Source organism: Halichoeres trimaculatus, unplaced genomic scaffold, assembly GCF_033239565.1.
Source record: "Halichoeres trimaculatus isolate MK-OKI-2021-1 unplaced genomic scaffold, fHalTri1.1 fHalTri1_scaffold_5, whole genome shotgun sequence".
In the NCBI taxonomy this organism is placed as follows: Eukaryota; Metazoa; Chordata; class Actinopteri; order Labriformes; family Labridae; genus Halichoeres; species Halichoeres trimaculatus.
Genome location: NW_027437183.1, coordinates 36,685,803 through 36,757,525, shown reverse-complemented (window position 1 = coordinate 36,757,525; position 71,723 = coordinate 36,685,803). Strand labels below are relative to the sequence as shown.

At 41.0% G+C, this 71,723-nt stretch overlaps 3 protein-coding genes and 1 long non-coding RNA gene across 4 annotated transcripts; 3 read left to right on the top strand and 1 right to left on the bottom strand.

Annotated features, from left to right (window-relative positions):
* Positions 1–8,606: 8,606 nt before the first annotated feature.
* Positions 8,607–10,764, top strand: LOC141790170 (uncharacterized). Its single transcript, XM_074669850.1, has 2 exons — positions 8,607–9,450; positions 9,821–10,764. Exons 1-2 carry the CDS (start codon positions 8,614–8,616, stop codon positions 10,145–10,147), a joined length of 1,164 nt encoding a protein of 387 aa, XP_074525951.1. The 5' UTR covers positions 8,607–8,613; the 3' UTR covers positions 10,148–10,764.
* A 16,425-nt stretch (positions 10,765–27,189) lies between these two features.
* LOC141790173 (uncharacterized) lies at positions 27,190–32,639 on the bottom strand. Its single transcript, XM_074669855.1, has 4 exons — positions 32,478–32,639; positions 28,760–28,815; positions 28,246–28,599; positions 27,190–28,009 (listed from the first exon to the last, which is right to left on the bottom strand). Exons 2-4 carry the CDS (start codon positions 28,806–28,808, stop codon positions 27,507–27,509), a joined length of 906 nt encoding a protein of 301 aa, XP_074525956.1. The 5' UTR covers positions 28,809–28,815; positions 32,478–32,639; the 3' UTR covers positions 27,190–27,506.
* A 7,155-nt stretch (positions 32,640–39,794) lies between these two features.
* LOC141790179 (uncharacterized) lies at positions 39,795–43,282 on the top strand. The gene is made up of 3 exons (XR_012598262.1): positions 39,795–39,884; positions 41,670–41,731; positions 43,206–43,282. It is a non-coding gene; the product is annotated as an uncharacterized LOC141790179 (long non-coding RNA).
* A 6,657-nt stretch (positions 43,283–49,939) lies between these two features.
* On the top strand, positions 49,940–53,263 carry LOC141790174 (uncharacterized). The gene is made up of 4 exons (XM_074669856.1): positions 49,940–50,668; positions 51,542–51,597; positions 51,758–52,111; positions 52,348–53,263. Exons 2-4 carry the CDS (start codon positions 51,549–51,551, stop codon positions 52,782–52,784), a joined length of 840 nt encoding a protein of 279 aa, XP_074525957.1. The 5' UTR covers positions 49,940–50,668; positions 51,542–51,548; the 3' UTR covers positions 52,785–53,263.
* The last annotated feature ends 18,460 nt before the right edge of the window (positions 53,264–71,723 follow it).

Genomic DNA, 71,723 nt, shown 5'->3' with positions numbered 1-71,723 from the left:
AGCTTCCTCTGGGTCTCAGGATTCCTACGGTGTGTTCATTTTTATTCTAGCCCTCACGGTTTTGGCAAGGTGACAGGAGATTCGGACTCTTGCTTTGCCACAAAATCTTCAGAAGATTACAGTAACAAGGGCAAAGTTGTGCACCTGCACCTGCTGCCTTTAACGAGCAGGGAGCAGGTCACCGTGGAAACCTTTGATCTCATGCAGCTGTTTATAGTAACTCATCAAAACATCCAGGAACAAAGACAAGCATGTGTCTGTTAATTTATCATTGATCACCAATATAAAATCTGGCTTCAGATAAGCCTCAGCAGACAGGTTGACATGATTGAACACACACACACACACACACACACACACACACACACACACACACACACACACACACACACACACACACACACACACACACACACAGGGCAGAAAGTATCACACTTTAACAGCATTTGACTTCCATTTCCCTGAGTCAGCTCCTTATTTTCCCTAATTTTTTTCTTTTAACTTAAATTCCTTCCTTTAATTTCTGAATTGATTCAGCCAGTCAAACTTTTAAATCCTATTTTAGATTACACTGATTCATGCTTCATCATCATTCTTTTTGTCAGAATTGCAAGCACCTTTACACCCTGATTTCAAAGGGAATGTGTTGGGAATCAACAGACTCCACCAGCTCTCTGATGGCAGTTGGTAAACAATGATCACCATGGCAACATCTGGCTTCAGATGGGCCTCAGCCTACAGGCTTACATGGTTAAAAAACTCACACACAGGACACACGGGATTACATTTTAACAGGGTTTAAGATAGCCGACTTACTTTTCCCCTCAGTCAGGTCATTATTTCCATCAATGTTCTTTAAAATTTGATACATTCCTTTAATTTTTGAATAGACGCAACAATTTCAACTTTAAATGCCTTCATCCATTCCATTTATTCGACCATTTATTTCCTTTCATCCAAGAGTTCATGGCAGGCTAATTCAGCATTCTGCATTAGCATTTCAGTGCAAGCTTTCCAGGAGTTCTTAAAACAATTTTCAGACATATCCTCATTCATTCATGTTCAGCATTCTGCATTAGCAGTTGAGCGCAAGCTTTTACAGGAGTTTTTAAAACAATTTTCAGACATATCCTCAGTCATTCATGATCAGCATTCTACATCAGCAGTTGAGCACAAGCTTTTCAAGACTTCATTCAACCATTTTAAGACAAATCTTCAGTCATTCATGTTCAGCGTTCTGCATTAGCATTTCAGCGCGAGTTATCTAAGACTTCATTCAGCCATTTTCAGACATATCTTCAGTCATTCATGTTCAGCATTCTGCATTAGCAGTTCAGCGCAAGCTGCTTCAGCATTCTGCATTCACAGCGCAATTTCTTCAAAAATTGCTTTTCTAGTTGTGATGGGCGGTCTCTCCTTCCACCTCCCTGAGGACGCCTCCAATCAGACTGTGACCCACCACCGTCCCTGAGCTCGACACCATCACTGCTGCCACTCGTGCTGCTGCCACCACAGCAACTGCTGAAGCTGTGGCCTCCGTATGTGGGACCGGCCCTTCCACTGGTGACACTGTGCCCCCCCCCTCTCTCCTCTCCTCTCCTCTCCTCTCCTCTCCTCTCCTCTCCTCTCCTCTCCTCTCCTCTCCCAAAGACAAGTGTGTTTTATGTTGGATATTATCATCCCATGTGTTGAATTTAGTGCACTAGTCAACCTTTTCTCTATTTCAAAGGAGAAGCACAGTAGATTCAAGATTCAAAACTTTTTATGTTCATTTTCAATATAAATGAGAACAAACAGAAAAATCAAAACACTGTTCCCCTCTTCCTACAGTATGAATAAAAAAATGTAAGAATTTAAATGTGAAAATGTGAGAAAATGATGTAGATTTTTTCCATCCATTGTGAGATGTGGAATATGTCAGATAATTAGGGAATTCCCTGCCCTCTGCATCTGCTGTTAATTCCTGTGTCATCTCTGAGAAAGGCGTTTCACACTTACACTTTATCAGTCACTTCTTTCACAGTTTTTCTCCATTGCTGAAACACATTTCACAAAATGTTCCTACATTTGACCAAAACTCTACACAGTAAACTTTTCACACACAAACACACACACACACACACACACACACACACACACACACACACACACACACACACACACACACAGGGCAGAAAGTATCACACTTTAACAGCATTTGTTTTCCATTTCCCTGAGTCAGCTCCTTATTTTCCTAGATTTTTTCCTTTAAATTTAAATTCCTTCCTTTAATTTCTGAATTGATTCAGCCATTCAAACTTTTAAATCCAATTTTAGATTACACTGATTCATGCTTCATGATCATTCTTTTTGTCAGAATTGCAAGCACCTTTTCACCCTGATTTCAAAGGGAATGTGTTGGGAATCAACAGACTCCACCAGCTCTCTGATGGCAGTTGGTAAACAATGATCACCATGGCAACATCTGGCTTCAGATGGGCCTCAGCCTTCAGGCTTCCATGGTTAAAAAACTAACACATAGGACACACAGGATTACATTTTAACAGGGTTTAAGATAGCAGACTTACATTTTCCCTCAGTCAGGTCATTATTTCTATAAATGTTCTTTAAAGTTTAATTCATTCCTTTAATTTTTGAATAGACACAACCATTTCAACTTTAAATTCCTTCATCCATTCCATTTATTTGTCCATTCATTTCCTTTCATCCAAGAGTTCATGGCAGGCTAATTCAGCATTCTGCATTAGCAGTTGAGCGCAAGCTTTTACAGGAGTTCTCTAAACAATTTTCAGACATATCCTCAGTCATTCATGATCAGCATTCTGCATCAGCAGTTGAGCACAAGCTTTTAAAGACTTCATTCAACCATTTTAAGACAAATCTTCAGTCATTCATGTTCAGCGTTCTGCATTAGCATTTCAGCGTGAGTTATTTAAGACTTCGTTCAGCCATTTTCAGACATATCTTCAGTCAATCATGTTCAGCATTCTGCATTAGCAGTTCAGCGCAAGCTGCTTCAGCATTCTGCATTCACAGCGCAATTTCTTCAGAAATTGCTTTTCTAGTTTGGTGAATGTAGTTCTCAAAAGCATACTGAAGATCCTTCTGTCTGCTTCTCTCTGATATCACTGTAGAATATGTCCAGAAATTTGCACATTTCTCCTAAAAATATCACTCAACAGTACCGCTAAAAACTCCACATTTCATGCTAGAAGAGTAAAGCTTGACAGGCTTAGCAACAGTAACCAAAGGGAGCAGGGCTAGGCCATAAGTCAATTATATTAAAGTGAGCTTGATAGTCAATGTAAGAGAGTTTGATAGTTTGATAGTCAATGTAAGAGAGGTTGATAGTTTGATAGTCAATGTAAGAGAGGTTGATAGTAAATGTGTAAGAGTTTGATAGTTTGATAGTCAATGTGTGAGAGTTTGATAGTTAATCTAAAAGAAAGTATGATTTATTTCTCAGGGGGCCTCCCATAATAATTTATTACAGTGAAATAGTACTATTCATGCAGATTTTATAGAATGTGTGAGATACAGAAAAAAGAAAAAGGAAAAAACCTGCTTGCTGCTGTACTTATACACTGCCCCCTGCCACTTGAAAGAATATATAGCCCATGTAGACATGTTTTTATTAACAGTACTATACAGATGTGCTTTTACTAACTTGGTTGTACACATGTGCTTATTGTTGTTGGTATTAATTGCAGGATACCTGAGGGGAGCTGGGGATTCCTGGGATTTTATGGAGCACCCAGAGTAGAGTGACCACAAGTGAAGTTAATGTTTATACCCAACAATAATAAGAAGTAACTGTGTAACACTAATAACGCAAGTCAGTAATTACTCTTTTAGAGTTGATGTGTTTCAGTCAAAGTGAGGAAGGTAAATAATTAAAGGAAGGCAGGAAGCAAGATTTGTGTTTCTAACAGATTCTCTACAGATAAGTGAAGGGGGGTTGATCACCCACTTGATGAATGCCAGTCACAGACAGAGCCAGAAGACGGCCAGCAGCCAATCAGAGGGGGACAACACCTGAAGAGCCAATAAGAAGACGACTCAACCTACATTCCTTAGAGAAACTCTGTTAGAGACTTTATATTGGTGCTGAGAGAGAGAGTCAGGGTCAGTCTCATGAACTGTCTCTGCAACATGTAGGGAACAGGGAAATGAGGCTGCACCAGAGATCTCTGTAAATGCAGATTCTTGTCTTATTGTTAAAAAAATTGTGTTCAACTGAGAACCAGGACGCCTCCTGATCCTTCCCCATCAACGAACTGCGCGGAAAGAGGTGAGAGGAGAATGGATTTAATTTAGAACTAAGACATCATTTTGAGTGACAACTATCTGTGAGGTACCCTGTCAGGATAGCAGTGTGGGAAACTGACTGAGTGCACAGTAAAAGGTACCCTGTAAGGCAGTGTGAAAATGTACCCTGTCAGGATAGCAGCGTGGGAAGATTACTGAGCACCCAGTTAGAGGTACCCTGCAAGGCAGTGTGGGAAAACAGTAGAAGTAACACTTAAATGTATGTCATACACCTCCCCTCTTTTCCAACAAGTGGTGACCCCGACGTTATGGGAATGGAACAGGAGGACGTAAGTAAAAATATATTCTGATATTTTGATATGAAAGTGAACATGATTTTCTTTTTCAGAAATTAGGTAACAGCTGATTCCAGGCTGCAAGAATTGACATCCTTTCCGTCAGTGACAACAACAAGCCGCCTCTTTTCCAGGAATAAGGTGAGCACAAACCTTTTTAATAGAATTGTACAAATTGGCTGATTTCTAAAAGACGTTGTCATGGAACAATCAGTTGTCATAGTTTAGGGAAAACAATATGTCAAGAAATTTATAAAGGCCTATTATTATAATCTTAGTATTAAAAGGGAAGGAAAAAAGGGGGTCGGGGACCCACCTTAATATCGGGGGTTAGAGTCCCACCAAAAAGGGATTTTGGTTGAAAGGTAAAAAGGAAATTTGGGTAATAAGGAAAATAAAGGAAATAAACCAGGAAAATAAGGGAAATAAAGGTAAAGGAAATAAACAAGGAACAAGTCCTCTAAAAAGGAAAATTAATCAAAAAACAAAACAAAAAAAAATAAATGAATAAAAGGTAAAAAAAAAAAAAAAGCCTTGGTTCTAGTCGGGGTAACCAGGCCTAGCAGGGGTTGAATGTGTGGGCTGGGTCTCTTCTCATTGCGTGATTAAAAGAATTGCATTCTGCTCTGAGAAGTGTGTGTGGGGAAACTGTGGGTGGTATGTGTTGTAATTTTGGTGACTCTGTCGAGGTTGTTCAAAAGACATGGTGGTTTCAGAGGAAGTGGTAGAGGGATGGTGATGGTCTTAAGACCCAAGGCTGCTTCAGATGCAGAGGCCTTCACTGCTGGTCCAGAGCTTGATGTGATGATCAACAGCGACCACAAACGCCATCACAACAGCTGCCGCCTCCAGCAGCTCATACACTGCAACCTGCGCCACCTCTTGCTGCAACACCTCTCAGCTCAGCGTGCTGCCCATTCACCCCCAAACAACAGAAGTGGGGACACAGACTGTGTCAAACAAGGGCTGAAGTCACCTGCCTCCCTGAATGAACCACAGTAAAATACCTGATGGACACTCTATGAGATGTGGCAAGTCTGCCCTATCTCTCAAAACCTCCTCCTACCTCAGCAGATGTTTTCTGAGGACTGTCAATGCCAAAGACTTTGATGAAAGAAAGCAGTCTTACTCTGTTCACTCAATGGTGTCCGTGGATTCTGTCCATCCAGCTGTTTGCCTCTCTTAAAGATCCACACCTCCACACCTCCCCTCTTTTCCAACATACTCACAGAGGCACAGTGCACAAGGTGTAAAGGTCACCTGCTAATTTAATTTCCCTGACATGTAATGTTCCTGTGTAGAATAGAAGCTGCAATTAGTGAATAATACAAAGTCTTATAAAAGTAATCTAAAGCAGGAGTAAGTGGAACCACTTAATGGTTTTAAAGTCATATCTGAAGAAGAGTGCTTTTGAATTTCTTATCACTAATTATACATTCAGGAACACCTAAAGTCTGAATAAGTGGATTGTACAGGCAGTTTATCTTTTTCAATGACTTTTTATCTTCTGCTTTTTTCTGTTCAGTTATTGATAGAGGAGCTGGTTTTGGCCATAATAACAATAAGCTGAGCCCTGATGTTAAGGTGTTGTTTTTCTTTTCAGATTAAATTAAATTGAAAACGGGATTAAAGACCTGGATTTGTAATAGAAAAAAAAAAAAACAGCCCAATATAATTGTTTTCTCTTTGATTTCTATTTGTTTTTGTTCATCAGTTTTGGCGTAAGTTTAATGTCTGTTTTCCTGTTTGCCTTAAGCCGTGTTTCCACCAAGCAGTTCGGTTCAGTCCAGTACGGTTTGGCATGGTTTGGTACCGTTAAACCTGATTCGTTTGCGTTACCACAGCAAACTGTGCCCTCCCGTGGTAGGTTGCATGTGAGCCAGATGCTGAACGCTGCATCTGTTGAATAATAGTGTGACGCCGTAGCAGTGCGAAGAGACACAGTGTGCCCTGCTAATAAATCCATAGAAGAAGAAAACCGCTACACAGTAAACAAAGAGCAACAATGGATATCATCCAGAAATTAATCTTGTTTGTGATTTCCATGTGTCTCTTTGTTACAAAGAACAATGAAGCTTTGTTTCAGAGAAGACTGTGTGCCACCAGGAGAAACGCAGCCGCTGTTGCACCATGAGTGACGATTTTGACCGATCAACGGTTTGCAGTGTTGTAGCTCCACCTTCCAAATTTGGATCATTTTAGTCTGGTGCCCACACAAAAGGGTACCAAAAAGTGGCTCGTCTTGGTTACTTGGGAATCTGTCCCGGGATCAGTCAGTGGAAACGCTGTAAAACGCGTGCTGTGCTGAGACGAACTGAACTGAACCACTTGGTGGAAACGGGGCCTTAGTTTCTTAAGAGTTGTGTGTTGTGTGTTTGGGTTCTTTATTTTCAGTTTACTATGGAGTCATTTGGTTCTTTTCTTCATGCTGTGCTGAAGTGTGATGTGTCACCTCATAGATCAAAAGGAGCAGAAAGAAAAAAGAAAGGTTTTTTGTTGGCACTCAGTTATGGCTCTTTGTATATTAAAGATGGGCGCAATGGGAAAATCTTAGTGTGAAGCAAAGTTTATATGAGGCAGGGTGTGACGTGGGGGAAGGGAAGAGTGAGTGACCAGGAGGAACAGGTGAGGTTGTCTAATGTTGTGATATCACCAAAAGATGACATGGGCAGTGTCCCTAAATGTGGCTGACAGATCAACATTTGAAAAAAATGAAGTGTCTTGGGTTTGAGAGGCAGAAATGTGCTGTCCACATACGTTGACGCTGGTTCCTCAGAGGTTCAGCACTAACTAGAAAATCACTCAGAGAGAGCGCAGACCTCAGCCAAGCATTTTGAGACCAGAGATTTCAGGGGATCGATCGGTTTACCTTTCAACTATGATTAGTAATATTATTATTATTTACATATCTCCCTGCTTCCTTGTGGATTAGGTCTACTGAATCCAAGGGCATAGGAGTGGGCTGGACATTGGGGGGGACACATATTAGACACCTGACAGATCTGTTAATAGTGTGAACGGGATTGTGTCATAAATAAACTTCACAACAAAACATTCACAAAATGAAATGTAATGCAGCACGAAGCAAAGTCAACTCACCCCAAGTAACTGACATCTATCCATGGTTGAGTAACCCCAACAAAGACAAACACATCATCAATAGCACGACAGGGTCATGACAATTTTTCACAGTTCTTAACACACGTTTCTCAAAACATGAACGGGTTCCTTCAAACTGTGTGACAGGGTCACCTTGCTGAAAAAAAAGAGTGGAAATGATAAAGGAATGATAAGGTAAGGTAAATGATAAATGATAAGGAAAAATTAAAGTGGTAAGTGGTGCTAAAGGGGAAAAAAACAGTAAATGAACAGTCACAAAAAGTCGTTGAAATTAATCCCGAAGAAAAGACGTTGTGCTGTGGTGATTACTGTGGAGGCTGTTTCCTCTCCTCTGACCTTTCCGTGGATGTACACGCGGGGGAGGGGACAAAGGAGCCGCATGGCTGTGGATATTCTTTCCCGGACCTGGGTGAGATCGATCGTTGTTTTTTTGTTTTTTTGTTTTTTTTTTGTTCCCACATAAAGTTTTTTCCTGGTATACCAGTGTTTAATTTTTATCGATCTTTTTTTGTGGACTACTTTTCCTTTATTTTGTGGATTTTTGAGAGCCCAAACCTTTGGGGTAGGTGAAGGAGGACTTCTTTTTGGTTAAAAATAAAAAGGACTCTTTAACTTGGACAGTTTTAGGGGAAATTTGTTTTTCGTTAGAGGGTTGTTTGGGGATAATTTCAGTTTCATGAAGTCTAAGAACGGTATTTTGAGTTTCTTTTTTTCATTTATTTTATTTTATTTTTGAGACGTTCGCTGTCACAGGCATTAAAGTACGGAACCCCTAAGGGGACATGGAGAAAAAATAAAAAAAAAGCGACTTTCTTTGCGAGATCTCGCAAACGCTTTCCAGATTGTGATTGGTCAGTTTATCTACTTCCGGGTCAACTCAAACACAACAATGGAGGGCGCGCACCGGTGGGGGAGATTCATTGACTTTTATTTCGAGATTGGCCTCAAATATAAAGACATCAAAACAATTCTTGAATCTAGGCACGGTTGTCAAATAAGCGAAAGACATTTGAAAAGAGTTCTTAAGGCAAGAGGATTATTCCGTCGCAGATATTATTCCGACCTGGCGGTTTTGGCAGAATTTATCAGCAGCCAGTTGCAGTATTCTGGGCAGCTCCACGGATACAGGTGGATGTATGTAAAATGCAGGCAACATGGACTACGAGTGAGGAAGGAAGATGTGCGCCTGGTGCTGAAGGAGCTGGATCCCAGTGGTGTGTCACTAAGGCAAGCAAGACGTCTTACACTGCGGAACTACTTCTCTAGAGGGCCGAACTTCATCTGGCACCTGGACTCGTACGATAAACTGAAGCCATACGGTGTTTGTATCAGTGGATGTATTGACGGCTTTTCGAGGAAAATTATCTGGCTTAACGCCTACACAACAAACAGTGACCCCAAGCTTATCGGGGGTTATTACATTGACACAGTGCAGCGCTTGAGAGGCTGTCCGAGAGTCATGGGAGGCGATCTCGGAACCGAAAATGGCCACGTTAGACGCTTTCAGTGCCTCCTCGTCCCTGCTGACCCAGGGAGCACCCTTGATAGCTACTTGGAGGGAGCAAGCACCGCTAATCAAAGGACTGAGTACTGGTGGGGTTTTCTTCGCAAACAGTGTGTTGAGTTTTGGCTTTCTTTCTTTGTGGACTTAAGAGACAATAGATTCTTTGATGGTGGCTTTGTGGACAAAAACCTCATTCAGTTTTGCTGCACCAGCCTCATCCAGGTGAGTTATTGAATTCTGTTGTTTTAAGAAGCGTCATTGCGTGTGACGGTGATGGGTAGGAGGGAGAGGTGAGGCATGAGAAGTAGAGAAGGTGGGGGAGGTAGGAGAGGGAGGAATACGGAGGAGGAAAGGAAAGAAGAGAGGGAGAAATAAGTAAGAGGGAAGGAAAGCAGAGATGGATAAATAAGGAGGGTGTGGGCAGGAGGGAATTTGTGAGAAAGAAAGAGAAAGCAGAGAAAGAAACAGGATAGAGGGATATAGAAAGACATGATGATAGGGTGAATGTAATTATCCAGCTGTGAATTTGAACTGATTGACTATGTACTAGAAATATACAGTTCTCCCCAATGTATTTCTACGTTTTTAACAGGACGAGTTGGATGACACCGCACAGGTGTGGAATGCACACATCATCAGGCCATCAAAAAACAGGAACGTCCCCAGTGGTCGGCCCAGCGTGATGTACACATTACCTGAACTTTACAGGACAAGAGACTTCCTTTCCCCTGTAAGGGATCAAGATGTTCAACTGTGCAAGAATGAATGTATCTTTCGCTTGACCATACCCCGCGATCCAGATGTCTACCAACTTTGCAGTCTGCTGATGACTGAGTCCCATTTAACTACATCAACAGATCCATATCAGGCTGTGAATTTGTATATGCACCTAAGAGAGGCCATTAGTGCATCTTTATAAAGACAGTATGCGGTGATGTCCTGAAAGGTTCAATAAATTGAGCTATTAAGGAGAGGGTGGCTGTTTCTATCTCAATCTTTTTTTATCTCATATCTTTAATGTAATTACACTGTTTGCATTTTAAATATGCTCTAAAGTAGAGGTTCAGTACTTTTTAAAGGGATAATTCAGGGTTTTTTTTTTGAAGTGGGATTGTATGATCTCTATATGACCACTGTGGATATTAGATACAGTACAAAGTTCTCTCCTCTCCCTCAGTTAGCCACAGACTGTAACTGCAGGTGACAAGGAAATAAGCGCTAAAAGGGAAGTGCCGTACCAAATCCAAAGGCTACTTTCTCCACCTACAAGAACTCAAATCAAAAAGTAATAGCATGGTTTAAAAGTATGCAACATCAAATGATTTCTAAGTGCAGTAAGTCTTTGGAAATATAAAAAAAATATCTGGACCTAACCAATTTTGGTCATGTATCACAGTAATGTATCCTACATGATTTGTTTGTCTTGAAGCTTGGCCATCATACCATATCCTTAGTTGATGCTGCTTTAAAGGTAGGGTTATACTGCTCCGGTCAGGAAAGCACAGGGAACATACTTAGCGTAAACAAACACCAAGGTTTGAGAGCTGTAAAAAAATAAATAAAAATACATGCTTGCTCTTGTAGACTGTTGAAATGTTTTTGTGTAAACAGCTTGGTTTGTTATGTACAAATGAAAACCTAAAATTCTTATTTCAGTAGGTTTATTGATATTTATACATACTGTAGATAGAACACATGCATAACTGTACTCTATTTCTGGAGGAAACAAAAAACATCTGCAACTTTTAGTACTTTTATGTGCAGTACTGAGAAAACAGTAAATAAAAGTAAAACATGGAAAACTTTACATTTTTGAGGGCCATTTGAGCATAATGGGACACAAAATATCAGCATATTTCAGAAACACCACACCAGCCCTTCAAACAGGGTCTGCAAAGGTATCTTCAACATTTCTTTTCAAACGTAACCAAATAAATCGAAAAGGTATGAGCACCCCAACACCGGCAATGAATGAACAGTGGTGCACATCTCAGTCTTATTAGCAACAAAATGTAATATCAAGATCAGCATTTAAGCTGGATCGGGATGAGATTAATGGAAAAGAAAGGTGCTGCAATTTTCAAAGAATATAAAATAATTTACCTTATTAACACAATTAGTGCACTATTGCACTTCCACAGATTATGGCTGCTTCCCACACAGTGAGTGCACTGGATCCTTAAATGAGAAATCAAAAACCATAAAAGCATTATAAGCATCACAGAAATGTTTATATTAAACAAAAGAAAGAATATTCAAAATGCTGTCACTTTTAGGCTTGGTCAGATCAGTGCTCTAAGTTGTAGTTCAAAGGATGTCCATTTCTAAGTAGTTGCTGGACAATATGTTGTCAAACTCAGTGCGAAATTCTGGGCAAGCACTGTAAGTACACGGTAGTTCAAGGGTAGCTCCACAAGTATGAGCAACGGGCCTTCTGTTGAGTCCAGTTTCACCATTAAAGGATACCATAATTTTTTCAACACAAATGACGGAAGAGCCAGTGCAGAAACGCAAGATCTTTTCAGCTTTGCTTTGGTCAGCATTTTTCGTGTAACGCTGGAGATGGTTAAAGGTTGTCTGTTCTCTTTGAGACAGCACCATGTTTGTTGTTTCAAACAACTGTGACACTCTCCTACCTGTGGCCTTCTTTGACTCATACAGAAGCATTACACTTTCCTTGTCTGGCAGTTGAAGCTTTACATGTTCCATAGGTGTTGAGAAGCAATCAACAATAAATTTTGGCTCTTAAAGAATGCACTTATGAGCCATTGTTTCGATGGCAGGCTCCATGTTGCTCTTTGATGGTAAGAAATGGGAGCCCATCCTGGTAAAAAGGTCGAGCAGGTCCTCCTCATCTCTTTCCTCCATTGTGCCCTGGAGAGCCTTCTCAACAGCTGATCTCTCAAGGAGGAAGATAGTTTTGAAACGATGTCATCAGGTCGTCAGCCTTAACAGAGTCAATTCCATGAATGCAAGCTAATATGAAAGCTCTTGAAAGCCTCACTGGTATGATACCATGATCTAGGAAACCTTTCACCCAGATCCGCCCAACTGCTTGCCATTCAGCTTCACTGAAATCTGGTCTCAGTCTAGGAACTCGCTCTGTTTCCCCTTCACAATGTTCAAGAAACTGTTCCCAGAATGCAGTGTAAACATCTCTTGACACACCAGCATCATCAATGGCTTTTTCATTTACAAAGTCCATCTTTAGGGTCACGTTTATGATGCTGCTGTCCATAAATACAGCCAAAAGATCTTCAACAACCTTCACCCTGCAAATCGATACACGTCTTGGATTTACTGGATAGTCAGCTGTGTTTAATGGAGAAGGCTGGCTGCTTGAATTTAATGGTGAATCTTGCAGCAAGAGTCTGCTGTTTTCCTATATAAACGGAGCACACAAAAAATTACAACTGATCAATGTCAATAATTAAAGCAGAGGCAAAAACATCTTGTCAAATAGTATTGAATTCCCATAGTGCTTATCAAAAACAACAACTATACACAGGCTTTTTATTCACATAAGTAGGCTTCTTGCCCTTTAGGTATGAATCACCCATGCAAGTGAGGGACGCTGTCTGTCTTAACTCTGCATTCATGGGCATACTGCTTCACCAATTTCCAATAATAGTTTTTTTTTAAATTGTGTTTTTATTTTACTAATTTTAATAAATATATTAGTATTTCTAAACCCTTACACAAAAAGGACCTCAACTTTTGAGAGTACCTGTATGCCATCCTCATTGTGTTTATTAAGTGTTATCACAACTGGGTAATCATGATCTGTTTCAGCAAAGTCATCTTCTGGATCCCATTCAACTGTATCTGCTTCATCTACTTCCAGAGCATCTTGGTCTACAGCTCCTGGACTGTTCAGAACAATGATTTCAAAGCTGGAATCAGGGACATCACTAGAAGGCTGGAGCCTATTCCAAACTCTTTCACTGTCATCATCATTGGTGTCTGACTCTGGGCCCAGGTCAATGTGGGTTTTCTTCGTGTTCATTGGAGTGGAATGACTGGGATGCAATTCTTGTTGGCCTTGTGCCATCACAGTCTCAGATCGTGCTCTCTGTCTTTTCGATACAGGCGATCTCTGGAAATGCTGACTCTGCCACACACAAACAAATGTTTTCAGATTACAAACATGTCATACATGTGCACTCTCTTTTCATAAAGTTACCAAACTCTCTGTCCCTATCATAGTGGCTTAATTTATTCAAAATACAATTCCTGCAACCACAAACCTGTTCACTTATATCACTGTCAGATGAACGTCCATGATCCTATAGAGCTGTGATTGAAACATCTGCATCACTGTAAGGTCCATGTTCAGTTATCTGTAAATCTCCTCCCTCATCGATGCTGACAAGTGACTCCTCAGACAGGGAGTCATCACTGTGGCCATCCACTTCAGATGAGGGCTGATCTGTTGAAGATGCTTCTTTTGTGCAAATATAAAATCTAAGCAGCTTCAATTTGTTTTTTTCATAAATGTCGCCAACTGTCTCATGAAAAAGAATCTGGTTTCTTTTAAAATCACAGACACTAAAGTTGAAGTCCTCCACTGGCCCTTTTGTTGAGTGTCCACCTTGGAAAAAGAGCTCTTTGCCGATCTCCAAAATCTGAGCAACAGTTGTTGTTTTCTCCACTGTTGCATGTCTTGTTCCGCCTCCATTTTTTGTCCTTACTTGATGATATTCATTACAGCTAAAGTGAAGCCACCCAATTTCGATTCTCCTGGAAGTCTTTACTCCTCCATGATTTCCGTATCTTGCATGAATTCATTTTCCTTATGACCGGATGGACCAGATGGACCACATGGTGCTCCTCTTGTCTTTGACTTCATTTTCCGTGCCCCTATTTTATCCCTTAAATTCTGTAGAAGAGTCTCTTTATCAGTGGTGGTTTTTGTTTGTTGACAGAAAAATGGAATGGCTACTTGATCACCATATGATGTGATATATTTTGCAATTTGTTCATCAGTCATTATGGATAGTACTGCCTTGTCAACCTGCGAACACAAACAAACATACAGACGCACAAATGAAAATACATTGGTCATATCTGGTCTTGACTTCTCGGGTGATGCTGTCATAAAAAATACAGCTGTTGCACTCAAAGAAGCAGAGTTGGAAAACAGGTTTAGTTTACACATGTTGCACACTTGGACATAATAAATGGTTTCCAGGCGTGCATGGGTGTTTAGAAAACTTAACCGCAGCTGTCTGCAAACACAGAAATACAAGCACAGAAGTTCAACAGGGCTGCACTTCATCCTGGTGTGATTGACTCGCGTGCACTTGTGTATCCTAAAGACCTAAATATGCAATACAAAATGACAAAACTTAACATGGCAGAGGGGGGTGTCTGTGTCCATATATGTGTTTCACATTATTATGGGTCCCACACCCATATCCAGATCTACTGTGCTAAAAGATGATTTGGTTAGTTACCCCGGTGAAGTTAGTTTTAGGTTGGATATTCGTTGGATATTCGACAAACATTCACTGCCGACCAAACTGTGCCTTCCCACTTTTTATATCCAGGAATAGCAGCAGAAATGCGGTTCAGTTTACTCAGCACCTCGCTGTTATCATCCGGCTTTGAAATTAAGGGGCCGTCAATAAATTACCAATTAGAATCCACAATAAGGCAGATTTGCTTCAATAGCTTCCATGTCAAGTGACATATTATCCTGAAATCAGTCTTGAAAAATTGGAGCAATGAGACACACCCCTTTTTATTTGTAATTGGTCCTGCAAAAATTTCTGTTGAATTTTTAGCAAAAATTGGATTCTTTTCTTCAATAGCTTCCATGTCAAGTGACAAATTATCCTGAAACCAATCTCGAAGAATTAAGATATATTGTAGCAACAAGACACACCCCTTTTCATTTATAATTTGGCCCTGTAAAAAATTTCTGTTGAATTTTTTTAGCTAAAATTGGACTCTTTTATTCATTTCCATGTCAAGTGACCAATTATCCTGAAATCAATCTTGAAAGATTGAGGTGTAATGCAGCAACAAGACACACCCCTTTTTATTTGTATTTTGGTTCTGCACAACATTTCTGGTGAATTTTTTAGCAAAAAAATGGACTCTTTTCTTTAAAAGCTTCCATGTCAAGTGACCAATTATCCTGAAATCAGTCTTGAAGAATTGAGGTGTATTAAAGCAACAAGACACATCCCTTTTAATTTCTAATTTGGTCCTGTAACAAAAATTCTGTTGAATTTTTTAGCTAAAATTGGACTCTTTTCTTCAAAAGCCTCCATGTCGAAGGGACCAATTATCCTGAAATCAGTCTTGAAAAATCAGAGGAATTGAAGCAACAAGCCACACCCCTTTTAATTTGTTATTGGTCCTGTAAAAAATTTCTGTAGAATTTTTAAGCCTTAATTGGACTCTTTTCTTCAAAAGCTTTTATGTCAAGTGACCAATTTTCCTAAAATCAGTCTTGAAATTTAGGTGTAATGAATTAACAAGGCACAGCCCTTTTTATTTGTATTTTGGTTCTGCACAACATTTCTTTTGAATTTTTTTAGCAAAAATTCGACTCTTTTCTTCAATAGCTTCCATGTCAAGTGACCAACTATCCTGAATCTCGAAAAATTGAGATGTATCAAAGCAACAAGACACACCCCTTTTTCTTTCTAATTATTCCTGTAAAAATTATCTGTTTGATTATTTTGCAGAAAATTGGACTCCTATCTTCAACAGCTTTCATGTCTAGTGACCAATTATCCATTAAACTAATCTAGAAAAATTAAAGGAAATTAAAGCAACAAGACACACCCCTTTTATGTATAATTTGGTCCTGTAAAAATATTATGTTGAATTTTTAGCAAAAATTGGACTCTTTTATTCAATAGCTTCAATGTCAAGTTCCCAATTATCCTGAAATCAGTCCTAAAAACTTGAGGTGTAATGAATTAACAAGACGCACCCCTTTATTTTGTATTTTGGTTCTTCCAAAATATTTCTGTTGAATTTTTGAGCAAAAATTGTACTCTTTTCTTCAATAGCTTCCATCTCAAGTGCCTAATTATCCTGAAACCAATCTTGAAAATTTACGGATATTAAAGCAACAGACACACCCATTTTTATTTATAGTTTGATCCTGTAAAAAAAATTTCTGTTGAATTTTTAAGCTAATATTGGACTCTTTTCTTCAATAGCTTCCATCTCAAGTGCCCAATTATCCTGGAACCAATCTTGAAAAATTAAAGGATATTAAAGCGTCAAGACAAACCCCTTTTTTATATCTAATAAGTCCTGTAAAATTTTTCTGTTGAATTGTTTTGCAAAAACTGGACTCTTTTCTTCAATAGCTTCCATGTCAAGTGCCCAATTTTCCTGAAATCAGTCTAAATAAATTGATGTGTAATGAAGCAACAAGACACACCCCTATTTGTCTGTGTTTTGGTCCTGCAAAACATTCTGTTGAATTTTTTTGCTAAAATTGGACTCTTTTCTTCAATAGCTTCCATGTCGAAGGGACCAATTATCCTGAAACCAATCTCGAAGATTGAGATGTATTGAAACAACAAGACACACCCGTTTTTATTTAACTTTATTTTTATTTTAATTTAAGGCCACAATTTGACTCTTTTCTTCAATAGCTTAGTTTGATAGTTGCTTTAATACATCTCATTTTTTCGAGATTGGTTTCAGGATAATTGGTCACTTCACATAAAAAGCTATTGTAAAAAAGTGTCCAATTTTAGCTAAAAAATTCAACAGAAAAATTTTACAGGACTAAATTATAAATAATTTTACAGGACCAAATTATAAATAAAAAAGGGTGTGTCTTGATGCTTTAATTCCCCTTAATATTTAAGGATTGGTTTCAGGATAATTGGTCACTCGACATGGAACCTATAGAAGATAAGAGTCCAATTTTTGCTAAAAAATTCACCAGAAATGTTGTGCAGAACCAAAATACAAATAAAAATGGGTTTGTCTTGTTGCTCCATTACACCTCAATTTTTAGAGACTGATTTCAGGATAATTGGTCACTTGACATGGAAGCTATTGAAGAAAAGAGTCCAATTTTTGCTAAAAAAGTCAACAGAATTTTTTCACAAGACCAAATTTTAAATAAAAAGGGGTGTGTCTTGATGCTGTTGTTCCCCTCAATATTTCAAGATTGGTTTCAAACAATTGGTCCCTTAACATGGAAGCTATTGAAGAAGAGAGGCCAATTTTTGCTTAAAAAATTCACCAGAAATGTTGTGCAGAACAAAAATACAAATAAAAAGGGGTTTGTCTTGTTGCTTCAATAAACCTCAATTTTTAGAGACTGATTTCAGGATAATTGGTCACTTGACATGGAAGCTATTTAAGAAAAAAGTCCAATTGTTGCATAATATTCAAAATTATTCATTATTTTATTATTGCAGGACCTATTACAAATAAAAAGGGATGTGTCTTGTTGCTTTAATACATCTCAATTTTTCGAGAAGCTTTCAGGATAATTGGTCCCTTCGACATGGAAGCTATTGAAGAAAAGAGTCCAATTTTTGCTAAAAAATTCAACAGAAATTTTTTGCAGGACCAATTACAAATAAAAATGGGTGTGTCTTGTTGCTGATATTTCCCTCAATATTTCAATATTGGCCTAGGATAATTGGTCCCTTGACATGGAAGCTATTGAAGATAAGAGTCTATTTTTTGCTAAAAAAAAAAAATTCAACAGAAATTTTTTGCAGGACCAAAATACAAAAAAATGGGGTGTGTCATGTTGCTGCATTACACCTCATTTTTTTGAAGACTGATTTCAGGAAAACTGGTCACTTGACATGGAAGCTAATGAAGAAAAGAGTCCAATTGTTGCAAAATAATTCAACAGAATTTTTTTCACAGGACCAAATTAGAAATAAAAAGGGATGTGTCTTGTTGCTTAAATACATCTCAATTTTTCGAGATTGGTTTCAGGATAATTGGTCACTTGACATGGAAGCTATTCAAGAAGAGAGTCCATTTTTGGCTTAAAATTCAACTTTTTTTTTTTTGCAGGAGCAATTTCAAATAACAAGAGGTGTGTCTTGTTGCTTCAATATATCTTAATTATTCATGATTGGTTTCAGGATAATTTGTCACTTGGCATGGAAGCTATTGAAGAAAAGAGTCCAATTAGCTTAAAAATTCAACAAAAATTTTACAGGACCAAATTACAAATAAAAAAGGATGTGTCTTGTTGCTTCAATACGCCTCAATTTTCAAGACTGATTTTAGGAAGATAAGTTACTTGACATGGAGGCTATTGAACAAAAGAGTCCAATTTTTGGTTTCAAATTTAACAGAAAATAATTTTACAGGAATTATTGGAAAGAAAAAGGGGTGTGTCTTGTTGCTTTGATTCATCTCAATTTTTCGAGATTCAGGATAGTTGGTCACTTGACATGGAAGCTATTGAAGAAAAGAGTCGAATTTTTGCTAAAAAAATTCAAAAGAAATGTTGTGCAGAACCAAAATACAAATAAAAAGGGCTGTGTCTTGTTAATTCATTACACCTAAATTTCAAGACTGATTTTAGAAAAATTGGTCACTTGACATTAAAGCTTTTGAAGAAAAGAGTCCAATTAAGGCTTAAAAATTCTACAGAATTTTTTTACAGGACCAATTACAAATTAAAAGGGGTGTGGCTTGTTGCTTCAATTCCTCTGATTTTTCAAGACTGATTTCAGGATAATTGGTCCCTTCGACATGGAGGCTTTTGAAGAAAAGAGTCCAATTTTAGCTAAAAAATTCAACAGAATTTTTTTTACAGGACCAAATTAGAAATTAAAAGGGATGTGTCTTGTTGCTTTAATACACCTCAATTCTTCAAGACTGATTTCAGGATAATTGGTCACTTGACATGGAGGCTTTTAAAGAAAAGAGTCCATTTTTTTGCTAAAAAATTCACCAGAAATGTTGTGCAGAACCAAAATACAAAAAAAAAGGGGTGTGTCTGGTTGCTCCAATTTTTCAAGACTGATTTTAGGATAATATGTCACTTGACATGGAAGCTATTGAAGCAAATCTGCCTTATTGTGGATTCTAATTGGTAATTTATTGACGGCCCCTTAATTTCAAAGCCGGATGATAACAGCGAGGTGCTGAGTAAACTGAACCGCATTTCTGCTGCTATTCCTGGATATAAAAAGTGGGAAGGCACAGTTTGATCAAAGTGAATGTTTGTCGAATATCCAATGAATATCCAACCTAAAACTAACTTCACCGCGGTACTGATTTCAGGATAATTGGTCACTTGACATGGAAGCTATTGAAGAAAAGAGTTGATTTTAGCTAAAAAATTAAACAGAATTTTTTTTACAGGACCAAATTTTAAATAAAAAGGGGTGTGTCTTGATGCTGTTGTTCCCCTCAATATTTCAAGATTGGTTTCAAGATAATTGGTCCCTTAACATGGAAGCTATTGAAGAAGAGAGGCCAATTTTTGCTTAAAAAATTCACCAGTAATGTTGTGCAGAACAAAAATACAAATAACAAGGGGTTTGTCTTGTTGCTTCAATACACCTCAATTTTTAGAGACTGATTTCAGGATAATTGGTCACTTGACATGGAAGCTATTTAAGAAAAAAGTCCAATTGTTGCATAATATTCAAAATTATTTATTATTTTATTTTTGCAGGACCTATTACAAATAAAAAGGTATGTGTCTTGTTGCTTTAATACATCTCAATTTTTCGAGAAGCTTTCAGGATAATTGGTCCCTTGACATGGAAGCTATTGAAGATACGAGTCAAATAGTGCTAAAAAAATTCACCAGAAATGTTGTGCAGAACCAAAATATAAATAAATAGGGATGTGTCTTGTTGCTGCATTACACCTCATTTTTTCAAGACTGATTTCAGGATAATTGGTCACTTGACATGGAAGCTAATGAAGAAAAATGTCCAATTTTTGCTAAAAAATTCCACAGAATTTTTTTCACAGGACCAAATTAGAAAAAAAAAGGGATGTGTCATGTTCCTGCAATACATCTCAATTATTCAAGACTGATATCAGGATAATTGGTCACTTGACATGGAAGCTATTGAAGAAAAGAGTCCAATTTAGGCTTAAAAATTCTACAGAACTTTTTTGCAGGACCAATTACAAATTAAAAGGGGTGTGTCTTGTTGCTTTATTTTTCTCAGATTGTTCAAGACTGATTTCAGGGAAATTGGTCCCATGACATGGAGGCTAATGAAGAAAAATGTCCAATTTTTGCTAAATAATTCAACATTTTTTTTTTCACAGGACCGAATTAGAAAAAAAAAGGGATGTGTCTTGTTGCTGCAATACAACTCAATTTTTCAAGACTGATTTCAGGATAATTGGTCCCTTGACATGGAAGCTATTGAAGAAAAGAGTCTATTTTTTGCTTAAAAAAAAATTCAACAGAATTTTTTTGCAGGACCAAAATTACAAATAAAAATGGGTGTGTCATGTTGCTGCATTACACCTCAATTTTTTGAAGACTGATTTCAGGAAAACTGGTCACTTGACATGGAAGCTAATGAAGAAAAGAGTCTATTTTTTGCTAAAAAAAAAAAAAATTCAACAGAAATTTTTTGCAGGACCAAAATACAAAAAAATGGGGTGTGTCATGTTGCTGCATTACACCTCATTTTTTTGAAGACTGATTTCAGGAAAACTGGTCACTTGACATGGAAGCTAATGAAGAAAAGAGTCCAATTGTTGCAAAATAATTCAACAGAATTTTTTTCACAGGACCAAATTAGAAATAAAAAGGGATGTGTCTTGTTGCTTAAATACATCTCAATTTTTCGAGATTGGTTTCAGGATAATTGGTCACTTGACATGGAAGCTATTCAAGAAGAGAGTCCATTTTTGGCTTAAAATGGCTTGGTTTTAGATTGAAGAAATCTAAAAAAATTCAAAAGAAATGTTGTGCAGAACCAAAATACAAATAAAAAGGGCTGTGTCTTGTTAATTCATTACACCTAAATTTCAAGACTGATTTTAGAAAAATTGGTCACTTGACATTAAAGCTTTTGAAGAAAAGAGTCCAATTAAGGCTTAAAAATTCTACAGAATTTTTTTACAGGACCAATTACAAATTAAAAGGGGTGTGGCTTGTTGCTTCAATTCCTCTGATTTTTCAAGACTGATTTCAGGATAATTGGTCCCTTCGACATGGAGGCTTTTGAAGAAAAGAGTCCAATTTTAGCTAAAAAATTCAACAGAATTTTTTTTACAGGACCAAATTAGAAATTAAAAGGGATGTGTCTTGTTGCTTTAATACACCTCAATTCTTCAAGACTGATTTCAGGATAATTGGTCACTTGACATGGAGGCTTTTAAAGAAAAGAGTCCATTTTTTTGCTAAAAAATTCACCAGAAATGTTGTGCAGAACCAAAATACAAAAAAAAAGGGGTGTGTCTGGTTGCTCCAATTTTTCAAGACTGATTTTAGGATAATATGTCACTTGACATGGAAGCTATTGAAGCAAATCTGCCTTATTGTGGATTCTAATTGGTAATTTATTGACGGCCCCTTAATTTCAAAGCCGGATGATAACAGCGAGGTGCTGAGTAAACTGAACCGCATTTCTGCTGCTATTCCTGGATATAAAAAGTGGGAAGGCACAGTTTGATCAAAGTGAATGTTTGTCGAATATCCAATGAATATCCAACCTAAAACTAACTTCACCGCGGTACTGAAGAAAAGAGTCCAATTGTTGCAAAATAATTCAACAGAATTTTTTTCACAGGACCAAATTAGAAATAAAAAGGGATGTGTCTTGTTGCTTAAATACATCTCAATTTTTCGAGGTTGGTTTCAGGATAATTGGTCACTTGACATGGAAGCTATTCAAGAAGAGAGTCCATTTTTTTTCAAAATAATCAAACCGAAATTTTTTACAGGACTTATTAGAAGTAAAAAGGGTGGTGTCCTGTTGCTTTAATACATCTCATTTTTTAGAGTTGCTCTCAGGACAATTGGTCACTTGACATGGAAGCTATTGAAAAAAAGAGTCCAATTTTGGCTTAAAATTCAACATTTTTTTTTTGCAGGAGCAATTTCAAATAACAAGGGGTGTGTCTTGTTTCTTCAATATATCTTAATTATTCAAGATTGGTTTCAGGATAATTTGTCACTTGACATGGAAGCTAATGAAGAAAAGAGTCCAATTTGTGCCAAAAATTTCAACAGAAAAATTTTACAGGACCAAATTACAAATAAAAAAGGATGTGTCTTGTTGCTTCAATACACCTCAATTTTCAAGACTGATTTTAGGAAGATAAGTTACTTGACATGGAGGCTATTGAACAAAAGAGTCCAATTTTTGGTTTCAAATTTAACAGAAAATTTTTGCAGGAATTATAAGAAAGAAAAAGGGGTTTGTCTTGTTTCTTTAATACATCTCAATTTTTTTGAGATTGGTATCAGGATAATTGGTCACTTGACATGGAAGCTATGGAAGAAAAGAGTCGAATTTTTGCTAAAAATCCAACAGAAAGTTTTTGCAGGACCAATTACAAATAAAAAGGGATGTGTCTTGTTGCTTCAATACACCTCAATTTTCAAGACTGATTTCAGGGAAATTGGTCACTTGACATGGAGGCTATTGAAGAAAATCTGCCTTATTGTGGATTTTAATTGGTAATTTATTGACGGCCCCTTAATTTCAAAGCCGGATGATAACAGCGAGGTGCTGAGTAAACTTAACCGCATTTCTGCTGCTATTCCTGGATATTAAGAGTAGGAAGGCACCCTTTGGTCGGCAGTGAATGTCTGTTGAATATCCAACCTAAAACTAACTTCACCGCGGTTGGTTAGTTTGAGTTGACTGGGTGTAATTTGTTCTGTTAATGTAAACAGCCCTGCTAATATTAACGCATTTAATACTTACTGGAGGATTGTGTTAACTTTAATGCAGAGTTCTTAGGTTCTGGTCCTGGAGAGCCACCTTCTTTAGGTGTTATTAGGCATCTTGTATTCCAACACCTGATTTGAGTGACCTGCTTGTTATAGACCTACTGTCGTGTCTCAGCTGATTGATAACGAGAACTGAAAACGGATATCATGTTTGAAATCCGCAGAGAGGCTTCTTCGGAACCGGAACTTTAGAAGCCCGTTTAATGTTTAAGCAAAATACATTATTTGTTGATGAGTCGAATTGCCTGCAAATTATTATTGTTCTCTTTATTATGTGCGGTATACCGCGTAACCACGGCAACCACTCCTGGCAGAGATAGAAGACACAAGGTTCGCCATAACATGCATAAAATTGACAGCAGCTAGATATTAGTTGATCAACATTCCAAACTCTGAGATGCCGAGTGAACGCAAAACATTTGAACTCATTTTCTGCTCACCTTGTCTCTTTCCATGCGCATGATGTCCTCGTTTGGGACGCCCCTCGATCGCAAATATTGCTTCAAATCCTCCTCCATGACTTTCTTTCAAAAAAAGTGCCTAAATGAACCACCCATTTCACTCCTGTTCCAGCTTAAGTGAATTGACCCGAAAGTAGATAAACTGACCAATCACAATTGAGATAGCGTTTGCGAGTTCTCGCAATTGCGGGATCTCGCAAAAGTATTGCGGAATCTCGAAAAGAAAGTCCCCCCCCCCTCCATGTCCCCTTAGGGGCTCCGTATTAAAGAACGCGTCCTGGCTAGACATATATATATATATATATATATATATATATATATATATATATATATATATATATATATATATATATATATATATATATATAATTATTTATGGTTGTGGTATTTAGTTATTTAAAAAACCGGGAGAGGTTTCACGGTTACTCTCAAAGTTTGACAAAACAAATCTGAGACTATATAAAAACCATCATGCCCCAATAACGAGTCCCCTTTTTTTGATGTAATGCGGTGGCCTGAGGCTGAGCGTTACAACTGTACACACAAACCTGAAAACCTCACACACAAAATGCTGAACCTGACACTCCCTTGTCAAGATGACTCTTTGCCAATGAAATCTCTTAACTGTTCACAAAATGGAACTCATGTTCTCATTTGGTACACACTGCCAAACCATGCCAAACCGTGCTGGACTGAACCGAAATGCTTGGTGGGAACACGGCTTAAGGCAAACAGGAAAACAGACATTAAAAATGTTACTTAAGCCAAAACTGATGAACATAAACAAATAGAAATCAATGAGAAGACAATCATATTGGGCTGTTTTTTGTTTTTGTTTTTATTACAAATCCAGGTCTTTAATCCCGTTTTCCATTTAATTTAATCTAAAAAAAAAAAAAAAAAAAAAAAAAAAAAACACCTTAACATCAGGGCTCAGCTTATTGTTATTGTGGCCAAAACCAGCTCCTCTATCAATAACTGAACAGAAAAAAGCAGGAGATAAAAAGTCATTGAAAAAGATGAAATGCCTGTACAACCCACTTATTCAGACTTTAGGTGTTCCTGAATGTATAACTAGTGATAAGAAATTCAAAGGCACACGTTTTTAGATATGACTTTAAAACCATCAAGTGGTTCCACTTACACCTGCTTTAGATTCCTTTTTTAAGACTTTATATTATTCACATATTGCAGCTTCTATTCTACACAGGAACATTACATGTCAGGGAAATTAAACTAGCAGGTGACCTTTACACCTTGTGCACCATGCCTCTGTGAGCAGCAGGGGGCAGTGTATAATCACGGCAGCATGCCTTGGAAAAGGAACTGCATGATGTCATGCTTTCAGAGCAGCACCTTCGGGTGTGAGATGTCGCTGTGCACCGCAATTAATGAACCCGTTAAAGGTGAGTCTTTTGGGGAGGGGGTTGTATCTCACATTTTCTATAAAATCTGTATGGACAGTAATATTTCTTCTTTAGTAAATTATATCAGTTTAAACTGATAAATGATCCTTTGCTGTAAATTCAGTGCTGAATTAATTTACTGTCACTGGTCAGAATGTGATAGAACAGGTTGAACACTTTTAAAGATCAGTGGTGTCATATCTAATGTGTCATCACTGAGCTGTCTGTGTCTATAAATGTGCTCCTGCTCCATATTTCCCTGATATAACAAAGACTGAACAAAAAACCATCAACATCAAGTCCACTCCAAAACTTGAAGAGGTTTGGATTTGTCTGGTTCTTCCTGATGGAGTCAATGAATGGGGGAGGAGAGGGGGAGAGGAACAGAGGTTGTCTGTGTCCTGTAGCTCCAACTTGTCTCTAAAGAGAGGAACATTTGGTGAACAGACACTTTGATTCTTTGCTTTTATTACAAGAAACAGAATTTGAACATGGACTTGTCTCTTCACATTGTTCAGTTTATTGTCTCATGCTTCAGCTTTCAGGAGAGGATCTGATGATCACTGGCGCCCTCTGGTGACAGAAAGTCCTCACTGCAGCTTCACTCTGTTCCAGCATCAACGTGCATCAACGTGCAGCTCAGCTGTGTCAAAAGCAGGAATCTTCATCACTGAGTGTTTTCATGAGTCCACACAGACTGTGGGCCTGACCTTTGACCTCATGTGTAAGTTTTCAGAGAGAAGATGGTCTCCTCCAATCCATGTCCAGAGTCCAGAGGTGGTCTGAAGACTGTGACAGCTCAGCAGGTTCTCAGAGCCCACCTTGGGTCCAGGTGTGTTAGTGGACCTGTGTGTATCCAGTGGGTGTAAATCTGGTTTCTTCTCAGGGAGCACTAATCAGGCTTTAAAGGTGATACCAGCTTAAAAACAGACTCAGATCACTTCTGAAGGTCTGAGAGCTCTTTGAACCAGTTTGGACTGAAGTCAGGGATCAGGTCCTGACTCTAAACCTGGTCTAGGGTGGACTGTGAGTCTGTGAAGTCCTGGTGCATCATTTGAATGTGTCTCTTCTCCTCTCTGTCTCTGCCTCACCCTGAGGCCTGCTGTCTCTGGATTTGTTTGGATCCGTTTGTTTGAATTCAAGTCCTAAAGCTCTAAACTCAGCTGGACTTGGTTCTGACTGATCCTGGTCTGAGGGACACGCTTCCACCCTGGGCAGCTCCAGCTCTGTTTGACAGAAGAACAAAGCTTGAAGATTCCCATCATCCATGTCTTGTAAAGAAGGGGAGTCAGTTTGAGGAGGAGGAGGAGGAGGAGGAGGAGGAGCTGAGGTGTGTGGCAGGAGCTCCTTAAAGTGTGACCTCTGTGCTGAGCACAAACAGCTCTTTACCGAGATCAAGTCTTTTCTTGATTTCATGTTTCATTTCTACTGGAGGCTGAAATCAACTCCAACATTCAAACACTAACTCTGTTTTTCTCTCCCACGCTCTGCTTCAAGCTGACACAAGTTAACAGATGAAGAACCAACAGATTACAGTCAGTATGAGCACTTTTCAACCTCTGACCTCAAACAGCTGATCAGCTGCTCCTCTGCTCCAAGTCCACACAGGTGTGTGAGCAGGTAAGCAGAGAGCAGCTGTTCTCTGAGGCCCCGTCTACACGACAACGTCTTATCTAAAAACACTAAAACGCAGTGATTTTGTACAAAGACAGTCAGCAGATTCAGCAGTACATGCACAGAACAGTAGTCCCCAACGATTGTAACAACAGTGCTGTTGGACTGTTTTATGCGCGCAACGGTGCTGTCAGTGTTTCAGAAAAATCCCTCCCTGGAGGCCGTTTTCAAAAGTTTGCGTTTTAGGTCGGCCGTTACCGTGTAAACGCGAGGCCAAAACGCAACAGAACTTTTGCGTTTCACCCTAAAATTGTTGTTGTGACAACGGCCTCTGAGCTCTTCACGCTCAGACCGTCCCTTCATCAGCAGCTGAAATCCTCCATCAGAAGAGAACGGGATGACCTTTGACCTTCAGACTCCACAAAGTTTTCTCCAATCCAGAACAGCTCCATCAGAGATCAGGAATGAAAAGAGAAAGAGTTCAAAGAGTTGAAGAAAAATCCTCCAGAAATGAGTCTGAGAGTTTACACTTCAACATCAACATTTATTGTTTGACAGAGCAGAGAACAAAGATCTTCATCCCTCCTCTCCTCTGTCAGCTCATGTGACTCTCAGCTGGAGTGTCTCCATTCAAACACTCTTCTTCCTCACATTCAAACATTTACAGTCAAGTTTACATCTCTCTCATGACAACATCAATAAAACCAATAAATACAGAACAGTCAGAGCTGAGCTGAAGCCTTCATCACAATAATCCTTAGATAACACAAATACAAACAAGACTTCCTATCAATGATGAGCATCTAAACAGAGCAAACAGAGTTGAAGCACAGAGCAGAGGAATCTTCATATGAACAGCTGTGTTTCTCTCAGAGCCAGCTTCAGCTCTGATTGTTGTTATCCAGCAGCAGTGTTTGTCTTTGTTCTTTTCTGAGCAATAAGAGAAATGAGGGTCTCTGTCTCCATCATTAATGCAAAGTACTTTAAGGTCAGGACGAGGATCACTAAAAAGTTAAGAACAAACAACAAATTCAAAGCTATTATCAGTTTTTGTTGCCAGGAGAGAGACATCCTTCCTGGACCCCCTGAGTCTGGTTTCTCAGCTTCAGTGCTACAGGGGGTCTGGTTCCTGGCTGGTCCAGTAGTAGAGGGGGTCTGGTTCCTTGCTGGTTCAGTAGTAGAGGGGGTCTGGTTCCTGGCTGGTCCAGTAGTAGAGGGGGTCTGGTTCCTGGCTGCTCCAGTAGTAGAGGGGGTCTGGTTCCTGGCTGGTCCAGTAGTAGAGGGGGTCTGGTTCCTGGCTGGTCCAGTAGTAGAGGGGGTCTGGTTCCTGGCTGGTCCAGTAGTAGAGGGGGTCTGGTTCCTGGCTGGTCCAGTAGTAGAGGGGGTCTGGTTCCTGGCTGCTGTAGAGAGACCAACAGATCAGAGTCAGAAAGAAAAAGTCAGTGACTGGAGATAAACTCTAAAATGTCCTCAACAGGAAATCAGAGCAGCCCTTTTCTCTCAGGTTCTTCTTCTTCCTCTCTGAGGACGTCTTTGTTTCTCTGGATTCATCCTATCAAATGTTAGCCGCTGATCTCTGAACCTGAGCTGATTTGATTTTTCTTTGTCTCCACAAACGTTCACTGACTTTACTCACCAGTCACTCTGAGGACACATCCGTCCACACTGGAACCAGAATCTGTTTTCACTCTACACCAGTACCGTCCTGAGTCTTCAGTCCTGAGTGAGGACACCTGAAGTCTGATCCGTCCCTCTCTGAGGAGGTCTTTGTCAAACTGGAATCGTCCTGAAAGCTCCCCCTCCCTCAGTGGGATCTCAACTCCATCCTGGAGATCAAACAGGACTGAGACTTTCTTTTTTTTAATCATGCCACAGAAAACATGGAGACCTTTCAGAGAGGGGTGAGGTTTTGGTGTGAAGGTCCAGTCCAGGGTGAGGCTCTGCTTCTCCTCAGCCTGATAGGAGCTGCGACCCATGTTGAGCTCTAATCCTGTAGAGGAGACAGAGAGGAAAAGAGAGGGGCAGAAAAACACTGCAACATGTGAGTCTTTCCACACATTTTCTCATCAAGTGTTGAAGTCTTTCACTCAGTCTCAAAGTGGATCTCCTCTTTTCTCTTTGTGGACAATAAAGTGAAGGTGGAAACTAACCACAGACACAGCAGCTCAGAGCCGTGAGCAGCAGGAACCTGGAGACCATCTTCTCCCTGAAAACACACACATGAGGTCAAAGGTCAGTCCCACAGTCTGTGTGGAATCATGGAAACACTCAGGGATGGAGAATCCTGCTTTGACACACAGCTGAGCTGCACATTGATGCTGAAACAGTGTGAGCTCCTGGCTGAACACAACCAACACACTTGAAGAGCTGTGTGAAGCTGCAGTGAGGACTTTCTGTCACTAGAGAGCGCCCTTCATCCTCATTTCAAAGTGACTGCATGAAACAGGTTGACATTGAGCTGTGAGAAGACAAAGGTTCCCCTGGGACAGAGACAAATAAGGCTTGGTCTGAAAAATCAGCTTTAAACTTGTTCAAACAACATCTTCCATCTTTGTTTCAATGTGTAGTTTGTATTTCTGTTGGTGTCACAGTATTTGATATGACATTTCTACCATTTGAACCAGTTCAAGAATCAGTCCCATTAAACTGTCAAATGGTGTAACCACAAAAGCATGACAAGTGTTAAAGTCTTCATCTTCATAGGAGTTTTGACAGGGTACTGATGAAATCATTTCTTATGAAATATCATCTCAAATTGTTGGTTTATAATCATTGAAATGTCATTTTTTTACAGTGTAGTAAACTGATCAATCCTGAACTTTTTTTGCTGAGTATCAGATTTTTGAGGAGAGTTGGTTCCAGCAGTGGACCCTGATCAGGTCCACGTCTTTCATCCCTCTAGTGGGCTGCTGTGATGAGTCGGGAGCGCGGTTCTGACCACAGTCACACATGAAAATGGTGGCTTTCTTGTCCACATTATTCACTGGGAAAAGGCTCAAAAGTGTGTGACAATGACACAAAACATACAAACTGAAGTGTGGTTTTGCTTTTTAACCATAAAAAAAAACAGTTTTAAAGTACATTTTATTAAATATAGCAGAAATAGTGTGGCTAGTGCCATGAATTTGGCATGTCCCCCATATAGGGAGTCATAGTTTAGTGACATATTTTGAGTTTAAATTGTTTTTTTCCTGTTTTAAAGATTACAATACAAAGTTATGTGTTAAGATTATTAAGTATAATTTTCAAAAGGGGAAAACATCCATTGTTTATAAAAAATAATTTACAAAAAATAGCTGTCCCTTGATTTCATGTCACTGGTGTCACTATTTGTAAAAACCTTTATTTTGAAAAACTGCTGTGTCCCTGTAAACATTTTGGGGGGTAAGAGCTCATGGGGGGCATGTCCATTATGAGAAGCACACGGTTAGTCAGCATCTTCTCCTCATATCTTGACCATTTCAAGAATTAACTACAAATTTCATGTGAGTATTTCAAATGAATAGCTGGTGTTACAGAGTTTGTAGTAAGGGGGAAAGAAATTGAATTAAAATAATTGATCACACTGCATTATAAGTTGATATATTCTCAAGTTAAGACGTGTGTTTTTGCCATCTTGAATAGGCCATTTTATCTGCACTTTGGTTGTTTTGGTTAGTAACACCACTGACAATCACTGGCACCAGTAATACCTTTCCCTTAAATAAAGAAATAGGTCAGTATGTACATAAACCAGACTAATTGGTTGAATTGCTGTTTCAGTGATGTAAAAATGTGACTTTCTTTTTAAAGATATGGCAAAGTTAAGTGCTGCTGAAAAGCAAGGACTGTACAGACAGCACAGGGATGCTGACCCAGAATGCAGGGCAGCCTACCTAAAAAGAATGAATAATACTAAAAAACACTCACTTGAATGAAATAGAAACTCAAAGAAAGAGAGTGAGGACCTCGCAGAAAGAGGTAGAAGACAAGAGCGAAGGAAACTGAAGAACAGGCAGGAAAAGCACAGAGAGAAGGTGCGGGCACACACACACACACACACACACACACACACACACACACAAATACACACACACACACACACACACACACATACACACGCACACACACACACACACACACACACACACACACACACAAATACACACACACACACACACACACACACACACACAAATACACACACACACACAAATACACACACACACACACACACAAATACACACACACACACACACACACACACACACACAAATACACACACACACACACACACACACACAAATACACACACACACACACACACACACACATACACACGCACACACACACACACACACACACACACACACACAAATACACACACACACACACACACACACACACACAAATACACACACACACACAAATACACACACACACACACACACACACACACACACACACACACACACACACACAAATACACAACATAAACTGTTCTATTTCATACGTTCAGTTGTATGGATGCATCAGCATTAGATGAAACCCCTATTCTACAATAATGAATGATTAACTTTTATGTGTCTGTGTTGTGTTATTAAATCTATCAGTTTTATACTTCATCTTTTGGTTTAAACCTTTAAACAGGTTCTAAAATGTGAACATTTGAGCTAAAATACAAATAGAATGAATAATAATTGTTTTAAATATCTTCTGTTGTGCCATTTCCTTCACGTTGTGTCCCTGGTGTTACAGTGCATCACTGGTGTTACTGTATGGCATATTGATGATCTGGCATCAGGGATGATCAGTTTATTTGAATTCATTATTTGTATCTAGCTAAGGGTTGTTACATTCAATTGTGCACAGTTTCAGGATATGATATTTAAAATGTAAAGTCGCAGTGCCAATTAATTCAAAAGTTATATTAAAAAAAAGTGGACTACAGAAATTTAAAAATGTCATACTAAAACACTTTGCAAGCACATATTAAAACTTAAATGTTACAATTTAAAAAAAATCTTAATAATTATTTTAACCTTTTCCTTCTTTGATGAAATATGTAAATTAAATTACATCCCAGGAAGCCTGAATTGCCATCTAAAACACAGGTAACACCAGTGACAAAAAAGTAGGACAAGGAATTTTTATAGTAGTGTAAAAAAAAGTGTCAAAATACATTAAGCTCTTGTTTGTGTTTATTTATAATGCTAAGTGGTCAACTATTATGAGACTTTTTTTTAATTAAGAAAAAAAAAAAGATGAAAAAAAAAATTGCTCTTCAGAAAGCTACCATTTTCATAGAATGACTGCTTCAGATGATGACCTGCTGGCTGATGGTGCTCAGTGTGTTGTTGAAATGTATCCCTCTACCTGAGTGGTGCTTGATGTCCTGATCTAATGAAGAGCCGATAGTGGAATAACTCAGGCTGCATCTGTCCTCATCTTTCTTCTTCAGACATGAAGAAATCAAGGATTTGTAAGCGCTGCTCATCAAGCTGTCAAAGCTGAGCCTGTTCTTCCTCACACTGGCTGTGATTGATCAGAAAACAGCTCAATCAGGGAAATCTGCTCCACTCAAGGAGGTGAAGGATCAGAACAGAGTTTTCTTTAAACACACTGAACTTCAGCTCCACATGAAGCTGAGCACCATCAATGCTTTGAGTCAGGAATCAGAGCTGCGTGCAGGTTCAGACTTCAGCAAAGACTTTGGAGCTAACTCTGAACTCTCTGACACATCCATTCAGTCTCACAGAACACACACACACAGCACAGAGCAGACCAGAAGAATCCACAGACAATAATGAGACAGACTTTACAACCTGTTTATGCAACACTAAAAGAAGAAGACATTCAGACAGCATGAAGGCATTATTCCATACACACCTGTTAGAGTTCAGTCACAGCCGGGGCAGAAAGCAGGTCTGAAGAGGAGGAGAGCTCTCTGATAGACGTCCTCTGTCCTCTTTCTGTATGATGTTGAGGAAAAGGCAACTCAGTGGGAGGAGCACTCTGTCCACCATTGGTCCCAGTAATTGTGATGGGCGGTCTCTCCTTCCACCTCCCTGAGGACGCCTCCAATCAGACTGTGACCCACCACCGTCCCTGAGCTCGACACCATCACTGCTGCCACTCGTGCTGCTGCCACCACAGCAACTGCTGAAGCTGTGGCCTCCGTATGTGGGACCGGCCCTTCCACTGGTGACACTGTGCCCCCCCCTCTCTCCTCTCCTCTCCTCTCCTCTCCTCTCCTCTCCTCTCCTCTCCTCTCCTCTCCTCTCCTCTCCTCTCCTCTCCTCTCCTCTCCCAAAGACAAGTGTGTTTTATGTTGGATATTATCATCCCATGTGTTGAATTTAGTGCACTAGTCAACCTTTTCTCTATTTCAAAGGAGAAGCACAGTAGATTCAAGATTCAAAACTTTTTATGTTCATTTTCAATATAAATGAGAACAAACAGAAAAATCAAAACACTGTTCCTCTCTTCCTACACTATGAATAAAAAATATAAGAATTCAAATATGAAAATGTGAGAAAATGATGTAGATTTTTTCCATCCATTGTGAGATGTGGAATATGTCAGATAATTAGGGAATTCCCTGCCCTCTGCATCTGCTGTTAATTCCTGTGTCATCTCTGAGAAAGGCGTTTCACACTTACACTTTATCAGTCACTTCTTTCACAGTTTTTCTCCATTGCTAAAACACATTTCACAAAATGTTCCTACATTTGACCAAAACTCTACACAGTAAACTTTTCTAAAGCTACATAAACAAAACCACATTTTCTCTCTTCTCAGTTTCACTCCAAAACAGCTGCTCCAAGCTCACGAAAATGTAAACATTACACTATCTGTTCTGAGAATGTTCCACTGTAGAGTATTGGGCATTCGTAGATGTGTGTTTCATACCAACAGTTTGTCAATCTACAGAAAATACACTATTGAACTGTATCACAACTAAATGCAAACACTACAGAGGATCCATTACACACAACAATACTCCCTGTAAACAAACTTCAGAGTGTGAGATTTTTTATTTACAGTATTTATACCACACACACACACACACACACACACACACACACACACACACACACACACACACACACACACACACACACACACACACACACACACACACACACACACACACTCTCAAAGTTGTCAGCAATGACTCTGTCCCTGATTTCTCAGAGTCTGATGGTGCTGTTGTCCCGTTCCATATCCTCAATGAGGTTTTCTTGTGCTGGTATAAATATGGCAACCCTCCCACCTCCATGTGGCATTCTTTCAACTGTAGAGACACAAACATGCATCACAGTCCTGACTTGTCTGCACTCTAGCATCAAATAAAATAAATAAACAAACAAAACAAAGCATCATCTACTTCAGTAGAAGCATCAGTGGGCGTGTTTTACAAAACAGCAACTGAGATGAAAGCAGTGGTACCCCGCTCTACTGTAAAAATCTATTGTAGAGACCAACACAGCAATACACTACAGTAGCTGTTGTGTTCTCTGAATGCCTGGACCATAGCGGCCCCTGAGAACCTGCTGTGGTCTGGACTGACTCTGAGTCCTGCTTCAGTCATTGTCAGGCCATGGACAACCACATGGTCACTGATTGCTGCGCACACCTCATCTGAAAGGGCTGTGTCACTACATCAAGATCCTCCTCCTGAGCCTGCTCCTCCTCCAGGGCCTGCTCCTCCTGAGCCTGCTCCTCCTCCTGAGCCTGCTTCTCCTCCTGGGCCTGCTCCTCTTCCTCCTGAGCCTGCTCCTCCTCCTGAGCCTGCTCCTCCTCCTCCTGAGCCTGCTCCTCTTCATCCTGAGCCTGCTCCTCTTCCTCCTGAGCCTACTCCTCCTCCTCCTGAGCCTGCTCCTTTTTCTCTTTGGCCTGCTTCTTTCCTTCCTGGGCCTGCTCCTCTTCCCCCTGAGCCTGCTCCTCTTCCTCCTGAGCCTGCTCCTCTTCCTCCTGGGCCTGCTCCCTTTCCTCCTGGGCCTGCTCCTCCTCCTCTGAGCCTGCTACTCCTCCAGGGCCTGCTCCCCCTCCTGAGTCTGCTCCTCCTCCTGGGCCTGCTCCTACTCCTGGGCCTGCTCCTTCTCCTCCTAGGCCTGCTCCATCTCCTTCTTGGCCTGCTCCTCCTCTCACTTAAACTCCTCTACTTTTCTTAGCCTGCTCCTCCTCCTGAGCCTGCTCCTCCACCTGAGCCTGCTCCTCCTCCTGGGTCTGATCCTTCTCCTCCTCGGCCTGCTCCTTCTCCTGGGCCTACTCCTCTTCCCCCTGAGCCTGCTCCTCTTCCTCCTGGGCCTGCTCCTCCTCATGGGCCTGCTCCTCCTCCTGAGCCTGCTCCTCCTCCTGGGCCTGCTGCTCCTCCTGGGCCTGCTCCTCCTCCTGAGCCTGCTCCTCCTCCTGGGCCTCCTCCTGGGCCAGCTCCTCCTCCTGAGCCAGCTCTTCCTCCTGAGCCTGCTCCTACTCCTGGGCCTGCTCCTTCTCCTCCTGGGCCTGCTCCTCCTCCTCTGAGCCTGCTACTCCTCCAGGGCCTGCTCCCCCTCCTGAGTCTGCTCCTCCTCCTGGGCCTGATCCTTCTCCTCCTGGGCCTGCTCCTCCTCCTGGGTCTGCTCCTTCTCCTCCTTGGCCTGCTCCTCCTCCTGGGCCTGCTCCTTCTCCTCATGGGCCTGCTCCTGCTTCTCCTAGTTCTGCTCCTCCTCCTCCTAGGCCTGCTCCATCTCCTTCTTGGCCTGCTCCTCCTCTCACTTAAACTCCTCTACTTTTCTGAGCCTGCTCCTCCTCCTGAGCCTGCTCCTCCACCTGAGCCTGCTCCTCCTCCTGGGTCTGCTCCTTCTCCTCCTCGGCCTGCTCCTTCTCCTGGGCCTACTCCTCCTCCTCCTGAGCTTGCTCCTCCTCAAGGGCCGGCTCCTCCTCCTGAGTCTGCTCCTCCTCCTCGGCCTGCTCCTTCTCCTCCTGGGCCTGCCTTCCTCCTGAGCCTGCTCCTCCTCCTGGGCCTGCTGCTCCTGCTGAGTCTGCTCCTCCTCCTTGGCCTGCTCCTTCTCCTCCTGGGCCTTCTCCTCCTCCTGGGCCTGCTCCTCCTCCTGGGCCTGCTCCTTCTCCTCCTGGGCCTGCTGCTCCTCCTGAGATTGCTCCTCCTCCTTGGCCTGCTCCTTCTCCTCCTGGGCCTTCTCCTCCTCCTGGGCCTGCTCCTCCTCCTGGGCCTGCTCCTTCTCCTCCTGGGCCTGCTCCTCCTCCATCTCTTACTGGAACTCCTCTCCCTTTCTAGGCTTGCTCCTACTCTTTCTGGACCTGCTCCTCCTTCTCCCAGGCCTCCAGCTCCTCCTTCCTCTGGACCTGTTCTTCTTTTCCTGGGCCTGCACCTCCTCCTCCTGTGCCTGCTGCTTCTCCTCTCACTGAAGCTCCTCTTCCTTTCTGGGCCTGCTCCTGCTCCACCTCTCACTGAAACTCCTCCTTCTATCTGAGCCTGCTCCTTCTCCCCCTGTGCCTCCAGCTCCATCTCTCACTGAAACTCCTCTTTCTATCTGAGCCTGCTCCTTCTCCTCCAGGCCAGCTGATCCTCCATTTTTAACTGCTACTCCTCCTCTTTCTAGTCATGCCCCCCCTTCTTTCTTCTGGGCCTACTGCTACTCCCCTCACTGGAACTCCTCTGCTGTCTCCTCATTTCTGGGCCTGCTCCTCCTTCTCTCACTTGAATTCCTCTTCCTTTTTGGGCCTGCTCCTTCTCCTCCTGGGCCTGCTCCTCCTCCCCCTGGGCCTGCTCTTCCTTCTCTCACTGTAACTCCTCTTCCCCCTGGGCCTGCTCCTCCTCCTCCTGGGCCTGCTGCTCCTCCATCTCTTTCTGGATCTTCTTTATTCCTTTCTGGGTCTGCTCCTTCTCCTCCTCCTGGGCCTGCTCTTCACCCCCCCCTGGCCTGCTCCTCCTCCAGAGCCTCCTCTTCCTTCCTGGGCCCGCTCTTCCTCCTCCTGGGCCTGCTTCTCCTCTTGAGCCTGCTCATCTTCCTCCAGGGCTTGCTCCTCCTCCTTGGCCTGCTCCCCTTCCTCCTTGGACTGCTCCCCTACCTCATGGGCCTGCTCCTGCACCTCCTGAGCCTGCTCCTCTTCCTCGTGGGCCTACTCCTCCTCCTGAGCCTGCTCCTCCTCATGGGCCTGCTCCTCTTCCACCTGAGCCTACTCCTCCTCCTGAGCCTGCTCCTCCTTCAGAGCCTCCTCTTCCTTTCTGGGCCTGCTCCTCCTCCTGGTCCTGCTCCTCTTCCTCCTGGGCCTGCTCCTCCTCCTGGGGCTGCTTCTCCTCTTCCTTGGGCCTGCTTTTGCTCCTGGGCTTGCTCCTCCTCCTTGGCCTGCTCCCCTTCCTCCTCGGTCTGCTCTTCCTCCTGGGCCTGCTCCTCTTCCTCCTGGTCCTGCTCTTCCTCCTGGGCCTGCTCCTCCCCCTGAGCCTGCTCCTCCCCCTGAGACTGCTTTCCTTCTCTTTGGCCTGCTCCTCCTCCTGGGCCTGCTCCTCCTCCAGAGCCTCCTCTTCCTTCCTGGGCCTGCTCTTCCTCCTCCTGGGCCTGCTTCTCCTCTTGAGCCTGCTCATCTTCCTCCTGGGCCTGCTCCTCATCATCCTAGGCCTGTTCGTCATCCTCCTTGGCCTGCTCCTTCTCCTCCTGGGCCTCCTCCTCCTCCATCTCTTTCTGGATCTTCTTTATTCCTTTCTGGGCCTGCTCCTCCTCCTCCTGGGCCTGCTGCTCCTCCTCTCACTGGAGCTCCTTTTCCTCTTCCTCTGCCTGATCTGTTGTGGCTCCTTGAACGTTCAGCAGACTATAGTCAACTGGCTGTTTGAGCTGTAGTCACATCATATGCACCAAGTGTCTTTACTCTGGAGAGGTTATGTTTGATGAATGGAGCCAGGTGTGTTCATTTTTTTATTTTGCTGACTGGGACAAACATTTTGCATCACATTAGTTTTATGTTGAGAATTTGATTGTTTTGCAAAAGCACCACCCTGGGGTTCGCTGCATGGTACAAATATGAAATTGTATTTCAGTACAGAGACGGTGCATGTCTTGTGTGTGAACTGTGAATTAATGCGCCCGTCGTGGTATGGCTGCATCCCAGTTCAGGCAGGAGGCATATACTCAACAATTCTACATTTGCCAGATGCTGGAGCAGTGATGTGTTAATTTAACAAAAAGCAGATGGAGTAAGACAGGAAGTTGTGCACTGACACCACCCAAAAATGCCCAGTGTCTTTTTAAAATAATCATATTCAACATATTAAACAAGGTAAACATATTTATTAACAGTTAGGTAGAGCTACAGTTTGAAACGTGACAACAAGCTAACTTTGTCAGTTTGTTGCGTAGTTCAGCAGCTGTCTACATTTCTCTCTACTCACAGCCCGTTGCTCTGAGACGTGTCTGTAATGTGTAACGTTGGTGAATCCTGGTTCTGTCCTACCAGAGCTCATCTACCAACTCCAACCTCACCAATCAGAGCTAACGTAACCTCACTCTTCATTTTATTGATAGACTCTCAAGTTTGAACAGACCACTGCAGAATAACTGCTGACTGTGGGTTGGAGGAAACATTAGCACAAAGTTTGGCCAGTGTTTGAGCCGACACTCTACGTCTGTCCTGTCTGACAGTTAGGCTCCAGTGTCCACCATCACTACAAAATTAATCACAGAAATTGTTTTCAGCAGAGAAAAACACAGACCTCTCTTCTCTCTACTGAACTCCGTCAGCTGGCGTGGTGTTGTCATAAAGACTTCAACATTCTGTAAATCAATCCGGTCCTGCCCGACCAAAGAGGGAAGCTGAGAAATAGCATTTGAAAATATTGAAATTTTTTACCACATAACTACAAAAAAGTACCGAAAATTTGTACCGTTGAGTACCGTTACCGATTGCCAGGTACCGGGCATTGGTGCCAGCACCACTAAACTTTAGCAAAGTCAGAGTCAGGAAATGTCTTTTTAGCAAGGCACTGGTGCAATCCATGGACCTGTAGCTGTTGTGGTGTTTTACAGTATGAAATGCCATTGTCATGTCATGTTTTTCGGTGTCCATGTGAGCTTTGAGATCTCCAGCACCTTTATTGGACACTGAGACATATGTGCCAGCTTTGCACACGGTACACTCCGCCTCCCACTTGTCCCGACCGGGACGGTATGTCGGAAATTTTTTTTTGCAGTTCATCTGTGAAGCTGCACTTACACTTAGGCATCTTCCGTGCAATACAGCTCCGCTGTCTGAACAGCCCCGTCTTCTCAGCTCTCTCTCTCTGTCTCTCTCTCTCTCGCCTTCTCTCTGATCCTCTCACTCTCTATGTGTGTGTGCACGCGCAGAGCAGACCTGCCCACAAGGCAGCCTCTCGATAAGTGATGCGCATGACAGTATTGTTTACAAGCGCCGGTCAATTTACGGACGCGCGTAATGGTCCTATGAAAATCAGTGAATACCGGACATTTTCGTGAATTTATCAAACCCGCCCGGACACCCCGGACATGACGTAAAAAGTGGACATGTCCGGGTAAAAGAGGATGCTTGGTCACCCTAATATAGATAGTTACATTTTTGCTTCTCTTCTTGTTTCTCTTGTATGAAATACCACTTCATGTTTGGAACTCAAACATTTTTTATGAAAATAAATCCCTTGTCTTCATTTCATTTCATTCACCTGATGGCTTAAACCACTTCCAAGGGGGTACTTGTTTTCTCCCACAGTGATATCAACAGGAGGTCTGTTGACAAGGTAGCTGATGGGTGTTCCTAACTGCCCCCTCAGTAAATCTAAATCCTCATCTGTTACAGGGCAGCTCCTGGAAAAATATGGTATCAAGAAGCTGAAATACTTAGTTTAGCAACATTTACTATTTTATGACAATCCATATATTTACTGGATTGTTGTACCTTAATTAAATCAAGTGTATAGATCAGTCCCACAATATACACTGTAAAAAGCCTTTCAATGGTATTGTAAATGAAACTTAATTCTTTAAAGTATATTTACTTCCAATAAATTAATTTCCATTTCATTTACTTTTTTGTAAGTACCACCTACATAAAAAGTGTGATCATTTCAATAACTCATTATTTTATATGCGTTCAATAAACTTACTTAGAATTTTGTGTAAACCAAACTCATACTTCACACTTTTATTGCTTAAATCGAAAGTAGAGTCCCTGATGAGACACGCCCACCAGCAGAAAGCCAACACAGTCTCTTCAACCGCCATATTGCAGCAGCGAAGCGCATTTTTCCACGGAGTCTGTAAAAGAATTTACTTTTCTGGCTTACACGTAAGTACCTTCAAGTTACATTCTAAGTAAGACCGACGCGAAATGAACAGAAGTTCTGTTCAATTCGATTTAATCGAGCAAAAGTATTGCTTTGTTTCGTCCATGTGTTTTGTCTGCCTGGCGCCATGATCTCGGGAGCAGCTAACATTTACAAGTTACACGTTTAACGTTACACATTTCCATGGTTTGTTTGCTTAAGGGCTTTTTCTAACCACAAATGCCACACAGCGACTGCTCTATGCGTCTGAATCTTTAATATCGCGCTGGCGCATCTGCTCTGTAACGGCGCGACACAGTTTGCTTTAATGCCCGAGATAGCTCCGCATAAACGGGCCGGGAATGACGGAGGTTCATGGCTTTGGCCACGAGCTTCATGCCCGCCTCACGGCGGACTTTGCGGCTAACACGGGTAACAGCTGCACCCTCACCCCCTGCTCCCGAGGGGGCAAGGGAGGAGGAGATATCATCCTACGGTCTGGCTCGCACATTAGCATCACGTTAGCATTCTGCTCAGTAGCAAGGCTGTGCTAAGATGCTCTTTCGCGTTCTGTCCAAGTCTAATCCTTTGCCACATTCGGGTGCATGAAGCAGACATTCAGTATGTCTGCCTGAAATTTAAGCGATGTAGAGGTTATGCAACTAAGTAGTTTGCTCCATTTAATTTACTTCCGCTTTTTGGAGGAAAACTTGTAATCCTCGTCCTTGTCATGCGTCAGTAAATGCTAATCTTCCTGTTTCTCACATAACAGCTGTTCAGATCATTAAACATTTGAAGTATGTAGTTGTTAATTTTACACATACCAGGTCTGTTCTAAGTTAATAGCTTTGAAATTGGGTACTGGATCTGAATATCCCTGGATGTAAGTGTAACCGAGTTTGTTGTTCCACTTGCAAGGTAAGGGTTATTCAGATTGTTGCTCAATGGCGCCCCCCATCAGGCATGTTACATGTATATATTCCAAGAGCAATGGTAATGTTTCACCAATGCTGTGGGAAACATGCCGTGGTGAGTTGCTCATACATCAAACAGCAGTCCAAACACTCATCACAGTGCATTACTGTGATAAGTAAACGTAAATATTAACAATTATGCCTGAATATTGTCTGCTGCGTTCTGTAGAGCAACTCACCACGGCATGTTTCCCACAGCATTGGTGAAACATTACCATTGCTCTTGGAATATATACATATAACATGCCTGATGGGGGGGCGCCATTGAGCAACAATCTGAATAACCCATATCTTGCAAGTGGAACAACAAACTCTGTTGCATAAGTAAAAAAAAAAAAAATTAGAAATCATACATCACATGACATCAATGCGTTGCTTTGGACAATAGCGTCTGCTAAATGAAATTGTAATGCACTTTTTTTGCTTTATGTAATTGACTGAAATAGGCCAGAGTTTTCTTGGGAAGCTGTTATCCATCTGCTTAGATAGCTGAGGCAAAATACTCGACGTAAGGTCTTGCTGCTCTGGCATAATGTAAAGAATCAACAAAGTAATGGTTAAGCATAAAGGCTAATGATGTTGATGAATTGAATCATTGATTAATTCTTAACAGGAACCAGATTTTGATACACATCCTTTTCAACTTGCAATGTTATGCTTTACCTTGAACTGTTGATGCATTTGTCTGCACTGTCTCTGTCTGTAGTTTTAAATCACTTTTTAAAGGGAAAAAAATAAAGTCATAATTGACCAAAGTTTTTGTATGAATCTCTCCATATGATGTTCATTCTTGTATCATTCTTTTATTTTATTTTAATTTTTGTTTTATTTCAGAAGACCATCAGATCTTCTCAGAGAAGCATTCCTTTCCTTTTTCCCATTGAAGTACACAGTAGGTAAGTCCCTGTGTAGGTCTGAGAATGTCTAGATGTTTTTAAGGTATGCACGTTTACAGTTATCTATCATTGTTTTTGTTCTGTTTTTTTCAATGCTAGATGGGATGGCCATGTAAATTATGCAGCACTGTTGTTCCATCAAAGACTGATATTTTAAAACACTACAGACTGCATCATGGAACCTTTGGACCCAGCCAGGCTTTGCCTTGTATTCATATAGACTGCCCATGTTCCTTTAAAAACTGGAGTAATCTTCGTTCTCACCTGTCAAGATACCATCCAGAATCTGACTGCCTTAACCCACCTCAACCAAGTCCTTTGTTTAACTGCCTATTATGCCGAATACCTGCATTTCCCTGTGAAAAGGATTACTTTGAACACATAGGCCACCATCTGAAGAAAAGTGAGACTGTTAAGTGTGTCTTTGCAGGGTGTGATCACCAAACAAATGTTTATGGGACTTTTGCGACACACAAACACAGAAAGCATACTCCACATACTTTACAAGATTTCAAACCAGGCGTTATCTCTCAAAGGCAGCTAACAGAACCAGAAGATCGACTTGACTTTGAAGCTTCTGAAGAGGGTAATGTTCACGAAGATGCTAGTTTTGAAGTTCCTGGCACACATGCACAGTGTGAAAAGGAAGATGAAAGGAACACTGTTCTAGAGTGTATAGCATCCCTCTTGTTAAAATTAGAAAGTGTCCATAATGTCTCAGTTCGCTGCCTTAATGAGTTGGTAGATGATCTCCACTTCATAGCAAGCTGTGCAACCGCGACTGCAATCAGAGAAATAGTTGTTTCACATTTAAAGAGGAACAACCAGACCATTGATGAAGTGTTTGTTACATCTTTAGTGGAAGAGTTGTGTCACTCTAGTCCCCTAAGCACAGCACTTAGTGCCAGTGGTCCTCTTTCATCATCTTTCAGGAGACGACAGTATTTCAAAGAAAAATTTGAAGTTGTTGAGCCTGTTGAGTACATTCTTGACTCAAATGAGAAGAGAAGTTTCCAGTATATCCCAATTCTTCAATCCCTGCTTCAGATTTTGGGTAAAGATAATATTAGAGAAAAAGCCTTGGGTGAAAGACAGGACCAGACATCTGGTAAATATACATCGTATTGTGACGGGGCAGTCTACAAGAACAATTCCTTTTATTCTGAGGATCTAAGGATTTCACTGTTTTTGTATGTGGATGACTTTGAGGTTTGTAATCCCCTGGGGACATCCAGAAGAAAACATAAAATTACATCCATTTACTGGGTATTGGGAAACCTCCCTGCATCATCTCAATCCACTCTCAACTCAGTATACCTGGCCCTTTTATGCAAAGCAGTTGACGTAAAAAAATTTGGTTATGCTGAGGTGCTTGCTCCTTTGCTAAAAGACATTGCTACCTTGGAGAGTGAAGGAATCTTCATTCCCTCTATTGGAAAAAGTGTGAAAGGCTCTGTGTTTTGTGTCGTTGCAGATAATCTTGGGGCACACTCAATCTGTGGACTTGTTGAAAACTTTTCCGGACCATACATTTGCAGATTTTGCCTTGGCGAACGATCAGAATTTCAGAAAAAGCAGGTAAGGTGTAGTGCATTTCCTGCCCGTACCAAAGAGGAACATACAACACACGTATTGACTGTTAAAGAAAACCCTGCTTTGACACACTATTTTGGTGTAAAAAAGCCTTGCCCCTTGACTGAAAATCTCAGCCACTTCCACTGTGTCACCGGCTACCCACCAGACCTCTTGCATGACCTTTTTGAAGGCATTGTTCCCTTTGAATTCGCTCTTTGCTTTAGTGTTTTCATTTCAAAGAAATATTTAACTTTTGTGGAACTTAACAGTGCAATCACACAGTTCCCATATAAATGGTCTGATAAAGCTGATGCTCCCCAACCTGTGCCTGCAACCTTCTCCTCGCGAAAGACGATTGGAGGAAATGCACACGAAAATTGGGCCCTCATACGACTGTTGCCATTCATTATTGGACACAGGATACCTTTGAATGATCCAGCCTGGCTTCTGCTCATGTCTTTAAAAGACATAATTGAGCTTGTAGTTGCCCCAGTTCATAATGAAGAAAGCATTGCTTATCTTGACGCAACAATTTCTGAACACCGACACAGATTCCAGGAAGTGTTTCCTAATAATGTGTTAATCCCAAAACACCATTTTTTAGAACATTATCCTGGATTAATAAAAGCTTTTGGGCCTGTGATTGCTTTTTGGACGATGCGATTCGAAGCAAAACACAGCTATTTTAAGCGTGTTGTGAGGCGCACTGGAAACTTCAGAAACATCCTTCTGTCCCTGGCCACAAAACATCAGCTTATGATTAGCCACCACCTGCATTCCACAACTGTTGTTCCTGCTTTAAGTGTTGGGAGAGTAACATCTGTGCCATTGGATGTTCTGCATGTAAATGTTCAGGAGGCAATCAGGTCTCTGTGTCCTTCGCAGTCTCAAGTACAGCTGGCTGACACTGTCACCTTTCAAGGAACCAGATATTCAAAAGGCATGATTGTGGCCTATGGTTGTACTGCAGGTCTTCCTGATTTTGCAGAAATTGTGCAAATTGCACTTGTCAAGGAAAATGTGCACTTTATTGTGAAAACACAGATATCTTGGTATGATGAACATTATCGTGGGTTTTATCTGGAAAACACAGATCACATAAGTCTGATTCAACAAAAGAACCTCAGTGATTTTTGCCCTCTCTCATCCTACATCGTTGCAGGAAAGCGCATGGTGACACTGAAGCGCCACATCTGCCTCTAGTGTCACATGTCATTGTATTGTAATGCCATGTCTCTATGTCCACCTTATTTTCAGTCATGGAACAACCTGTGAGATTCCGGGTCCTTATTGAACAAGACATCAAGAAGCTTACTGTCCATGGTGGCATACCCTCAACTGTGGATGAGTTAATTGCAGCCATCAAAGATGACTTTTCCATCACCAAAGAAATAAGTCTTCAGTACAAAGATGAAGATTTTGATTACTTTTTCACCCTAACATCTACAAAGGAACTAAAAGATAAAGACACACTGAGAGTAGTGTATACATCACCACTCGTAACACTGATCATTGAGCCCCAGGAAAGCACCCCTGATGCCTCTGATGTGAGCTCTCTGTGATTCTGTGGCATACTCAGCAGACTCTGATGATACTGTGATTCTTACTCCTTCCCCATCTGAAAGAAACCACCCATGGCCTGCTGTATTTCCCATTCCTACGTTCTCGTACAACACTGAGCTGGCCCTTAGTAAAGGGAATGAAGTTTACCAAAGAGATGGCACCCTCCTGACATCACCAGGTGTCAAGTCAGATATTCTAGAACACCTTGCAGAGACCATGTTTTCCTACACGGCTTACCCGAATGATGCCCAGCGGTCAGCAGTTGCTCAAGCACTAGTGGAGAAGCATCCTTGCTTGAAGGAGCCTGGCTCTTTTAATGGATGCTATGGGTGGCAGCAAAGCCTTAAATATAAATGTGGAAATTACAGAACAAAACGTAAAGCCCTGGGAAGTCCTGAACTTCTGATAAATGCCATGAAACACAAGGCAGAGGATGACAGAACACCTGCTAAAAACATCAAGAAACCAAAGAGGGCTGAAGTCAATTTCCTGCCTACACACCTGCCTGGTGAAACAGAGGAAACCCTTGAGAATTTGAGACTCGATCTGGTTGCAGCCACCAAGAAAAAGGACAATGCAAAGAGCATAAATGACATGATGGCCAGGACATACAGTCTGAGAAGAAAGGAAGTGGTTGGCGACTTCCCAGGGGTGGCAGACTTTAAAGAAAGGTGGCCTGCCCTCTTTGAACCATTCCAGGTAAATGATTTATTATTTAACTTTTTCTGGATCTCCAGTTGCTGCTGTCTACAGAGTAAACAACCAAATGTTCTTTTATGTAACAATGTATAAGTGAATACAAGGTTTTTTTGGGACTGAGCCAGCACTAAAAACAATTATGAACATATGATATGCCTAAAATATTTCATGTTAGTAGAATAACACTAATCAAGGTTTCTAACGAAATAAGCACTGAAATTTCTCTTTCAGATAAATGAGGAATTCCGAAGATGCACCACGGTTCAACTGGAATCAACATTTATGTCGCAGCTTGATAAATACACTCCAAAGCTCCTGGAGCTGTTTCATGCTAAAGGTGGAGCTGTTGGTCAGCGGATCAAGAATTTCTTGATGGCAATGATACAGGTGAAGCAAATGTGGAAAAAAAAGAAAGTAGTGGGAATATATTGAATAATGTATATCTTTTTTTGTATACTGTTAAAAAAACATTTGTTTGATCACTTGTGTACAGAAAAGGATTAAGGCCACCGGCGGGGGGGTATTTTTTCTTGTTTCTGTCATTCTTACCGTAAAATCCAGTGTATTAAAGAGTTATTACCAATCAATCGTGATATTGTAAATGAGAAGTGAAATTACTTATGATAACAATTTATTTCATGATTTACTCATTACATCCAGGACCCATGCATCGATGTGGTGAAAAAAAGAGAGCTGACTCTGAGATGCCTATGTGAGTACATGGGAGAGAGTGCAGAGGAGCTCATCTCTGACTATCATGTAAGTATTGTGTAAAGTGCTTCATGACGTTCTTTTTTTTTTTTTTGTACATGTGGTAAACTTGATTTTTTTTCTTACTCAAGTTAAAGGTACTGTATATTATTTAGAGGAGACAAAGGTAAAACTGTATATTTATCACTCATTCATATGTTCATTTTATATGATGTGAATACCTGATAAGCACTTACATTTGGCTCTGTTGGAAACTAAAGTCTTTTGAGTCAGCTGTAAAAAAAAAATATCTGATGTAAAATATTTAAGTTTATTCTACAGAAGATGTCTCAACTGGATCACAGAATTGGAATTTTATACTTTTAAAATGTAATTTTCAACAATGAATGAGACAGTTTGTCTTAATTATTGTGCTGTGTTTTTATGTCATACAGGGGACAGCTGAGAGCAGTGTGCATGAGGAGCTCAACATGAAAGATATGGCGATCTATGCTTGTCATGAGCCTGATGCAGTAGGAATCATCATTGAGGGAATCCCCGTGCTGACTAATCTTGACAGTCTGACCAGAGCATGCTGTCTCCTCCTCGGAGTGACATATGCTCTGAACCTCAAGTATCCTTCCAAACTCACCTACACCTTTGAGGTCTTTCAAAGACTTTTCATGGGACTCGATACACTGCGCCCAAAACCGACCTCCAAGTTCATTAGGCTCAAAAACAAGCTTCTAGCTTAAGGGGTCAAATGCTGTTATCAGCCTTATCTTGTTGAGAGATTATTTTGTTCTCTGTTTAAAAGTGTAGGACCTATTTCTGAGTCTGATGACTGTTAAGTTTGACTGTAAATTTTTCTCACAGAGCTGCATTTTATAAGCTAGAAACAGAGGTTCTCTCTGGTGTAGTTTGTATGTTCATACTAATACATAGGTGAAGGTTTTCAAGTGAGTGTGTGTGAAGAGGCTGCTGCGCTTTATAAGGTCACGATGTAGGTTCTTTGATGTACATGTTCAAATATGTATATACACAAGCTGACAAAAGTTTTGGTATACATTTGTGTAAGAAAGAAAATACAAGTCACCGTAATAAAAGGAAAAATATAAAAATTACAATATCTGTTCAGATTTACTGAAATTAGAGAAATTAGTCTGCATTTAGATTTTAGTCAAAATAGAGCCATTAAAAAGAAAATAAAGATATCAATGAAACTGGCCGGGACAAAAACGATTGTACCTGACAGCTCTGTATAGGTGCAGAGGTCTCATTGGAGGCTACAGAAATTGCTTGATTGCCTCAAAAAGTTAAGCAACAGTATTTAGATGGGGTACAATCGTTTTTGTCCTGGCCAGTTTCATTGATATCTTTACTTTCTTTTTAATGGCTCTGTTTTAACTAAAATTTAAATACAGACTAATTTATCTCAAATTTCAGTAAATTTGAATAGATTGTTACTTTTATACTTTTCAGTTTATTACAGTGACTTGTATGAGATTCAATTTGTTAAAGGAATTTTGATGTCAGCTGTTTGTGAATTGTCACCTGTTTTAATCTTTAAAGAAAAGTGTTTCTAACGCCAGTGCACTGTTTAAGCATTTCATGTACATATAAATCTATAGATATTTAAATAAATATTTGACAATAAAAAAGACTTTTTTCCCCTTTATTTTAAAATGTATAGTAATGGTAATTTGTCATGATGTCATAATGCTGACTAAATTTAAAACAAGCAGGGATGAGTTTGGAAAAACTTAATAATATTGAGTAAATACATTTACAAATTTGTACTTTTTCATTTAAATGTAACCTATTAAAATTAAGTTAAACGCAGTTATTATCTGACCTATTTGAAAATAGTTCTACTCATTTTTTTGCCTTTTTGTCTTTGATTTTACTTAATTTAGTTGCATTCAGTAAAATAGATATTATTGAGTCAACCCAAATCAAAATTTCAAGAAGTTCATTAAACATCTAAAAATTAGTTGGAAAATGTTGCCTCAATTTTTTTGAGTTAAATTTAAGTAACAGTTTTTACAGTGTATGTGAGATATGTCCTGGCGCGCTGTGAACAAACGCAAATTTAGTTTAGCAAGAAATGGGCCAACACACAATATCGACCTCTGACATAACATCAATTTAAATGTATATCATACATATCGGCTTACCCAGCTGTAAAAGAACATTGTTGTTCTTGTGTATGATTGTTTTTGATGTGAAGTGACGGTACATGCACTGAAAAAAATGTTTTGTTGAATTAACCCAATTTTATTAATTTTAGCAGTTGCACACAATGTCTTTATCTAGATCTAGATCATTTCTTTAATCTCAATGTACATGTTATCTTTAAGTTATTTCAAATTAATAACATACGTTGTTGTAACTCAAATACACATGGTAGATTTTACTCAAATTTCCTGAGAGATCACAACAAAATCATGTTCAACAATTTGCGTTGGTCCAACTACTTCTTTTTATTAGTTGTAGCAATACATAATTTCAAGTTGATGTGATCCACAGAAATACATTGGAAACCTTAACTTAAATATTGAGTTGGATTGTTTAAAAAAAATTACATCACTTCAACTGATCAAAGATTTCCTTTTTCCAGTGCAGGTTATCCTCTGGCTCTGCTCTCCGATGAAAAGGGCCTATTGCACATTACTGCCACCTCCTGCTCTGGAGAGGTGTTGCAGATGAGATTCCCACCTAAACCAATTAGGTTGAGTTAACATAAAGTGATCTTGTTGTTTTAACAATTTTGCACATCATGCTGAAACAACATGTTTTAATCATGTTTAACCACTGAACATGAAATAATCTAGTAGAAGCTACATGTTTTATTTATGCTGATTGACAAACACCAATGTTCCTTTTTTGAGTGCACGCAGCGGAGGGGACAAAGGAGCCGCATGGCTATATATATATATATATATATATATATATATATATATATATATATATATATATATATATATATATATATATATATATATATATATTATGATTTATGGTTGTGGTATTTAGTTATTTAAAAAACCGGGAGAAGTTGGTTATCTTCAAAGTTTGACAAAACAAATCTGAGACTATATAAAAACCATCATGCCCCAATAACGAGTCCCCTTTTTTTGATGTAATGCGGTGGCCTGAGGCTGAGCGTTACAACTGTACACACAAACCTGAAAACCTCACACACAAACTGTGAACCTGACACTCCCTTATCAAGATGACTCTTTGCCAACAAATCTCTTAACTGTTCACAAAATGGGACTCATGTTCTCATTTGGTACACACAGCCACATTCTCCAATGACACACACACCACTCAATTGACACACACAGCTCAGCATTTGCTGCTCATTACCAAGCATTCACAGCACACTGAAGTGCAAAACTGAAAACCCATTTATAGAAATGCAACACGCAATGTAAATGGTAATGACTCTTGAAACTAACCCTTTTTTTAATTTTTATTTTTTATAGAAAATGTCTGTGTAGGCCCACTTCTTCAAACATTAAATATCACACAAGTCTGCAGCAAATCATTGTTTTATTGACAGTGTTTCAGTGCACAGGTGTTTCGAAAGAAAATGTTGGTAAAAACTACAGTCAGCACACTGTATTCTATTGATATGAAGTATCACTGTACAGCAGAGAACACAAGGCAAATAGATTTCCTGTGGTACCTGTTCTCTACTCTGAAGGTCCTGATGAGTACAGCCACGATGAAACGGCTGAGGTTTGGCTGGACTCTCAGGCCCGTCTCTCTAATGCTCAGACCATGATTCAGAACATGGTCAACATTCGTGGTTAGGATCTGATTCCAAATTATTGCCCTCCTCCTCCTCCCTGTCCTCCTACTTCTGGACCTCTCACTCCTCCATCTCCTCCTCTTTTTCTTCCTCTTCCTCCTCTCACTCTTACCCCTCTCCTTCTCTGCTTGTCGTTGTCCATTGCTCAGTGCTCACCAAACAAAACAGAGGCCCATGGCCCTTTTATGCTGCAGTTCTCCTGAATGAAAATTGCTCTCCTGATCTGGGTGTTTCGAGATTTGAATAATTGTGTGTTGAGAGAGAGTGTAAAGAAGGAAAGTCAGAGTCTGATGCAGATAAGGGAGTGTTTAGATGTGTCAAAATGGGCCGAGCGATTGGTACATGACGTGAGGGTTTTGCAAACTGTGCCAAATTATCCATTGTTGTGTGTGAAGAACTGTGAAAACCTGTAACACAGTAACTCAACCCAGGTTTTTCTCATCAAGAGCTGCGAAGGTGCACAAATAAGGAGAGGGCTCAGAGGCAGCTGACCAATCCCAACCATGAGGGCCACACAGACAGAGAAGCACAAGCAACAGAGAGCCAGAGCAGGGGTTCTCCAACTTTTTTGGGCCAGGGACCCCTCACAGGTGAGAAACATTTCAAGGACCCCCTCACAATTGTAACATAGATAAAGCACATGCTTACAATTTGCACTCCTAGATACCCTTGGAGCTATTTGTATTGGTGAAAATATCAATCTAAATACATCAGACCTGTTTCATAGTGATTAAAAAAACACTTAGATTTGAATCATGTCAGTACCACTTGTAAACCTTGAAATAGAGGATCATTTTATTCCTTGTAGACTCAACATGGCAGCATTTGTACTTTTCAAGTACACTGTAAAAAAACTAAAAAACAGTAAAGGGACTGGCAGCAAAGTTTTCAGACAGATACTGTAAAATTACAGTCAAATCAATCTACAGTAACTTCATATGAAAATACTATTTTTTCCATGTACAACAGCAAATTTGTAATGTATAAAAACAAACTGTACATAAAACTAAAGATAAATGTCTGCAGATTTACAGTATTAATATGTAATTTTAGATAAAAATAGCATTTTGACAGATTTTTCCTAAATTATAACGGTCAGACACCTTCAATATAGTGACAATGCAAAGAGTTCTGCAAAAAATACCGTTATTTTACAGGAAAATACTTTTTGTTGTGATGGTGTTTTGTAACCGTGAATGAGGAGAGCACACAGAGGATATTAGACTCTGCTGAACATCATTTTGAAGTGAGGATGAAGGGCGCCCTCTAGTGACAGAAAGTCCTCACTGCAGCTTCACACAGCTCTTCAAGTGTGTTGGTTGTGTTCAGCCTGGAGCTCACACTGTTTCAGCATCAATGTGCAGCTCAGCTGTGTGTCAAAGCAGGATTCTCCATCCCTGAGTGTTTTCATGATTCCACACAGACTGTGGGACTGACCTTTGACCTCATGTGTGTGTTTTCAGGGAGAAGATGGTCTCCAGGTTCCTGCTGCTCACGGCTCTGAGCTGCTGTGTCTGTGGTTAGTTTCCACCTTCACTTTATTGTCCACAAAGAGAAAAGAGGAGATCCACTTTGAGACTGAGTGAAAGACTTCAACACTTGATGAGAAAATGTGTGGAAAGACTCACATGTTGCAGTGTTTTTCTGCCCCTCTCTTTTCCTCTCTGTCTCCTCTACAGGATTAGAGCTCAACATGGGTCGCAGCTCCTATCAGGCTGAGGAGAAGCAGAGCCTCACCCTGGACTGGACCTTCACACCAAAACCTCACCCCTCTCTGAAAGGTCTCCATGTTTTCTGTGGCATGATTAAAAAAAAGAAAGTCTCAGTCCTGTTTGATCTCCAGGATGGAGTTGAGATCCCACTGAGGGAGGGGGAGCTTTCAGGACGATTCCAGTTTGACAAAGACCTCCTCAGAGAGGGACGGATCAGACTTCAGGTGTCCTCACTCAGGACTGAAGACTCAGGACGGTACTGGTGTAGAGTGAAAACAGATTCTGGTTCCAGTGTGGACGGATGTGTCCTCAGAGTGACTGGTGAGTAAAGTCAGTGAACGTTTGTGGAGACAAAGAAAAATCCAATCAGCTCAGGTTCAGAGATCAGCGGCTAACATTTGATAGGATGAATCCAGAGAAACAAAGACGTCCTCAGAGAGGACGAAGAAGAACCTGAGAGAAAAGGGCTGCTCTGATTTCCTGTTGAGGACATTTTAGAGTTTATCTCCAGTCACTGACTTTTTCTTTCTGACTCTGATCTGTTGGTCTCTCTACAGCAGCCAGGAACCAGACCCCCTCTACTACTGGACCAGCCAGGAACCAGACCCCCTCTACTACTGGACCAGCCAGGAACCAGACCCCCTCTACTACTGGACCAGCCAGGAACCAGACCCCCTCTACTACTGGACCAGCCAGGAACCAGACCCCCTCTACTACTGAACCAGCAAGGAACCAGACCCCCTCTACTACTGGACCAGCCAGGAACCAGACCCCCTGTAGCACTGAAGCTGAGAAACCAGACTCAGGGGGTCCAGGAAGGATGTCTCTCTCCTGGCAACAAAAACTGATAATAGCTTTGAATTTGTTGTTTGTTCTTAACTTTTTAGTGATCCTCGTCCTGACCTTAAAGTACTTTGCATTAATGATGGAGACAGAGACCCTCATTTCTCTTATTGCTCAGAAAAGAACAAAGACAAACACTGCTGCTGGATAACAACAATCAGAGCTGAAGCTGGCTCTGAGAGAAACACAGCTGTTCATATGAAGATTCCTCTGCTCTGTGCTTCAGCTCTGTTTGCTCTGTTTAGATGCTCATCATTGATAGGAAGTCTTGTTTGTATTTGTGTTATCTAAGGATTATTGTGATGAAGGCTTCAGCTCAGCTCTGACTGTTCTGTATTTATTGGTTTTATTGATGTTGTCATGAGAGAGATGTAAACTTGACTGTAAATGTTTGAATGTGAGGAAGAAGAGTGTTTGAATGGAGACACTCCAGCTGAGAGTCACATGAGCTGACAGAGGAGAGGAGGGATGAAGATCTTTGTTCTCTGCTCTGTCAAACAATAAATGTTGATGTTGAAGTGTAAACTCTCAGACTCATTTCTGGAGGATTTTTCTTCAACTCTTTGAACTCTTTCTCTTTTCATTCCTGATCTCTGATGGAGCTGAACCGCAGCCAGCCTCCCCATCATCCCCACCCTCCACGAACATTTGCTGTGGGACTCTGTCATCTCTGTCACTGCCACCGCTCCTCATTCTCCTCCTCCTTCTGGACTTGAGTAAGATTCAGTAGTCTTGCATTCACTGGTATATCGTGGTCAATGCCCCAGAGACTTCTCAGGGTGGGTTAGATTAATAGGTTAGCTGGGTTAATTTATGTTCTTTCTTCCATTCATTCTGGTTTATTATGGTCAGTATCACTTTTCATTCCTCTATGCATTTATTCTTTCATATCGTTCATCTGTTCATTCATGCACATAGTTCTTCTTTTAGTCAGTAAATAAACTTTTCAAATATAAAGAACTTGTTTTCTGTCTTCGTGTGGTTGAAATTAACGGGCTCTGGGCTCAGTCTAACGGTCAGTCTCTCCAAAAAATATCAGCATCATTTCATTGTATGAGTCACCTCAAGCACAATAGTCTGTTCAAGTGTCAAAATGAGTCTGCAACATAACCAAATGAATACCATGTATGAATCTCTTGGAACATTAATAAACTGACAAATCAAAGTCAGGTGAAACTATAACTCAAAGGAGGACGGATGACAGGTTCTGTCTATGATTGTGAAAACACACTGTGATGTGAACAAGAATCTGTGGTCAGACAGACAGCAGCGTGTGATTGGTCAGGAGAGCAGGGACGGTGTCCAGGAGAAGGAGGGTGAGGACAGCGACCAGTGAAGAAGTGTTAGTTGTTGAACTCCAGCTTTATTCACAGCGCTGTAGGCTACATGTGATTTTCTTTGTTTTTGTGTTTATGTCTTTATTTTATGGTATTTTGGGCTTTATTCATTTTCTATTTACTCTGATGCAGAGAAGTGACTTTATGTGTGTTGCTGGAAAAGCTTACAATTTCCTTGGCAGTATGAGCACAATGTATGATGTCAGACCTCGGAGGCTACTCTTACTGTAGAATCTTTTTCTTTTTTAATCCAGTTAGATATATAATTGTATTCTGTTAGCTTGACAGAAAAATGAGAACAGTAACCTTTGTCAATGAAGGACTGGGCTCAGACTGAGAGGTGGACATGAGGGATATTTCAACGGTCCTCTGTCATAGTGACGAAACATCTAAACATTTTTACTTGCAGTGCTGACACAAAGCCAAAGGGACGATGCCTTTCGGAGGCACTGACTATTTGTATGAGACAGAAATTTGGTTTTGACACATAACTGAACTGTTTTGGGAGAGATATGAGCTTTTTGCAGGTGATCCATGGTGTTATGCTGATCAGTCCAGGTTATTTCTAGCAAAAGCAGCAAGAGTGTACAGAACATCGAGTCTGTTTCTGCACATGTATGTGGTGAAATGTGTCTCCATAGTGACCAACATGTGGATTCTTCCTGTGGTTTTATAATGGGTCACCTTTGTTCTCAGGAGCTGTAGACCTGCACCTCTGAAGCCATTTTTATGTTTAGGAGCGGGAATGCCGCAGCGAGAAGCAGAGGTTGGCAGGGCTGAGAAGTGAGGTCTCAAAATAAATTTAGTGGGGTGCTTTGGCACTCCATCATTTCAAGTTTAATGCAAAAGTTTTGTTTTCTGCTCCAAATTGGAGATAAGGGTCTATAAAACAATTTTTGTCCAAGGGTCAAGAAACCAGATAGAAAGAAAAATTGTTTTTTGAGCTCTTTTTCCAAAAGCTGCCACAATCGAATTTTTGATTTTTTTGTTTAAGGTCTTTATCATATATATATATATATATATATATATATATATATATATATATATATATATATATATATATATATATATATATATATATATATATATATATATATTAATGTTATTTCTATTGCTTTTTTAAGTCAATACTGTGTAAAAAATCAACTTTTATTCAAGTATTGACTTTTTGAGTATCATGGTTTGGCAAAAGTCAAAGATGGCTGCCATTTCTCATAGCTTTTTCAAATTGAATATATTAGCTGCTACAGTATGGCTGCTACACTGTGGGAGAAATTGTTTAATTTAATTCCTTATTATGGACTATAACCTGAGTATTGTGAGTAAGGGGAGGCTCTCATTAATTATTGTATTTCATATACAATATTTTGGTATGTGTATCAGGAAGTTTCTATAATCTTACAAAAACCTCACGCCCTTTATTTATTTTCTAATGTTTTATTTCATTATTCAAATATTTCTCTCTTCTTCTGCTTTGATGTGATCAAGTTCATTCACCTGTGTGACTCATTTGCAAACTCCATTTAGATAGTTGAAGCATGCCTCAAAGACGTAAGGTCCTGAATGAGCAGAAACTTCTTCCTGCTGAACTCAGAGAAGACTGAAGTCATTGTTCTTGGACCTAAACATCTCAGAGAAGCTTTCTTGAACAACATCACCACCTTGGACGACATCAGCTTGGCTTCCAGCACCACTGTCAGGAACCTGGGAGTTCTTTTCAATCAGGACCTGTCCTTTAACTCTCATATACAACAGTTCTCAAGGACGTCTTATTTTCATCTTCATTATATCAGGAAAATAAGACACATCTTGTCTCAGAGCCATGCTGAGAAACTAGTCCATGTTTTTGTTTCCCCCAGGTTGGATCCAGCTGTCCCAATAAGTCTATGAGGACTCTTCAGCTGGTTCAGAACGCTGAAGCTCGGGTACTGACTTGAACTGGGAGGCAAGAACACATCTCTCCATTGTTAGCGTCTGATTACCAATAAAATCTAGAATAGAGTTTAAAATTCTTCTTGTTACGGTTTTAACCAGTTTGTTTAACAGGACCCAAGAGCAGACAGGAGACAGTGATGACGTTTAACACTGATTTTATTTACACTGGTGTGAGTGGTGCAAATCCCAGAATCCAGTGATTGAGAGAGAGCTTTTGGCAGCGTGGGTGTGGCTGGGCTGAAGAGCAGGGAACACGTGGAGGCACACAGGATGAGTGGAAATACTCTGGCGTCTGTCCTCTGCTGCAGCAGGCCTAAAGTGAATCCACAGAGTGTTAGTGATTGCAGGCAGGTGTGCAGGGGAATCCGGTGCAGGTGTGTAGAAGTGAGGGAGGGACTGGGAGTGCAGCCTGCACTGCAGGGGAGTTCAGGGCGAGACCAGACCGTGGTGAGAAAGATCAACACACTTATTCTGATTTACAAAGCACTTAAAGGGCATATTAATGGCAGGTTATTTTTATTTTATTTTTTGAGTCAACACTTAACATGATCTGATAAAGGCAGTAGATTAAGTCAACCGATGATTTTGTATGATATTCAACAAAAAAGTCACAAAATTAGAGGAAGAAGTGGCTGTTTTCAGTGTAGCTGTTTAAAACGCTCTTTTTTCAGCATTGCTTCATTTGACGTAACAGGGACTCGTATTTCTTTACTCCGCTTTGAGCCAATGAGAATAACAGGTTGACATGAGTGAGATCAGGCTTTTCGGGTTGTGTTTATTGTGTTTCTTCCTCAGAATTATTTAATTTGACCATCCATTAAGATGAATCAGATTTGTTTGGATGGGTGGATGGAGAAATATTAGCTCAGCAGGACATCGAGTCCACTTTTTCGGACTCCGTGAGTTAGCTTTCGTGCTCGGATTCATTTTTGTGCAGCTGACAAGACAAGACTTTATTGCTGCATCAGTCTCAAAAAAACGCAGTCGCCTTTGGTGCCCATTTCTTGACAGGGAGATCGATGTGATATAGAGTCTATTTTATAAAGTCTATGGATGGAGTTCAGGATGGGATACCGGAGCCAGGTCCGGGTGAGACTGACGCGGCTACTTTCCCGTCAGTCAACTCCAGCTTCACCGTCAGCAGCAGCAGCCCCTAGCCCGGCTGCCGGGCCGGTGACAAACGTAAACAAGGACTGCCAGAGATGCTCCCCAAGATTCAAACTGACGGAAATGTGAGCTAAGCAGCGTAGCCAAGTCTTGGTTTTCTGACTCTGGATCAGTGGATAGACCTCTGATAGACCTCTCTGTCTTTCTCTCTATGGGCTTTATCAGGACGGCTCAAAGCACGTCGCTGTATGATCAGCTCTTATACATGCTTTTTTTTTTCTCTCTCTCCATCTTTCCTAACAGGCTCACAATTATAACCCTGAGGACCATCATATGGATAGGAATACAGATTTCCTTCCTCCTCATTGACAGGAGTGACAGTCTGATCCATGTTTATTAGTGTTAAACAGAGGCAGAAGCAGCGGGACTCCTGACTGTGACGTCACGTTCAAATGCCGCTTTTTAATGCGGAAGTACAAAAACTCGCACTAAAATGTCTCCAGGAGACCCTGGGGTTTATTAATTTAAGAATTCCTTTCAGGATATTGTTTTTAAGTTATTTTCCTATCAATTTCTCAACAGTTGTCATGCTGCTATAGGTTTAGACTGCTGGGGGGAAACTGACACACAGGGCTCCTGTTTCCCTCTCTCTATCTGTCTTTCTAACTTCTAATCTTAATGTCCTTCTATAGTAGGGTGACCAAGCATCCTCTTTTGCCCGGACATGTCCACTTTTTACGTCCTGTCCGGGGTGTCCGGGCTGGTTTAATAAATTCACGAAAATGTCCGGTATTCACTGATTTTCATAGGACCATTACACCAGTCCGTGAATTGACCGGCGCTTGCAAACAACACTATAATGGACATCACTTATCGAGAGGCTGCCTTGTGGGCAGGTCTGCTCTGCGCGTGCACACACACATAGAGAGTGAGAGGATCAGAGAGAAGGCGAGAGAGAGAGACATAGACGGAGAGCGGAGAAGACAGCGGAGCTGTATTGCATGGAAGATGCCTAAGTGTAAGTGCAGCTTCACAGATGAACTGCAAAAAAAAATTTCGACATACCGTTCTGGTCGGGACAAGTGGGAGGCGGAGTGTACCGTGTGCAAAGCTGGCACATATGTCTCAGTGTCCAATAAAGGTGCTGGAGATCTCAAAGCTCACATGGACACCGAAAAACACAAAAAAGCTGAGCGAGGTGAGAGTTCTTCTGCAAAGTTGACTGAGTTCTTTGTTAGACCTGGGCAAACAGAGGTTGCTGTAAATGCAGCGGAGGGTGCAATGGCATTTCATACTGTAAAACACCTCAACAGCTACAGGTCCATGGATTGCACCAGTGCCTTGCTAAAAAAAGACTTTTCCTGATTCTAACATTGCTAAAAAGTTTAGTAGTGCTCGCACCAAGACTGAAGCCATTGTCAATGGTGTTATTAGGGATGGGTACCTTTCACATTTGAACCGATACGGTACCAATGCCCGGTACCTGGCAATCGGTACCGGTACTCAACGGTAGAAATTTTTCAGCACTTTTTTGTAGTTATGTGGTAAAAAATATCAATTTCTTTAACAATATTATATATTTGTTTTTTTCAATTTAACATATTTATCCTTCAGTATAAACCCTTGCAATGCTGTGTTTATGTCCATCATGGAAAATCGACTATTCTTTCACTTCCTCACAGTCACAAGGATGTGTTCAGGTACCTAAACGTGGTACCTTTTGATTTTACATGAATCGGTAATCGGTACTTTTGACAGAATTCAGTCGGTAACTTTTGAAGTACCTGATTCGGTACCCATCTTTAGGTGTTATAGCCCCCCAATCTGTTGAAGTCATTCATGAAGCACTCAAAAAAATCCAGTACTGTGGTGTTTCCACAGACGGGAGTAACCAAGGGGCAGTGAAAATATTAAGAATATAAGAAGCCTGTCTGAATTTGTGCCTCGAGGCCAGTGCCGTTGTCCTCTTTTTTGGAAATCAAAATATGGTCACCCTATTCTATAGTTACTGACCAAACACCTCTCTGGGAAGCTCTGGGTTTGTTTATAAGGTGACATGATACACTTCAGCACAGCATGAAGAAAAGAACCAAATGACTCCATAGTGAACTGTAAACAAAGGACCCAAATACACAACACACAAATCTTAAGAAACTTAGGCCCCATTTCCACCAAGCTCTTCAGTTCGGTTTGTCTCAGCACAGCACGCATTTTACGGCGTTTCCTAAAACGCAGCAAACGCGTTTCACACTAGTGTTGTCAAAAGTATCATTTTATCGTTAAATATCGATCCTGAAATTTAGCAAACGATTCAATATACAGTTCCCCCAGTATCGATAGATGGTTACTCAACATCTTTCCCTGGTTAAACATGTGCTGGCGTCAAAACAAACACACACAGCGCACACTGAGTGCATGCAGCCCCTCCCTCCCTGAGTCCTGCCTCGCAGTTGAGAGAGAGAAAGACGCTAGCTTACACTGAATTCCAGCTGTAGCGGGTAACACCGTCACTCCTTCGAGCCACTTTGGCGGGTTGAATGATTTAGCTAATTGTAGTTTTCTGAAATGGCATCTGAAATACTAAACCCATTGCAATATGAGACGCACTACAACTCCCATGAGCACTGCCTGCACACAGTGTTTGCTCACTGGACGCGCTCGTCTCCAGCCTCTGTCTCGGACAGCCTGACAGCTCCCGGTGTTTAGCGCCCGATAACGTGATTTCAAACTTCACTCACGTTTTTTTGGCTCTCTATTGTAAACAGATTCCGGGGTTTATGTCACAATCTGGCGCCAAAACTCCTGTAACTTTTTAAAAGTGAGGACGTTCATCGGATGGAGCTCATTTAATCTCACACTGCACCGATTTCAACAGCAACACTCACCTAGAGCAGGGGAGGGGGAGAGGAGAGGAGAGGAGCGCATGGAGAGAAGAGAAACTGATCATAGATACGAGGAGCTGTAAGAACAATATTTGAGCCTCCTAATTAACAAACATTTATCAAAGTTATATGAAAAAAGTTCACTCCGGAAATGCTGTAAACAAACCAAATCATTCTGAATAAATGAAACGTATGGTCCAGCGTGACTTGTAGCCTATCTGCTGTTTTCGTCTTCATGACGCATTTTTTCTTTTGATTGATACGACTTTAAAAAAATGTATAATTATACTATGAAGTGACATAGTCCAGAAAGTATGGTACTTACTTTACTACTGAAAAATTACTGTTGTAAATAAATATCTAAGCAGACATTTTTTTCTTGCTAGTTTTTCAAGCATAACAAATTTCATTCAATGCAATAATAAACTTCTCTTTAAATTACTTTGTCTTAATTGTCTGCATATTTTCATATTAAAGGAGCACAACCGTTTTAGAACTGAATACCTGATAATGGGGTTAAACATTTATGTAGTCTTGATTTAAGTGTAAACAGAGGTCATTTAGCCTACATTTAACAAGGTTGTAAATCTAGTTCAAGTAAACTTTAGCATGTTTTTGTCTGCTGTCATTTCTGTCTACTGTCCTGTACTGTTCGTTGAATAAAAAGAGAAGTTTTTGCACTGAAAATCCCTGTGGTTGCGTGGTATCGAAAATCGTATCGAAAATCAATATTTTTCAAAATATTGTATCGAAGTTAGAAATCCAGTATCGTGACAAGCCTATTTCACACGCCACCTACCACGGGAGGGCACAGTTTGCTGTGGTAACGCCAACGCAACCAGGCTTAACGGTACCAAATTGTGCCAAACCGTACTGAACTGAACCGGACTGCATGGTGGAAACGCGGCTTAAGGCTAACAGGAAAACAGACATTAAAAATGTAACTTAAGACCAAACTGATGAACAAAAACAAATAGAAATCAAAGATTTAATTATAACAGGCTGTTGTTGTTGTTTTTACAAATTCAGTTCTTTAATCCCATTTTTAATTTAATTTAATCTAAAAAAAAAAAAAAAAAACACCTTTACATCAGGGCTTAGTTTATTGTTATTGTGGCCAAAACCAGCTCCTCTATTAATAACTCAACAGAAAAAAAGCAGAGGATAAAGAGTCATTGAAAAGATAAAATGCCTGTACAAGTCACTTATTCAGACTTTAGATGTTCCTGAATGTATAACAAGTGATAAGAAATTAAAAAGCACACGTTTTTTTTTTTGTTTTTTGTTTTTTTTTTGCTTATTAGTGTAGGGCTTGATGATTTCCCTCGAGGTGAGGAGGAGGTGAGGAGGTGCTGGTTCTCAGGTGTGAGCTGGGAGGTGACGACGTGGACCTGTCCCTCCATCCATCGTTGTTGGGAATGTGGGATCTATCTCTAGTGGGATGGACGAGCTAGCCGTGCTGGCCCAGCGGCAGAGGGGCTGCTGGAGGGCAGAGTGGCATCGTGCTGTTCACAGACGTAGCTGACGGAGCTGACATCGGACTCTGGCACCACATTGGAGGAGCTTCGCCTGCTGTGAGCAGACAGGATCCAGGAGACAGAGACTGAACAGACTGCTGGGGAGGCTCAGTCCTGGACCCTGTGGAGGTGGAGACTGGCTGGGCTGGAGAGTGGTGGACGGGATGTCGTCATGTATGACCTTTTTGCACTTTCTATACACTTTCTTACTTTTTTTTTCTTGATTGCTGCTGTGTGTCCTGAATTTCTCCTCGGGATAAATAAAGTATTTTCTTTTCTGTTCTATTCTATGACTTTAAAGCCATTAAGTGGCTCCATTTAGTTTGATTTTTTTGCACCCTCCTGCTTTAGATTACTTTAATAAGACTTTATATTATTCACAAATTGCAGCTTCTATCCCACACAGGAACATTGCACTTCGGGGAAATTAAATCAGCAGGTGGTCTTTACACCTTGTGCACCATGCCTCTGTGAGCAGCAGGGAGCAGTGTATAATCACGGCAGCATGCCTTGGTAAAGTAACTGCATGATGCCCTGCTTTCAGAGCAGCACCTTTGTGTGTGAGATGTTGCTGTGCACCGCAATTAATGGACCCGTTAAAGGTGAGTCTTTTGGGGAGGGGGTTGTATCTCACAAATTCTATAAAATCTGTATGGACAGTAATATTTCTTCTTTAGTAAATTATATCAGTTTAAACTGATCAATGATCCTTTGCTGTAAATTCAGTGCTGAATTAATTTACTGTCACTGGTCAGAATGTGATAGAACAGGTTGAACACTTTTAAAGATCAGTGGTGTCATATCTAATGTGTCATCACTGAGCTGTCTGTGTCTATAAATGTGCTCCTGCTCCATATTTCCCTGATATAACAAAGACTGAACAAAAAACCATCAACATCAAGTCCACTCCAAAACTTGAAGAGGTTTGGATTTGTCTGGTTCTTCCTGATGGAGTCAATGAATGGGGGAGGAGAGGGGGAGAGGAACAGAGGTTGTCTGTGTCCTGTAGCTCCAACTCGTCTCTAAAGAGAGGAACATTTGGTGAACAGACACTTTGATTCTTTGCTTTTATTACAAGAAACAGAATTTGAACATGGACTTGTCTCTTCACATTGTTCAGTTTATTGTCTCATGCTTCAGCTTTCAGGAGAGGATCTGATGATCACTGGCGCCCTCTGGTGACAGAAAGTCCTCACTGCAGCTTCACTCTGTTCCAGCATCAACGTGCATCAACGTGCAGCTCAGCTGTGTCAAAAGCAGGAATCTTCATCACTGAGTGTTTTCATGAGTCCACACAGACTGTGGGCCTGACCTTTGACCTCATGTGTATAGGACACAGGTAAAAGAAGCAACCATCAGTGATGCACCCAATGTGTACGTCTTTAACTTGAGGTTGGAGAGTGTTGAGCTTTTTAAAAGGCTTAATGACAGATTACAGCAGATCAGCAGTGGAGACTGGAACTGCAGCACACATCTGTCTGTTGACAGAGGAACCTCATCCACTATCAGCCTCCTCTCTGTCTGCTGGAGGCTCAGAAAATGTCTTGACAGATGTTTGGTGAAAGCCTCACCCACAGAGACACAGTACACTTGGGTGAAAATTTCTGAAGACAGTGTGAGGGCAGCCTGATCGATGTATCACTGGTACAAGTAGTATTCAATTATGAATGAAAAACAAAACAATGAAAAACTTTTTTTTGCCATTATTTTCCTTTCGTGAATATAGATAAAATAAAAGGAAGTTGAAGTACGGGCTGATTTTGATTTTTTTTTCATTTAACTAAGTTGACCATCATGACCTGCAAGTTGTAGTCGAGGTAGCTTCTCTGTCAAGAGAGCGTAGATAAAGTCAGCTTAATGGTAGTGATGTTCGATACCACTGGTTTCCTTTCTGAACCGATACTGAGTGAAATTCAGGCTGGTATCAACAATACCCATCTGATATCCTGTACAAACTGCCGTATTGTCATATACTCTGTCTTACTTTGGTGATATACACTCAACAAAAATATAAACCCAACACTTTTGTTTCTGCTATGAGATGGATGTGAAGATCTAAAATCCATTCCAGATACACAATATTACCATTTCTCTCAAACATTGTTCACAAATCTGTCTAAATGTGTGATAGTGAGCACTTCTGCTTTGTTGAGATAATCCATCCCACCTCACAGGTGTGCCACATCAAGATGCTCATCAGACACCAGAGGCCAATATCACGAAGCAGGATTAGTGTCTTAGCGAGATAACTTCAGGGTTTTCTCTTGATTACCGACAGCACGAAGCTGGATCCTTTTTTATCAGAGTAGATCACCATGGTGACCTACTCTGAACGGCTATCCTGCTCTGGAGCAGGATAAGCTGGAGGTTGAATCTGATCCTTTAAAAAGCCCCTCCCAGTGGCCAATCGGCTTCTCAGAAACAACGGCCTGCCCTTTTCTTCCAAACCCGGTGGACAGAGGCGCACAATTTGTAAGACGAGCTTTACAAAGAGAAAGGGTGTTTAAAGATCGATCAGATCCACTTGATCAAAGCAACAATTCACTGTATGAGAGGTTCTGACGGCCTGGACTACGCTACCTCTGTGAAATATTAGAGCCGTACATTGCCCGTGCAACCCGTGCAACCCGCAGGGGCGGTGCACTGACTGTCCCACAGACATTGTGCATCGCCCTGCGAGTCTTTGCCCCGGGCAGCTACATGTACTCTGTTGGGGATGCAGAGCGGCTGAGCAAGTTTCCGGCATCCTAGCTCATATTTTGTCAATGAAATGTACACACAGCAGTACATATCACCACTTTTTTGGGGACATTTTAGAGGAAGCTGAACTTCCCTTGTAGTCTTAGAGCAAGTGCCACTGCTTGAAACAGACTTACCAGACGTGATGATGTTCTTGTATTTGTTTTTTATCTGCTCCCATGTTCTTCTGACTCCAGAAGGATTACATCTGGGAGAATGACATAATTGGAATAAATGCAAGTCATTTGCACAGTAGCATTTATTATTTTATGAGAGTTAGAAGTGTGATCACTATCATACTGAGCCACTGATGAGTAACTAACGTATTAACACAGTCCGCTTTGTGTTGCCATGCATTTTGCCTGCGGTTGGCCGCTGCTACCGTGTCCCCCCTTATCGAGTTATTGCTTCTCTCCTCCTCGTATTGCTGCATTATCAGCTATTGCTCCATTATCATTCCGTTGCTAGGCGCTGCCCAAGTAGCTGCCTGTTGCAGCAGCTCTCTCCTTGTCAGTTTCTTGTAATTTTTTTGTCTCTTTTTCGTCATCTTTGTATTTGGAGTGGATCATCACTTTGTATGGCTCATTGTTGGTCATGGACACCAAACTTTTTGTGGCTTCGACGGTATTATTTTACTACTTTTCTCCTGTGTTTGTCTGGAGATATTACATGTAACCATGGCTGCATTGTTTACATGCGAAATTAGCTGTAAGCAGCCTGTATCATGTCAATGCTAACTAGTGTAAGGCTTGATGATTTCCCTCGAGCTGAGGAGGAGGATGTGAGGACAACGTGCTGGTTCTCGAATGTGAGCTGGGAGGTGACGACGTGGACCTGTCCTTCCATCCATCGTTGGGAACGTGGGACCTAGCCCCGGGGGATGGACGAGCTAGCTGTGCTAACCCAGCGGCATCGTGCTGTTCACGGACGTGGCTGACGGAGCTGACATCGGACGCCGGCCCCACATTGGAGGAGCTTCACCTGCTGTGAGCAGACAGGATCCAGGAGACAGAGACTGAACAGGCTGCTGGGGAGGCTCAGTCCTGGACCCTGTGGAGGTGGAGACTGGCTGGGCTGGAGAGTGGTGGACGGGATGTCGTCATCTAATTTCTTATGGACCTTTTTGCACTTCCTATACTCTTTCTTTCTTTTGTTTTCTTAAATGCTGCGGTGACTCCTGAATTTCCCCTCAGGGATAAATAAAGTATTTTCTATTTTCTATTTTCTATTTTCTATTGCTCTTCAGCAGTGAAGTACGGAGCTCTTTCTTAGTCGCTCATGATTGTGATTGGTCAGCTGCCTTCACGGCTCTTGATGAGACAATCCTGGGTTGAGTTACCGTGTTGATAACTTGCGTCGTGCTATCAATTATCCAGATTGCCATTGTTACGGTTACTCAGTCCTGGATAGATGTGAGTTACCATGGATAAGTTGACCGCGCTTCGTGCTATAGGCCTCAGAAGACACCACAGTCTAAGACACCATGATAAGTGCACAGGTGTACCTTAGGGTGTATTCAGACCTGGACTGTTTGGACCACTTTAAATGGACCAGGGGTTGTTTCCCACGCTGGTGCAGACTTATCATGCAGGTGTGGATAGACACAAACGAACCCTGGTGTGGATCAAACAGAGGTGAGATGGATTATCTCAGCAAAGCAGAAAAAGTGCTCACTATCACACATTTAGACAGATTTGTGAACGACATTTGAAAGAAATGGTGATATTGTTTATCTGGAATGAATTTTAGATCTTTGAGTCCATCTCATGAAAAATGGGAGCAAAAACAAAAGTGTTGTGTTTATATCTGTTGAGTGTAAATTTAGTGTTTCATGCCAACAAGGCACCCTTGAAGTACACACAGAGGCCGGTGTTTTGGTTAACACATTTATTCAGTCATTCACTGGATCCTGTTAGAAAGAAGAACATCTACACATCAGTAATGCTTGTATCTTAATGACTTTCAGTGCAGTTTATGTGATTACTCACTCTGCTCATTCTCACTGTAGATTTTTATTTTCAACTTTAAGTACTTTGTTGTTAGCTGCTTGAACTCCATTTCCCTCTCTGACTCCTCATATAGAGGGCATCCAGGGTGGCACTCTGTAACAAGTCAAACATGGGGCACATGGTTTAAAGCACGGACAGTGTTTGAGTGAGGAAATGTATGATGAGGAACACTGCCTGTGCTGCTGTAACATTCTCACTCTGTGCTACATACAGACATGAAACTGCCCTGTTTCACTTGTGCTTGATATGACCTTGTGTGGTCTCTTTCTCATGTATTAACCACTGGAGCCATCTCCAGTGAATGTGGAGGCTTGGGGCTCAGCTAGGGGCACACGGAGGGTGGGGTGTTGTTTCTTCCTGCAACATTGACACAGCAGTGGGTTATTAAGTATTGAACATCTGAAGCAGTTGTTGAACTCCATTTGCAGACCATCACGCACAGGTTGTCTGAGCCCTGTGGCACTGACTGGTGGTCTGTGCTCCATGGTACAGGGTCTTGTACTTATTGACTTTTGCAGTGTGCCCAATGATTAATGATTCAAAAAAGGTTGATTAGTTTTTCACCTCAAAAAGAGATACAAAACTTCCCAGGATTTTGAAAAGTTTGTCAAGATTTTCTGAAATAACTCTGGTGGGTCTCCTTGGCTGTACATTTCTCTTTTCTCCCTCTCCTCAGAGGAGGATCGACAGACCTCAGATCAAGATGCCCTGGGATGTCTGAGCCATGGGGTGAAAGTTTGGTCCTGAATATCTAAATATGTCTGAAAAAGACTTCCCAAGAAGGAAAAACTTTTTTTTTCATTTCTTAGAACCCGATGTGAATTTACTCCTCTGATAAGTTTGTACCTCAGCTACATTTATAAACTTTATTTGCATGAAGATGAAGCTCAAAGAGTCTACAAAATGAGATCAGTTGATGCTAGTTCAAGATTGTTCAGGCAGGACCAGAGATTTTTAAAAACAAAGATGTAGAAACCGTTACTCCTCCTCCTGAAAAGGGAGGCCAAAACACTGTGCTTGGCTCTTGTGTTACTCTCCAAACCTCAGAAGAAATTTCTCTTACCATCTTTTATTCACTTTCCCCATGTTTGTATTATACAACTTTTAAAATGTTTCAGTCAGAGGTTGATCTGGAGCAATAAGCTGGAGCTTACAAGACTTTGAAAAAGTGTGATCTAGAGGGTGTAGTTTCAGAGTTGATTCACTGGTGGGTGCTGTGGTTTCATTCAAAGAAGCAAGCTGAGTAGCACACCACTTTATTCTGACTGCTGCATGTGGATGTGAGGTTATTCAAACTGATTCATGACCTTTACTGGCCTCTGATTGATAACTGATACCTGTAAGAACAGCCTGTTGGTCAAAGTGCTAAAGTTGACCTGAAGCCAGGTAGGAGTATAACAGACGACTTTAATCTATATCCTGGAGGATCAGATGCTTGTCCGGTTAAAGGACATTTCATCAGAAACATACCTGGGTCCAGAGAATGTCTTTCAGTGAGCTAATGAGAAAAACTCTGAGTGATGGCATAATAGCTTAAAAAATAAACATCCAGGATATCATTTTACATATATTTTCTGTAATTTTACAGTTTTGAATACTATGACAAAAAAATGAAAACTACTTTGAAATTAAGGGTTAAAAACAGTCAAATTTGTTTGTTTTTATTTCACTGTGTGAAATTATTGAAATATCTGTAAATCTACTAGCATTTTTTTATCTATAAGAAAACAGGAAAAAATCTGTTTAAAACTACGGACCCTTTCCTGTAAAAATTGCATTTTTTTTTTTTTGAATGATGTACCATTAAGGAATTCTCCATTGAAATGAATGGGTCAAGGAGTCTGCCAGTGGCGAACCGTGAGTAATACAGCTGGGCCTTCACCTCAGCCCTCAGCCCAGAAAAGAAATCATCGTGGAAAAAACAAAAAACATTTTCATTGAATAAATAAAATAAATATAAAAAAGAGGCTTTACATAAAACAATGACTAACATTATTAAGTGGGTTTACAAAACTTACTAAAATAACCTAAAATGATGAAGAAAATGTCTTTAGTTTTTATCTTTGTCAATCTGTGTCAAACATAAACTCGTTACTTTTACCCATGGAGAGTACTGGCAGGCTGCTAACACTCCTGAATAAGGAGGGAGTCTCCCATTTTTTAAACCCCTTCTCTGGCTGTTCTCCTGGCTTGTGATTTCTCCTGATTGTCCCCCAACTTTGAGTATGCTCCTTGGATCGCAAATATTTTTTGAAAGTGAATCAAGTCCCGTACTTGGGCGTTATATCGAAAACTCAGAAACCATCCACCCCCTCTCTCTTAGTTGGTTTGATCCAAAGACGCTGCAGGAGACCTCAGAGACGGAGACAGATAACTGTGCTGCACTTGTTGATGAAGAGTTTCTCAGAGCCTTAGCTGTTTTCTATCTCTCTGTTATGGTGTTGACATGACATGTCGTGAGTTAAACTAACCAAGCTCTGCTCTAACGTAGCATCTTCTTCAATCAGGAGAGTTTAGAGCGACGGGAATCATAAAGTGAGAAGGCTGACTCTAAAATAGTGAAACGTGTGTCATTGTTCTGTCTGTCTTCGGTGCGTGATGCACATAAGAGCTGCGTGTGTACGCGACAGCGCTCTCTCTTTAAAACAGGGAGAGTTCAGGTGGAGAAGACTGACTGAGCCAGTGAAAGAGAGGAATAATTCAGACCACAATGTCTTACACAGTGCCCGTGATAGATGAAGTATTAAGACATATCCACTCGCACGAGCGCGACCACATGAAATTTTTACTCGCACACGCTGAAAAAATGCTAACAAGTTAGCCACAACTTCGCTCTCGTCTTCTGCAATTTCTCTCACCGCCCTTACCACTCTGCCCACTGTTCGGACTTCACGAAGGCCTATGCTCTTCTGTTTTTGTCCCGCCCCCCCAAAAATCAAATCGTGATTGGTCAATTTTCCTGTCTCTCTCCAAACCAAAACAGCCTGGCCTTCGTGAAGTCCTAACCACTTAACGAGCCAGCAAACCGGGCTCCGATAGAGATAACATGTTTTAAGACAGTAACCCTTTCATTGCTGAAGTGAACTTTGCAGTATACTTAATTTCAAAACTTATATGATGTATTAAATGTATTTTATTCAACTAAACGAGAAATTATATATATTTATATGGATATATGATACGTATATTTTTTGGTCCAGATTTTTCAAGGCCTTCTCTGAAGGAAGTCCCTGAAGGTTCCCCACTGCAAAGAACAATCAAGCTTTGTTTCAGAGAAGTCTGTGTACCACCAGAAGAAATACAGCCACTGTCGCATGGCAACAGGTCGATTCTTTCGACAAGTCAACGGTCTGCAGTGTTGTTGCTCCACCTTTTGAGAGCGAATTGGTTCAGTCTGGCCCCCATACAAAAGGGTCCCAAGAAGTGGGACTTGGTTATTTGGGGATCTGCCTCAGGATAAGTCAGCCACAAAATGTTCACCGTACCGAGACGAATCGAACCAGTCTGCTTGGTGGAAACGCGGCTTAACTTCAACTTCAAAAGAACTTTATTTATCCGTTAGGAACTTTGTTTGTGCAGAGCATCAGTGCGTGTACAATACAACATGCATTCAAAGTCAACCTAAAAATACTGATAAAAGACAATTTATTTAAATGAATGAATGAGTGAGAAAAGAGATCCTGGTCTCACCTCTGAGCTCTGGTCTGGCTCTCATGGTCCCCACACAGAGGGAGGGTTTTAGAGGGAGGGGCTCCCTCCTCTCTGTCCTCACTCTGATCCATAGCAGAGCCCCCACCTTCACACAAACACAACAACATGTTCATTCATTACAATAAGCTTCACAGCACACACACACACACACACACACACACACACACACACACACACACACACACACACACACACACACACTGCTCTCTGACACTGTGTCTTTTTTTAGATCCAACCACCAGGTGGAGCCACATTCGTTCTGTTCCTCTTAATGAGTCCAGAGTTGATCTGGATCAGCTTCTGGTTCAGTTCTGTTCAAAATGAAAACATGAGAAAACTTTCAGTTTGATTTTTGACAGAAAGAAGAAAATACTCACCAGATGAATTCAGACTGACTTCCTCCTTCACATGTAGAAGAAACCCAAAGAGAGACACTGCAGCTGATCCTCCCTCACTTCATCATCATCATCATCATCATCATCATCATCACCATCATCATCAATCTAAGGACTCGGTCACGCTCTCTCCACTGAACAGTCAGAGTCTAGAAACATGAAGAGAACATGAGCTCAGTGTGAGCTACGAGCAGAAAGCAGAGGTCAGCTCCAATCACAGAGCAGGAACCTGCAGAGACTTCCTGTCAGGACACGACTGAGAAAGCTTCAGATTACAGAACCTAATCCCTGATCTTTGAGAACAGAGTGAGGTGTTTCTGTGAACCTGACTCTTTATAAAAAGATGTCACGTGGTTTGTTCTTTCTGTAGCAGACAACAGGAGGAAACATGAATGTTTCCCTGTGTGAGAATGAGCAGCAGTGCAATCTGAGTTGTATGGAACCCCAAAAGATTCATAATTAAATTAATAAAAACAACATTTTGATAAATTCAATAAAAGTTGTGTTCACACTGAAGAACATGAGCTAGATCATACATACAGGAATCTGTGTATTCCACTATAGCGCCACAGACACAGAGTCAGCTCAAAAAGCAGTGTCTTGTCACTAAAATTACCCTATAAAGCAGGACCAAAGCCACCACTGGTCTCACTGCTGCTGCTGGCCGTATTGTGTGAATGTCCGCATGATGAGCCAGGCTGAATGCACGCAGAGTGCCACAGTAGATCTGACGTCTAAATCACAGTGCTCAGCATCTCTCATCTCTCACCTCCTGCTGCCTGTTTGCTGCCCCAGGTAGTGAACTGCACTCCCGTTCCTGTTTATGAGGTATAAACTGAGAATTTCAGTTCAGTGTTTGTGAAAATATGAAGATGTTCATTTTTACTCCTTTTTACACACGACACAAGAAGGATCGGGTCCGCTGTACTAATATGTTGGCGTGGCCTCAGTAGAGCTCGACCTCTCTGTCACTGACTGTCGTAGTTTCAGTGGAGCTTCTACAGTGGGTCAGACAGAGGTGGCTCCTGGAGTGAAACACTGCTGCTCATTCTCACACATGGAAACATTCATGTTCTCCAGTGGGGAACCTTCAGGGACTTCTAGGCCTTCAAAGAAGGCCTTGAAAAATCTGGACCAAAAAATATACGTATCATATATCCATATAAATATATATAATTTCTCGTTTAGTTGAATAAAATACATTTAATACATCATATAAGTTTTGAAATTAAGTGTACTGCAAAGTTCACTTCAGCAATGAAAGGGTTACTGTCTTAAAACATGTTATCTCTATCGGAGCCCGGTTTGCTGGCTCGTTAAGTGGTTAGGACTTCACGAAGGCCAGGCTGTGTTTTGGTTTGGAGAGAGACAGGAAAATTGACCAATCACGATTTGATTTTTGGGGGGGCGGGACAAAAACAGAAGAGCATAGGCCTTCGTGAAGTCCGAACAGTGGGC

Excerpts from the sequence above, each read along its gene's own strand:
- LOC141790170 (XM_074669850.1), top strand. The coding sequence starts at position 8,614 with ATGGAGGGCGCGCACCGGTGGGGGAGATTCATTGACTTTTATTTCGAG. Across the intron at positions 9,451-9,820 it reads GCTGCACCAGCCTCATCCAG|GACGAGTTGGATGACACCGC; the intron begins GTGAGTTATTGA and ends CGTTTTTAACAG.
- LOC141790173 (XM_074669855.1), bottom strand. The coding sequence starts at position 28,808 with ATGGTCTCCAGGTTCCTGCTGCTCACGGCTCTGAGCTGCTGTGTCTGT. Across the intron at positions 28,600-28,759 it reads TCTGAGCTGCTGTGTCTGTG|GATTAGAGCTCAACATGGGT; the intron begins GTTAGTTTCCAC and ends TCTCCTCTACAG. Across the intron at positions 28,010-28,245 it reads ATGTGTCCTCAGAGTGACTG|CAGCCAGGAACCAGACCCCC; the intron begins GTGAGTAAAGTC and ends GTCTCTCTACAG.
- LOC141790174 (XM_074669856.1), top strand. The coding sequence starts at position 51,549 with ATGGTCTCCAGGTTCCTGCTGCTCACGGCTCTGAGCTGCTGTGTCTGT. Across the intron at positions 51,598-51,757 it reads TCTGAGCTGCTGTGTCTGTG|GATTAGAGCTCAACATGGGT; the intron begins GTTAGTTTCCAC and ends TCTCCTCTACAG. Across the intron at positions 52,112-52,347 it reads ATGTGTCCTCAGAGTGACTG|CAGCCAGGAACCAGACCCCC; the intron begins GTGAGTAAAGTC and ends GTCTCTCTACAG.